Genomic DNA, 72,089 nt, shown 5'->3' with positions numbered 1-72,089 from the left:
TAACTGCCACAGAAATACACCAACAACTGAGAAGAAGAGACTGGGAAAGGCTGTGGAGAATACAAACACGGGAGACTTCCCAAATCCTCCTCCATCCTAGAGACAAATGTGTCCCTGTTTTTGGTCTGAGTGGAGACTTTTGTGCTGTTTTGGACTCTGATGCACCGATCACTCTGCAGTTAGTGTCCTCAACGAGCAGAGGGTGCTGCTGGGAGCCCCTTCACTGTCCCAAAGCACACACAGGCGGGCACTGTCTCGCTACTTTTTGCGACCTTTTTGGCAACTTTATTTATTTATAAAAAGCTACTAGCGATTAATTAAGCGACTTATTCAGACCATCAGGGAAAAGGGAGAAATATCAGGTCGACCGAGCAGCTGCTCAGAGTCCAGTTCAGTCTGTGGGTGTGTCTCTCTCTTCTCTTGCAGCAGCACTGTTGTTGTTTTGTGACACCGCAGGGGTTAGAGGTACGAGGTGGAAAGATGACGGCAAAGTATGCGGTTTCGCTATCCAGACAACAACGCCACGGGGGGCACTCTAAAATATTCTCACTCTGGGACATGGTTACAAAAAAAGACAGTTTTCAGGCTCCGATTAAGCCGGCTGCCTGTGGATGGTCGGCCTAACAGATACTAAAAATGTGCGGTTACAGGAAAGCGCGTTCTCGTGTGGACAGGCCCTAAGACACCACCTATCTCCAATTTACAATGCTGCCCTTTCATCCCTTCCCAGGAGATTCAACAATCTAACCTCAAAGAACTACTCTTCACAAATGGCCTCCTGTGACTCCAACGACTATCGTTGATACCCAATAGAGCGCTAACAAAGTCATTTGTTATTGGCACTTGGAGCACAAAGGGTTCCAGTGACATCATCGGTCTTGTGAGAGGTTAAATACCTGGATCTCCACACCAGTTAGTTGGACCAGTCCCAGCCTGGTCCTGGTCCTGGTCCTGGTCCTGGTCCAGTCCCAGCCTGGTGAGATGCGTACATGAACTGATGAAGCCTCTTGGATGAGAGGTGAAACGTCTTCCTAGACAAACAACCAGTCCAGTTGCTTTTGACTGAAATTGCTTTGGGGATAACGATGAACTGGACAAATGAGAACATTCACAGGCTTAACACAAAGAAGCCGTGCACAACCGAGTGTCACAGTGTGTCTGTCTTTCACTGTGATTCTTTGCCACGGGTACATATTATTATCAATTCATTGCTCAGTATGTCTGTGATTTTTACAAGCTTTTTGTCCAACCAAACTGTCCAGGAAGGATTTTATAGTCTTTCAGGTAAAAACCTCTGCAGTCAGAGAGCCTGGAAAGTCTTGCAGGGTTCGTCTCCCATGCAATGTGCATATATGCATAACTTAAAATGTTCCAAGTCTTATATCACATGTAAAACTTATTCACTAAAGGTTATGGAATTTTGGTCAGTTTGGCGTATTACACCTTTGTATTGTAACATTCTACAGTTTGCTAATCCAGTCATGGAATTCCCAAAACTCATAGGTGCAATTGACTGCACTCATGTCCCTATCAATGTACATTTAGAACATGAGGCGGACTTTGTGAATAGAAAGTCAACACATAGCATCAATGTCCAGGTAAAGTATTACCTGGGCTAGATCATGTGGGAAGTGAAACTGCATGCTTGTAGCCTACTAAAACTTTGTAACGGTGCTTCATAATGCTCACCACATCTAGATGGGTCTTACTGCAATCCACTACGCCACCGCCACTAATCTGTGACAGTAAGTTTGTGGCATATGCTATACATAGGATGTAATATAGAATAACGCAGGTTGGACGTTTCCTTTGCATTTTTAAATCATCAGCGCTCTGTTGGGATTAATGTTGAACAATGTGGCTTTTGGCCTAGTTATTTTTAGACAATATGCAGAATCGTTTTACTTACGAATTTACACGATCTGCTCTCTAGCCTCATTATGTGCACGGTGTTTCCCCTTGCTGTTATCATACTCTTGAACTGCTCATAGGAGTTTATTCTATCTCCTCAGTTAAATATGTGGCCCTGGATCTAGCCAATTATTAAAGGTGAGTAAAATGACATGATACAAGCCCTTCTATCAGAACGCGTATTGAAACTAAGGTGGAAAACCTGGCTTGACAAATTGACTCGTAAGTGAGCTTCGCGTCCCATTTAGCTTTCGTATTTATCGATCCAGGTTATCCAAAGAAAGCCTGGGTATGTTCAGTATGCTTCGTAGTACACCCCACTGCTGGGTATCCTGCTTGTTGCGAGGCTCTTGGTTTGTTTGGACATTGGCTGCACTGCTTGTAAAAATGAATTGGGAGTAAGTAGGTGGATTAGTAGATGGTGGGGCTGCGACCTCACCCCAGATTTCTTCCATTTAACAGAACATTTCTTATTCCTCTTACAGCAGCGGAGAGGTTCCATCAGCTGCAGGAAGGGAGAAAGCAGCTGCTCAGAGAAACGTGTGATGCTGACATGGAGGCATTTTCTGGGGGGAAGCACAGTTTACAAGACTTGGCATACCCTGACCTGGACTACCTCATTGTGGATGACAAGCACCGCGTCATCTACTGCTACATTCCCAAGGTGATATAGACATGAACACACACTACACACTTACAGTACACAGTGTGGACTATGTCACTGCTGTTATAGTCCGTAAAGTTTTGTTCTTGTTTCTATCTACAGGTGGGGTGTAGCAGCTGGAAGAGGGTTTTTTCCGCCCTGGGCCATGGGGAACCATATCCAGACCCCATGTCCATAAATGTAGGAAATATCCACGACCACAAGAGCCTGACTATGCTTAAGAGTTTCCCAAGACAAGAGATGATGGTCAGTTCATACAATGACTTCACAGGTGTTCCTACAAACAGTAAGCATTGATGTAGACTTACTGTATTTGTTGATTACAGGCAAGACTGAAGCACTACACCAAGTTCCTCTTTGTCAGGAACCCATTCGTCCGTCTCGTCTCCGCCTACCGAAACAAGTTTCTAAAAAGAAATGAAATTATTTATCAAAAATTTGGCCGGGACATTGTTCGCCTGTATGGCAACCACACTGTTCCACCAAAAACAGCGGCTGAGGCGATTGAAAAGGGGATGGGTCCCTCATTTCACAACTTTATTGAGTACCTGCTGGACCCGCGGACAAGGGAGAAGCAGCCCTTTAATGAACACTGGAGGCAGATGCACCGCATGTGTCACCCCTGCCTCATACAGTAAGGAGATTTTTGATCAAAACCAATTGAATTCATCTTTAATCTGACTTTCAAGACTTTGTTCCCTTAATTGACTAAATTGAAAGCTGATTCAGCTCAGCTTTGGTGTTTTTTCTTCCTTCTTCTGACTTTCCTTGTGCCATTTTAAATGTGCAAGATAATGTGTTTTCAATTATGGGAGACATTTTATAAAAGAAAGTTCTTATTTGCTGCAGCTGAAACGGAAGTATCCTGACTGTTAGTCCCTAGAATGGGTCAACAGCAAAAAGACTGAACTTCCCATATTGCAACTAGACAACAAAAGTAGTATATGTAGTTTAAATGTAGTCTTGGCATGCTTCAGATTAAGCTTTTGTTTGCATAAGCACACATGCTACATTTTGGCCAAACCAGTACATACTGCTGGTAGGTGGTTTCAAAATGAGCCACTGATTGTATAATTGATAACGATAACTGGATGAATATTTCTTCTTGTGATGAGTATACCGATCTTTATGTGCAAAATTTTCCTTTAAAATCTACAAACTACCAGTGGATTAAGTATTAATAGACACATGCTTGTCTTAGCTACAGTAGTTTGACATGGGTTTGTTTTGCTTGTCAGGTATGATTTTGTTGGCCATCTGGAGACTCTTCAGGAGGATGCTGAGCACCTGCTGAAGCTTTTAGGGCTGGAGAATGACATTGAAGTCCCTGCTGCCTATCAGAACACGACTACCACTGTTTCTTTGTTGGACTGGTTCAGCACAGTGCCCCTAGAGGAGAGGAGGAAACTGTACAAGATCTATGAGAAAGACTTCCAGCTTTTTGGATACAGAAAGCCGGACGAATTGCTTGATGGTTGAAATGATTCGGTCCCAAGATGCTGCTATTTGAGCTCACATTACAAAAATGTGAGCTCATTATTTTTGTTAAATGTAATGTAATGTACTTCAGGAACTCTCTAGTCTCACTTTAAGGCTTTAATGCCTTGAAATCATAATTCAGGACACTGCCAAAGTGCCTGAATGAACTCTTTTATGAATTTGTCAAGATACATCATTCTAATCTCTCTCAGAAAAATATAACCTGTCCTGGCAAGGTGAGAAGAGTGTGTATCAATATAATGTATAATGGTACACAGTTCATATTATTATATTATTATATTACTTTTACAAACATGTGACTAATAAAGCTTTCAAGTAAATTATTTTTGGTTCCTATTAATAACCTCAAAAACATTGCTTTAGTAGTCATAACAGGGAGATGGAATCGCCTGCTAGGCATTGCTGCCGGTCGCACCTCCTCTGGTGCCCACCGATCAGCTGCAGGGTCATCAGCCAGGAACCACAAATCACCAACGTTTCGCTCCTTTAATGCTGGAACGTCTCCTGGTGGCGGAGCAGTGACAGGAACGTCACCCTGCCTCCTCCAGGATCCTTGCGAGAATGAAGAGCTGGTCCGTTGTTCCACGTCCAGGACGGAATCTGCATTGTTCCTCTTCAATCTGAGGTTCGACTATAGGACGAACCCTCCTTTCCAGTACCTTGGAGTAGACTTTACCAGGGAGGCTGAGTAGTGTGATACCCCTGTAATTGGCACACACCCTCTAGTCCCCCTTTTTAAAAAGAGGAATCACCACCCCGGTCTGACACTCCCTTGGCACTGTCCCAGACTTCCACGCAATGTTGTAGAGACGTGTCAACCAAGACAGCCCCTCCAAACCCAAAGCTCTCAGCATTTCCGGAAGAATCTCATCAATCCCTGGGGCTTTGCCACTGTGGAGTTGTTTGATTACCTCAGTGACTTCCGCCAGGGATATTGACAATGATTCCCCATCAGCCTCAAGCAAATAAATCACGCCTCTCCAGGTGTCTCCATCATTGCCCACATGGGCCTTAAAGTCTCCTAGCAGAACTATGGAGTCCCCTACCGGAGCCCCATGCAGGACTCCATTCAGGGTCTCCCAGAAGGCTGAATACTCTGAACTGCTGTTCGGTGCATATGCACAAACAACAGTCAGAATTCCCCCCCCTACCACCCGCAGGCGTAAGGAGGCGACCCTCTCGTCCACCGGGGTGAACTCCAACACCGCTGCGCTCAGCCGGGGTTTGTGAGTATCTTAGGGGTAGCTATCTTGTGGGTAGCTTAGCCTGACTTGTTCTTTCTATGAACTTTGATTGTGTATGCCAGACTGGGCAGGGATGAGAAGATAACAGGGTTCACCTTCTGGCCTAATAGAAAAATGCTGCGTCTGCAACTTCTTAGCGAGTGTGTATGTGCAAACCGAGAGGCGCTCCGTAAATCGTCCTCAGTCTCTGTGTCTGTTCTTCTCCGATATCATATTTTAATGCAAAACAATTAATTAATGATTGCAGGGCTAGTGCACGGTGCACATACAAATGAATTTATACAATAAGAAAGAGAAACCTAAGCGATACCTAAGAGATCGATACACTGATCGACATGAACGTTTCAATTCAGCTTACCACTTCACAAGGGCTTCGAATAATTGACCTGTTTTTCCCAGTTCCAGTTCAGTGTCCGCTATCTTTACATATACACATTCCTTTACACATTCTGTGACGGCAGTAGCAGAATAGGTGACTTGGCTGGGAACCGGAGGGTCGCCGCTTCGAGTCCCTGTGTGGACCATGAATGGAGTGTGGACTGGTTGCTAGAGAGTTGCCAGTTCATCTCCTGGGCACTGCCGAGGTGCTGTTGAGCAAGGCACCTAACCCCCAACTGCTCGGGGCACCGGTCACTGGCAGCCCCCTCGCTCTAACATTTCTCCATTAGTTGCATGTATATAGGTCCTGTCTGTGCATGTGTGTGTATTTCGGGCCTGTGTGTGTAAATGAAAAAATAGAGTGAAAATTGTATTTCCCCATTGCGGGACGAATAAAGGAATTCTTCTTCTTCTTGGTTTTCTCCATGGAAAGCTTAAAGCTTTTATTTACCATTAAGTTTGTGTGATTTGATCCAAGGAGTTTCTCGTGTGTGTGTGTGTGTGTGTGTGTGTGTGTGTGTGTGTGTGTGTGTGTGTGTGAGTGTGTGTGTGTGTGAGTGTGTGTGTGTGTGAGTGTGTGTGTGTGTGTGTGTGTGTGTGTGTGAGTGTGTGTGTGTGTGTGTGAGAGAGAGAGAGAGAGAGAGAGAGAGAGAGAGAGAGAGAGAGAGAGAGAGAGAGAGAGAGAGAGAGAGAGAGAGAGAGAGAGAGAGAGAGAGAGAGAGAGAGAGAGAGAGAGAGAGAGAGAGAGAGAGAGAGAGAGAGAGAGAGAGAGAGAGAGAGAGAGAGAGAGAGAGAGAGAGAGAGAGAGAGAGAGAGAGAGAGAGAGAGAGAGAGAGAGAGAGAGAGAGAGAGAGAGTCTGTGTGTCTGTGCGTGAGTGTGAATCTTTGTTCTATAAGACTGCCGGTCCAGCCAAACCTGATCTGTATGATAATTGTCAGTTGAAGGTGTTTGGTATGGTCTTCTGGGGGATCTTTAAAGGCAGTGATTGACATAAGAATGTTGCAGGAAGGGGGGGGTGTGGTGCTGGGGACTTTTTTTTTTCTCCAAGTGTAGTTTGAATATGGGGTGACATCACACACTTTTTAAAAAAACAACGTCCGACAATTATTCAAGTGTAAAGAAAGATGATGAAAACCAATAGTCTGTTGTCATTTTGACATTGAAGAATGAATTGTCTGCCCAAATATATCAAATAAAAAAAATAATATTTTAGATTCACATCTGAAAAGAAATGATTGAAATGGAACAAAATAAAGTTTGACAAATGTATTTCTGCCTCCACATCCATCTGTGCTGTGCTCCACTACAACACAAAAGAACCTGTGGTCTGATCAGCAGGCTTTAAAAAAAGGCTTCATATTTTCAGGGGCGTAGGAGTTTAACATTGGGGAGGACACGTATGGGAAACCTGACAGATACGTTAATGGTTCAAACTGAAATATGTCAGAAATGTACTACACTGCAAAACATTCCCAACATACTTTATTCTACTAAAAAGATTTAAAAAAAATTTAAGATAAAGTAAAACACATTTTGAATTGCAGTAATGAACTAAATATCAAATCAATTCTTTAATTGCAGGCCTAATCATCCAGTTTTGTAGATTATTAAATAACATATATTGATCTAAATTTGTCTTCCTGAATAAATTGTCTTTTTTTATTTGTGTCTTATGCCTCAATGAACAGACACAGAGACATGCAAAGGTTAAGGTGAAAGGCAAAAACAGCATCAAGAATTTTAACATACAGAGACATTAGATTGGGTGAATGAATGAATTGATGAATATCAATTCCTATGTCGTTTTCTGTCACAAATAAAAGTTAGATAGCACTGTACAGTTCAATCATTTGTGTGCCATGTGATTTGTTTCGGTGTCAAACGTGTGCCGTTGCAAAAAAAGGTTGAAATACAGTGGCCTGAGCAAAAGAGCCAAACATCTTTTCTCTCCTGTCAATGGTAGACACAAATAGCTTGCAAATTGACTTCCTGTCCAGCAAGTCAAGTTAATCCTGATGGACATGACCAACAGCAACATGGTTAAGTCTGTTTTGAGTCATCGTGGACCGGTTTTGAGCTTGCGGAGGACACTAAAACTTCTCTCTGCCTCAGGGGATGAAACAGGGACGACCAAAAGCAACCTGACCAGGTTTTCCACTTGCCCAAAAAATTCTACATACCTCTACAGGCAATCCACGAAAGATGCCTTAAGCCTCTGCACTGTTGCTAAATGAGGAGTTCAGGGGAACCATAGAAAGCGGCACTGAAAGTGACTCTCTGGGTATTTCTCAATGACTGCAGCAACAATCTCTCCACTCAGAAGTGTCTCTTCCAACTTTTGCAAAGTCAGCGAGTCATCCTGGTTAAATAGCTCACTGAGCTGTGCATCTACAATCTCCAGGACTTTAAAGAACTCCCCTCTGTACTGGTCCTTGGCATTTTTAGGGCACACTCACACTGTTCATCTGTACTGTGCCCCGTGCTTTAGGGGACTTGTCCCGTACATGTGCAAACGTGCTTTACAAAAGCCCACCTCTCCTAAACGGGCCGTGGATGGCAAGCGTGCCGCAACTAGGCGTGGTACGGTTGCACTCACACTGATCAAAGGAACTAGACTTTAGCTGTGAAACCTGTTTGGGCACCGTGCCCCGGGCTTTAGGGTACTTGTCCCCCCTCCCTCTCCCCCCGCGCCCCAGCCCCGTTTCTACTCACACTGCCTGGGCCTTGCGCAAATGCTTCTTGCTGTCCATACATCATCACGCCGTAACACGTCACACGCATTGATCGCGTGTGTGTGGCTTTGTTTACAAATCTTTCCACAGACCTCGGAGTTTTTGTGCGTCTTGTCGACTGTTTTTGAATCTTTTCATCGACCAAATCTGCAGTAAACACTCCACCTCCTCATCACACCAACGTGAACCTTTCACCGCCATTGTTGTTGTTGTTAAATGTCCGCGCATGGTCCGTCGTTCTATTTTCTATGTCCGAGCAGGCGCACATACCGCTACCGTCGTAGGGCTCGTGCTCGTACACGTGCGCACGCTCGTTCTCCTACATGTGCAAACGAAAAAGCCCACCTCTCTCAGGTGGGCCGTGGACGGCAGTTATGCGTGGAGCGGGTGCACTCACACTGCTTAACCTTACTAGGCTTTAGCTGAAAAAACGGTTTTGGCCCGGTGCGGGAGGACAGTGTGAGTGCGCCCTAAGGCTGATATGCCTCAGCTCCTTCAATGAAGCAGTTTGGGGGTGGTCTGGTCTGTGGAATGGTAATGGGTTTAACACCTAAAGACTGAACAACAGCCGTCGCCTGTTCAAACAGAGTTTGGAAACTTGCCTCATCTCTTTTGGCCTTGAGTGAGGTCAACAGCTTGAAAACAACTTTGACAGCAGCCCTCATGCCCGCAACGGTCTCAGTTCTCTTCTGAAAAGAGATGTGCAGGCATTCAAGCTCAGGAATCACTGGTGAGGCAAGGATGAGACCCCAAACTGTTTTGCCTTTCCTAAACTGCCTTAGCAGGCCATTAGCGGTAGATGCAGTATTTGAGGCACCACAAGCCATCTCTTGCAAGCTAGGCAGCACTGACCCATGATGTGACAAAACCGCTTTGATGGCTTTGCCCGGTACTGTCCATCTGGTGGGACACAGGGGTTTTATTGCAGTGCATGGTGGATTCTCTACATGTGCTATTGCAGCATGGATTGCCTTAAACGTGCCTTAATGAGACAAAAGGACTCCAAGCTGGTTGACCCAATCCAATGAGACTCTGATCAGAACAGAGGCTAAGCAAGCTTTCTGTGTGATTAATCTAGTACAGTGGGCCCCACAATGGACGTAAAGTGCTAGTGGCTGCTCTTGTTTTATCAATGCCTGTGCACCACCATGCTTCCCAGCCATATTAGCTGTGCCGTCATAAGTTTGACCTCGTAAACCATGCCTTGGTAAATTTAATCTCAGCAGCACATCTTTAACTACTCCAGCAAGGGTTTTCCTGTTGTATCAGACACAGAATTAAAACCAATGAACTCTTCATGGGGCTTCAGGTCATTGTCAACAGAACGCGGTAAATTCTCATGCACTAAAAACACAAAACCCCCTTCTGCACTGCATCATAATGTAGCCAGGGAAAGTCCTTGTACCACCGCTCTTGAGAGGAGAGAGTTCTGTTAGACAGAACTTGAGTGTCAATTCCTTTTGGGTGTGGCTGATATGACTCTGTTGTCTGTGCCCTGGCTTCAGTGTCTCTCAGCTGTCTGTCCCTGCTCTGAACACCCTAAAAAACAGTCACAATGTCACACAATGCGACAAGACTGCAGTTACTACAAGCACTCTAACCCTATAATGTTAGGTGAATAAGGTATAGGAAATACTGATGGGAAGCTGTGCAATATTAAAATCATGTTTATTATATTATTGTTTAAATTAAACAGTGTTCACGTTATCATGTTCAACAAACTAAAATCACCTTCCCCTGCATAAAGAACCTACCTGCAGTAACTGTGCAGGGCTGGCTCTCCCTGCATCACCACTGTTAGTTTCCAGCTAGACTTCATCTGATCTCTAGTATGAACGCAGTGGAGATGAATAAGGTTTAGAAAAATACTGATGGGAACGTCCAGAACAAGTGAAAAACACACAGACAGACTAACTCCTTTAGATGTGGCAGATGTGTAACGTTGCCCGTTTTCAAGTTACATGGGTTAAGTTAATAGAAAAATCCATCCATCTTCAACCTCTTGTCCCTATCGGGGTCGTGGGGGGGCTGGAGCCGATCCCAGCTGACATCGAGCGTGAGGCGGGGTACACCCTGGACAGGACGCCTGACTATCACAGGACACATAGAGACGAACAGAGACAGACAACCATTCACACTCACATTCACTGTGAAATTATGACTGTGGGAGGAAGCCGGAGAACCCGGTGAGAACCCACGCAGACACAAGGAGAACATGCAAACTCCACTCCAGTTCAGTAAAATGATGATTTACTAATATAACAGTTCCGTAAATTATGATTTACTAATATAACAGTGTCATGATTCCACCATGGCAGCCCTGAGTTTTCCTTGTGTGTGTTTTTGTGTCCGTGTCTGTACTATTCCTCCTGTGTCTCCCCCTGCCTGTGCTGTGTGTGCATGTGGGCGTGGCTTCTTCTCCACAGGCAGCGCCAAGTGAACTCTACAATCAAGTCTCACATAAAGCCACTGGTTTCTCTCCTGCTCATCGCCAGATCGTTTCGTCAGTCTACGTTGCTTCCTCCCTGCCTGCCTGTGGACCTGCCTGCCTGCTGCCTGCTTCCCGGAGCTCTCTCACTGCATCGGCATTACCCTACAGCGGACCTCACATCACGCCACCTGCATCCACGCACTCCTCTGTGACTTCACCTACCTTATCAGGATCCTGGGACCCTGCACCAGCCCTCCACCTCGCACCTATTCTCGCACCTTTTTGAACATTAAAGATTGTTTTTTGCACTTTGAACCAGAGTCAAGTCGTGCATTTGGGTCCTGATCAAACACAAACCATAACATACAGTTCAGTAAAATGGTGATTTACTAATATAACAGTTCAAATGATGATTTACTAATATAACAGTTCAAATGATGATTTACTAATATAACAGTTCAAATGGTGATTTACTAATATAACAGTTCAAATGGTGATTTACTAATATAACAGTTAAAATGGTGATTTACTAATATAACAGTTAAAATGATGATTTACTAATATAACAGTTAAAATGATGATTTACTAATATAACAGTTAAAATGATGATTTACTAATATAACAGTTAAAATGATGATTTACTAATATAACAGTTAAATTGATGATTTACTAATATAACAGTTAAAATGTTGATTTACTAATATAACAGTTCAGTAAAATGATGATTTACTAATATAACAGTTAAAATGTTGATTTACTAATATAACAGTTAAAATGATGATTCACTAATATAACAGTTAAAATGATGATTTACTAATATAACAGTTAAAATGATGATTTACTAATATAACAGTTAAAATGATGATTTACTAATATAACAGTTCAGTAAAATGATGATTTACTAATATAACAGTTAAAATGATGATTTACTAATATAACAGTTAAATGATGATTTACTAATATAACAGTTCAGTAAAATGATGATTTACTAATATAACAGTTAAAATGATGATTTACTAATATAACAGTTAAAATGATGATTTACTAATATAACAGTTCAGTAAAATGATGATTTACTAATATAACCGTTAAAATGATGATTTACTGATATAACAGTTCTGTAAATGATGATTTACTAATATAACAGTTAAAATGATGATTTACTAATATAACAGTTAAAATGATGATTTACTAATATAACAGTTAAAATGATGATTTACTAATATAACAGTTAAAATGATGATTTACTAATATAACAGTTAAAATGTTGATTTACTAATATAACAGTTAAAATGATGATTTACTAATATAACAGTTAAAATGATGATTTACTAATATAACAGTTAAAATGATGATTTACTAATATAACAGTTCAGTAAAATGATGATTTACTAATATAACAGTTAAAATGATGATTTACTAATATAACAGTTAAAATGATGATTTACTAATATAACAGTTCAAATGATGATTTACTAATATAACAGTTAAAATGATGATTTACTAATATAACAGTTACAATGATGATTTACTAATATAACAGTTCAGTAAAATGATGATTTACTAATATAACCGTTAAAATGATGATTTACTAATATAACAGTTCAAATGATGATTTACTAATATAACAGTTCAGTAAAATGATGATTTACTAATATAACAGTTAAAATGATGATTTACTAATATAACAGTTCAGTAAAATGATGATTTACTAATATAACAGTTCAGTAAAATGATGATTTACTAATATAACAGTTAAAATGATGATTTACTAATATAACAGTTAAAATGATGATTTACTAATATAACAGTTAAAATGATGATTTACTAATATAACAGTTAAAATGATGATTTACTAATATAACAGTTAAATGATGATTTACTAATATAACAGTTAAAATGATGATTTACTAATATAACCGTTAAAATGATGATTTACTAATATAACAGTTAAAATGATGATTTACTAATATAACAGTTCAGTAAAATGATGATTTACTAATATAACAGTTCAGTAAAATGATGATTTACTAATATAACAGTTAAAATGATGATTTACTAATATAACAGTTAAAAGGATGATTTACTAATATAACAGTTCAGTAAAATGATGATTTACTAATATAACAGTTAAAACGATGATTTACTAATATAACAGTTAAAATGATGATTTACTAATATAACAGTTAAAATGATGATTTACTAATATAACAGTTAAAATGATGATTTACTAATATAACAGTTAAAATGATGATTTACTAATATAACAGTTAAAATGATGATTTACTAATATAACCGTTAAAATGATGATTTACTAATATAACCGTTCAGTAAATGATGATTTACTAATATAACAGTTAAAATGATGATTTACTAATATAACAGTTAAAATGATGATTTACTAATATAACAGTTAAAAGGATGATTTACTAATATAACAGTTAAAATGATGATTTACTAATATAACAGTTAAAAGGATGATTTACTAATATAACAGTTAAAATGATGATTTACTAATATAACAGTTAAAATGATGATTTACTAATATAACAGTTAAAATGATGATTTACTAATATAACAGTTAAAAGGATGATTTACTAATATAACAGTTAAAATGATGATTTACTAATATAACAGTTAAAATGATGATTTACTAATATAACAGTTAAAATGATGATTTACTAATATAACAGTTCAGTAAAATGATGATTTACTAATATAACAGTTAAAATGATGATTTACTAATATAACAGTTAAAATGATGATTTACTAATATAACAGTTAAAATGATGATTTACTAATATAACAGTTAAAATGTTGATTTACTAATATAACAGTTCAGTAAAATGATGATTTACTAATATAACAGTTAAAATGATGATTTACTAATATAACAGTTAAAATGATGATTTACTAATATAACAGTTAAAATGATGATTTACTAATATAACAGTTAAAATGATGATTTACTAATATAACAGTTAAAATGATAATTTACTAATACAACAGTTAAAATGATGATTTACTAATATAACAGTTAAAATGATGATTTACTAATATAACAGTTAAAATGATAATTTACTAATACAACAGTTAAAATGATGATTTACTAATATAACAGTTCAGTAAAATGATGATTTACTAATATAACAGTTAAAAGGATGATTTACTAATATAACAGTTAAATGATGATTTACTAATATAACAGTTAAAATGATGATTTACTTATATAACAGTTAAAATGATGATTTACTAATATAACAGTTAAAAGGATGATTTACTAATATAACAGTTAAAATGATGATTTACTAATATAACAGTTAAAATGATGATTTACTAATATAACAGTTAAAATGATGATTTACTAATATAACAGTTCAAATGATGATTTACCAATATAACAGTTCAGTAAAATGATGATTTACTAATATAACAGTTTAAATAATGATTTACTAATATAACAGTTCAAATGATGATTTACTAATATAACAGTTAAAATGATGATTTACTAATATAACAGTTCAAATGATGATTTACTAATATAACAGTTAAAATGATGATTTACTAATATAACAGTTAAAATGATGATTTACTAATATAACAGTTCAAATGATGATTTACTAATATAACAGTTCAGTAAAATGATGATTTACTAATATAACAGTTAAAATGATGATTTACTAATATAACAGTTCAGTAAAATGATGATTTACTAATATAACAGTTAAAATGATGATTTACTAATATAACAGTTAAAATGATGATTTACTAATATAACAGTTAAAACGATGATTTACTAATATAACAGTTAAAATGATGATTTACTAATATAACAGTTAAAATGATGATTTACTAATATAACAGTTAAAATGATGATTTACTAATATAACAGTTCAGTTAAATGATGATTTACTAATATAACAGTTAAAATGATGATTTACTAATATAACAGTTAAAACGATGATTTACTAATATAACAGTTAAAATGATGATTTACTAATATAACAGTTAAAATGATGATTTACTAATATAACAGTTAAAATGATGATTTACTAATATAACAGTTAAAATGATGATTTACTAATATAACAGTTAAAACGATGATTTACTAATATAACAGTTCAGTAAATGATGATTTACTAATATAACAGTTAAAATGATGATTTACTAATATAACAGTTAAAATGATGATTTACTAATATAACAGTTAAAATGATGATTTACTAATATAACAGTTCAGTAAAATGATGATTTACTAATATAACAGTTAAAATGATGATTTACTAATATAACAGTTAAAATGATGATTTACTAATATAACAGTTCAGTAAAATGATGATTTACTAATATAACAGTTAAAATGATGATTTACTAATATAACAGTTAAAATGATGATTTACTAATATAACAGTTAAAACGATGATTTACTGATATAACAGTTAAAATGATGATTTACTAATATAACAGTTAAAATGATGATTTACTAATATAACAGTTAAAATGATGATTTACTAATATAACAGTTAAAATGATGATTTACTAATATAACAGTTCAGTAAAATGATGATTTACTAATATAACAGTTAAAATTATGATTTACTAATATAACAGTTAAAATGATGATTTACTAATATAACAGTTAAAATGATGATTTACTAATATAACAGTTCAGTAAATGATGATTTACTAATATAACAGTTAAAATGATGATTTACTAATATAACAGTTCAGTAAAATGATGATTTACTAATATAACAGTTAAAACGATGATTTACTAATATAACAGTTAAAATGATGATTTACTAATATAACAGTTAAAATGATGATTTACTAATATAACAGTTAAAACGATGATTTACTAATATAACAGTTAAAATGATGATTTACTAATATAACAGTTCAGTAAAATGATGATATACTAATATAACAGTTAAAATGATGATTTACTAATATAACAGTTCAGTAAAAAGAAGATTTACTAATATAACAGTTCAGTAAGCAGTGATATATAAATAAAGATAAGAACAATAATGATTCCATATTCAGTACTTTTTAATGATATGGTGAGACTCTATGAAGTTGTGATTTATGGTGGTATGGTAAAAAAAAGATCACTTTTGTGCCCCCCCCCAATCCTGACATTGGATCTGCACACACCCTTTACGCCCCTGGCCTGATTTGGCGTCACAGCTGGGTGGTTCCTGCGATGCCGCTCTGTTGGGACCAGGACCTGAACAGCCGGTTCCTGGTCAAAGCTTTCCCATCCATCCACCTGAACTCCTCCTTATCAGGTTTTGTGGCTCTAAAACAATCACGTCACTTTAGATCCACACTCTCACTGTTTGCAGAGTTCTCTTCAGTTCCACATTGATTGTATTACACATTTGATCAAATGACGGATGCAGACAGTGTCCTTTAATGCTGCTCTCTTTGCTTCACCAATTCACGCTACTTAAACGTGACTGTTGGGCCACTCCAATGAAGCATGCTGCCTAAAATGTGGGGTTTGTCTTTGACTGATAGATCAATTCACTTGACAATAATACAAGTAAATACAAGACTGAAGTGATCCTGGGACACATTTCAAATTTCAGAGTTTAAAAAAACTTCTTATGAAGAAGAAGAATACCTTAATAATCCTGCAAGGGGAAATAATTGGGAGATAATGGAGAGATGTCAGAGTGAGGGGGCTGCCAGTGACCAGCGCCCCGAGCAGTTGGGGATTCAATGCCTCGCTCAACAGCACCTCGGCAGTGCCCAGTAGATGAACTGGCACCTCCCCAGCCACCAGTCCACGCTCCATTCATGGTCCACACAGGGACTCGAACCGGCAACCCTACAATTCCAGCAGGTAGTTTACAGTAAAAGCACAGTTTAAAGGGGTCATTTACATTGAACATTAAAAATCACATTATGATCAGGGAAAAGAGTTCTGGGGCACACTGATTATTTTTCAGCCTTTAATGGTTTGGACACTACTGTGTCTTTATCCAGGTGAAACAGAACCATCGGCCCATAGGGGAGCACGTCTCATTGGACTCAGTGAAGAAGTGAATTAGTCCTGTTTTCCTCAGGTCGTACGAGAGAAATCAGTCAGAAGCTAGAGGATGGAACGTTAGCGTTTTACTTCTAACTTCCATTGCATTAATCCTTCAAAACCCATAAAGAAGAGTTCATTTATGAAGATTATCTCAACAAAACTTTTAAACAGACAAAACTTTTGTTCGTCACAGAACTTACTTTCTGCAATAATCCAATGGAAAAGTGGACTTTTCGTCGCGGGAACCAGGGCGATGCTACCTTCAGGGTCTGCCTACAAAAACCTTCATCCCTGCAGAGCCCTATGTGTTTGCCTCGTCTTTGTTCTGCTCGACTCTGATGAAGACACACTAATGTTAGTCTGTTTGCACCGTTAAAGGTTTCAGTCCTTGCCTGTCCATTTTTAAGTCTGCTGTCTTTGAGCTGAGGAGCACCCGATTTGGGGTCGTCCCTTTGTTCCCTGGTCATATAAGTCTCTGCCTTCGTGGATTTAAATCAGCATTTTGTTGGGTTAGGGGTTATGGTTAGGGGGTAGTGTTAGGATCTACATAGGCCTATTTGCCAGGGAATTCAGCACTGATGACGGACAAGGGAACACAGGACCCCTTTCACATACAAAGCGGGGCATAAGACGGTTTTTGGTCTCATCTGACCTTTCTTTGAAAGAACATAGGACAGGTAAAACCCTGTGTGAATGAAACACATTGTCATCACTCTGAGGTTTGTTGAGTGGAGATGTAGCAGCAGGTGGCAGGTGGAACATTGGATATAAGCAGGGGATATTTGGTGTCATGACAGCGAGTATGCTAGATGACAGAGGGCAAAATGATTTGTGCAGAGTTTAATATAATACAAACACATTGAGTATATGATTTTCAGCTGCTCTAGGTGCATACAGAGGACACTAGGTGGCAGCATGGAACCACTGTCAGTGAGTGAAGGGCAACGCTTCCTCTGGAGGCATGAGTTTGGTTCTCATTTTCCTCTCATGTGTCCCTCTAGGGCTACGAATCCAGTTCATTATTTATGGCAAAAATTAAAATAGTCATGGCAAGTCTCATAACTATCACTGAGTATATCATAGCGTTGACATGGTATCATCTCTAATGAGTATTTTTTTATTTGTGTCATTTTTCATCTGCTTTTTTTGCGTTGCATTGTGGAACGAGCTTCCGCAGATGTAATGAAGAACAGTAACAACCACCACCTGGAAGTGTTTGGTACCCTGGATGGCACGGTTCGTGTCGCATGCTGAGACTCAATAAAAGCATCCACGTGGACAGAAGCAGCAGGGTGTCTTTATTTCTGTTGCTATAGCTTAACCAAGTCAGCATTCATGGTACACAGAGACATACTGGGCAGCTACAGAAGCCTTCAACACGTACAGTACTAGTGACTGGAACAAACAACGATGAGGCAGAGGACGGAAACAAAGTCAAACAAACAGAGAGATACAAGAAGAAAGATTTATGGCACTCATTTTTAGTTTATACTCAGAATAATATTGCTTTTAAAACACAACCTCTATCCATCATCATTGTTGTTTCATCACGTTATATTTTCACTGCATTTAAATATCAAATATATTCCTTTACTGATGTATTTACGTTATTGCTAACATTAAACGTACCTAACATTAGAGATATATCAGTTACTTTGATAATAGTTTTGTTCAAAAGTACAAAGTTTACAGAAAATAACAGTCCAAGTTTGGAAGGATATACTGGGGACGGGTGGACTTGAGGACATGCACAAGGATCTGATAGGAGGGCTGAAGCGGGGTCTCCCATTGGATGAGAGGAGCTGTCACTCACACAGCCAATCACACATGCATTCTTCACTGGTATTTTAGACATCAGGTACAATCCTTTATTCATATTTAGTTCTTTTTTAAAGCTAGACTACTCTACTCCGATCCATTACTAGGAGCTTTACATGCCGACAGAGACGCTTCGCTGGGACAGCCATCAGCCAATCACAGCGCTGATACAGTTCCCTCCCACTGTTAATAAATAAAAATGGCAAAGAGGTTGACAGACAGGTACAGTTAGTGTACACACACACACACACACACACACACACACACACACACACACACACACACACACACACACACACACACACACACACACACACACACACACACACACACACACACACACACACACACACACACACACACACACACACACACACACACACACACACACACACACACACACAGTGATGTTAAATGATGTACAGCTGTACACTCAGGTGAAGTAAGATATTGATAACGTGTTATACGGTATATGTATATATGTACGTATATATATATATACAGACATATATTTAAAAAACATGTATGCGTTTTTGTGCGACAGATGATAGCTTGGGTGTGTGGATTATCGTGTCCCCGCAAAATAGTAACGTGCACATTACACAGGGCTATATCCATATCCAGAGGCGGATTAATGCACAGGCTGGCCTAGGCTGCAGCCCAGGGGCCCCAGGTGTGCAGGGGCCCTGATTGGCCAGACTATTTTACAGTTTTTCTAATTCACTACACTGAAAAAACAAAACAAAAAAACTTGCCTGATTTGATAGATATGCGACACATTTGCCCAATCAGCTGCCATCATGTGGCCGGGTTCATAAGGTCAGTTTTGTTGTCAGATGATACGTCAATATGTCACTAAGGAAATGTGATAGACTGAAGGAACAGCGGGACCAAGATCTACTCAAGAAAAGTCCTAAATTTACAGGATTTTTTAATGTTGCAGACTCTTCTTCTGTTCTAGCAGGGTTTTTTTTCTGATAAAGCGTTATTAATAATGTGGGGGGCCATAACAAACAGTAGCCCAGGGGCCCCTGACTACATTACTGCGCCACTGTCGATATTGTGACACGAGTCTAGATAGTAGTGTCTTTCCTTGCCCGTGTTTTTTTTTCCAATGACAATGACATTAATGTTAGCTAGGTGGCTATAGCTAACACCAAGCTAGCAACAAGCGAACGGCGCGTACGGTGTTGAAAGCACACAGCGAGAATCCGTATCCGGTCGATCTGCTTCCACGGTTGGGCTTTTGTGTCATTGTTGTGACAGTTTCCTGAACAGGAACACCTGTGACGACACCAACGCTTTTCTGAAAAGTTCAGATGTTCAGGTAGAAGCGAGCAGCCGCACAAAGAAGGCCAGAGCGCTCTCCGCATCGGTAGGAATTGAAAAAGATGCGGGGGCGCATAAAAACAGGTGATGTGGTCACAGGCCTTTACACGTTGGGTATCATCATATGACAGTGTTGTCTTCTCTTGGTTTGAAAGGCTGTATCACAGTAAAAGGATGTGATTCTCTGTATGTACCACACTGTTCTAGCTGCTCTTGTATTTGCATCTACCCACTGATGATGATCCAAAATCTCACTGTGTAAATGGTTTGTCAAAGCACCGATACTACAATATCGTCACAATATCAATATGGAGATATTTGGCCAAATATGGTGATATTTGTATATTCTTCATGTCGGTCTGCCCTAACATGATCAAGGGATTTTACTTACTACAGGTTAGAATTGATGCACACCAGATCCATGTATACTGAGCAAGCAGATAACTCATTAGGTATAAATATCATGTTTCGGGAGGAGTCATGTCATCACCTTCCAATTTGCAGATTTGAATCATGTTAAATAAAAGCCTTTGTCCTAAACTGTCCCAATAGAAATAAATGAGTCTATCTGTGCGACGTTTAGCCGATTTTTGCTGTGAGTTAAAAAAAAAAGAGCATGTCGGTTCATTAGTTTGGAATTTGTGTCAATTTGAGTATGAGGTTTTAAACTTTTAATTCAATTTTAATAATTCATTCATCAGTGCCAGTGTGTAAGTTTACACTCTCTCTCTCTCTCTCACACACACACACGCACACACACGCCCACACACACACACACACACACACACACACACACACACACACACACACACACACACACACACACACACACACACACACACACACACACACACACACACACACACACACACACACACACACACACACACACACACACACACACACACACACACACACACACACACACACACACACACACACACACACACACACACACAGCTCTTTCTAAGGGGACACGAGTTATGTAATGACGTGTTTCTCTGACTGTCTTTTCATCTTTCCATCATCTCCACCTCTCCTTCTGCCTCCACCCTCTCTCTCCTCCTCCCCTGTCCCTTTCTCCTTGCCTCATCTCTCCAACGCTCCCCCTCCATTTTCCATCCATCCATCCATCCATCCATTGTGTCCTGTTGGCTGGCAGGCCAGAGGCTGAGCCAGCGCTCTGTCACATTACCCTGCTGCTGAGTGAATTACTCTGCCTCCATTAGACTAACGAGAAAGCAGGAGGACGGAGGGCGGTGGGGGAGGGGGCAGGGACGGAGACAGCACGAGGCCGAGAGGGGAGGAAGGCGAGGAAGGAAAGAGAGATGATGAAGAGGAGAAAAGTTAGATGAGGTGGAAGGAGAAAGATACGGGAGGGGGTCGGAAGAAAAGGGTGGAGGTCTGACACGAGGGTGAGAGGAGGAAGATGAAAGAAAGAGAGTGGGAAAGACAGGAGGGGGGGTGGAGGTTGATCAGAGATGAAACAGGAGGAAGACTGAGAGGCGGAAAGCAGGGCAACAGGGCGGTGACGGAGGCAGAGGAACAGATGCAGGAGGAGAAGAGGAGGAAGGAGGAGATGGAGAAGGGATGAGAGGGGTGTCGGGGGCAGAAAAATCCAATGAAGGAAAGAAACATGGAGAGGTGGAATAAAAAGGGAGGGAGATGGAAGAAGTGAAAACGACAGGACAGAGAGATAAAGCACTGTAATGGAGAGAGAGAGAGAGAGAAATGTTAATGAAATACATCACAGCTGTACATGACACTGAGTGGACACACACACACGCACACGCACACGCACACGCACACGCACACGCACACGCGCACACACACACACACACACACACACACACACACACACACACACACACACACACACACACACACACACACACACACGTACAGTACAGTACAGTACAGTACAGTACAGTACAGTACAGTAATGGTTCCTGAACAGGGCCGGAGCCAAGACTGTAGAGGTCACACCGATGACACCACCTCAGTGCTCCCACCTCACTTCTCACCACGAGGTTTGGATTGAAAGACGCACACAAACACACAAACACACAAACGCTGTATATTTAAAGGGTTAACTTTCTGAATGACAAATGTCTGGAGAGACGGTTGCTAGGATTCACGGTATCCCTTCACACCCCCCCCCCCCCCGAGCCGATACTACGTTTGCTCCCTTAATTAACATCATAAAAATGACACAATGATGATAACAAATGTTCTGAGTCTCATTTTTTTAAAAAAAGGAACATTTATTGAACTTAAAAAAGGCGTCTCCAGCAACACGGAGCTGCCTGTGTACGCCTTACTGTAAAAAATGACGGGAATGCCCGCATCGGCCGATATTTGCACCGATCTAATTGGTATTTACCGATGTTCGGCCAATAAATGGGTGCATCCCTAGTACTGCTCTCTGCCACAGTACCATTCTGAACCAGCCAATTGCACCAATAGATTTCTATATTTATATACACAGTTTATATATAGTTAAGCAGGCTCAGGCTTTTATTTTGAATGGTAAGCATGGATAGACTGAATCCGGTATGCACTGCCTTTGTTGAGGTTTAAAGGCGTAAAGTTTTCTTTCTCTAAAGTGACACTTTTAATCCTCATTTTTGTATTTCACTGTGCCAGATCTCAGAAAAATCTACCTCAAATTAGGTCCCTTCATCCGCGTGTGATATCGGCGTTATATGTGAAAAATGTTGACTCAGGAAGTGTCTTCTGCAACTTACACAGCCTCTCTTTAACTCGACAGTGGAGCTGTTGACTTTGCATCTGTGTTGCACTTGCAGCTAGGGTCGATCAGTCGACTAATCAGTTGTTTTGGTCTCCGTCAACTAAGATTCTTTAGTCAATTAGTCAGTATTTATGCGTTTCTCAGGCCGAATGACTTATTTCCAAGGAACTTTACTGATTTGATGATTCAAATAACTCATCGATTATCACAAAATCAACAGTGGTAGTCAACTGAAGATTCATTTAATCGAGGACAACCCTACTTGCAGTGATATTCGATCACATTTTGACCTTTTTTTTTTACATTATTTATAGACGTTTGGAGCCGCTCAGCCCCTCCACCCTATTTCTGATGTGTGAATAAGACAGTGACAGGTGTGGCACTAAACTGCTGACAGGCCAAGGCGAGGAGGGCCATACACAAGAACACGACTTGCTTCTGTTCAAGCGTCACGCTGATTTGAAGTGAACTTCTGAAATGTAAATTAGGCACCGATCAGGTGGGCTGAATGTCAAACACCATCTACAGTACGGATGGAAGGATCCGGCTTAAAAACTGACACGTCACATCAAACTAGCATAGCATAGTAAACAAATTGAGTCTATTGTTTCCACGGAGCCTTTTCGCACAAAAAGCTCACAGCTTATGGCTTTACCACTTGAGAAACACACACGACAAAGTGAAGCAGAACACCACAGGTAATGGGAATAGTGGTCATAGTAGTGGTTATGAACAAGAACAAGACTAAAAGGCTTTGACAGAAACAAACAGTGATGCTGAGTCCAAAACAACCCAGAACAAAACAAAACCCTGATATGTTGGAGAGAAGGAATCCTCAGAAAACAAAAGATGAGTTTATGAGATCAACAGTAAACCAGCAGTGGTGCAGTGTCATGAGCCTGAACACACGCGCACACACACACACACACGCACACACACGCACGCACACACTCTCGAGGTAATGACACATCTTTGACATTTCTAATATTCCTTCATATTGATGACAACATCCCTCCATAGCCCTTCATTTCCACAGAGACACACACAAAATTCAGAAAAACAACGCAAAAATAAATAGTATAAATAATACAGATACAAATCAACAGTGCCTGTGTTTGCGTGTGGAGCCAAACAGACAAAAGACAACAGCAAAAAAGAAATCAAGTTTGAATGAAGTTAGACTTCACTGAGGGGCTATGGAGGAAGATAGCCATATCTTGTTCTCTCTGACTCCCCCCTTCCCCCCCAAACCCGTCACTCTCTCATCTCTCCGCCGAGGCTCTTAGAGGTCAGTGCAGCGCTCCTGCTTGCTGTAGTGGTCAAACTGGCTCTTCCAGTGCATCATGTAGGAGGACCAGCGGTGGAACTCCACCTTCCACTGACGCTCTGCCTCGTCTATGTTGTCTGAGAGAAGAAAAACAGCGGTAAGCACTTGTTCTACTTTGCGGTTCTTTCATTTGGTGTTCACGCAATAGTTGAGATATTTTCAAGTGTGGCTGTACGAGGTATCTATCCATAGTCAGTGTGTTACCTACAGTAGATGACTGTTAGCACGTCGAGACAGGAGGACTGACACAGACGCTGCTGTGGACGGGGGCAGCAGCTAGACATATTTCAGACACCTAAAAAAAGGCCCACTTAAAAATGCTGGTCTACTGCCTCCATCGGTTAATTAGTTTGTTAGTTTTGTTAGTTTCTAACCCTTTAAATGGGACCTATATATATATTATACACTTTTTCAGGTTCATACATGTATGTCTAGAACATGTTTACTGTATATACTTTAACGGTCAAAAAACACTTTATTTTTCTCATATCGATGCTTCCTCTGTCTGAGACGCTCTGTTGCGGTGCCTTTCTATTTTAAGCCCCCCTTCGATAAACCCAGTCTGCTCTGATTGGTCAGGAACTTCCTGGTCTCTTCCCCTTTGTTACTTATAAATGTCGCTAGAATGTAGCTACATGTAGTAAACAGTGGACTGTGCCAATAAAGCGGCGTTTTCTACCGTCTTAATTAAACGCTTTATAAGCACAACACAAACTAACATGTTGTAGCAGGAGAGCTGTCCTAACTTAGTCAACGCAAGCAACAAATATTACAGTTTTTTCTGCCGTTAGCATGTTGCTACATGTTGTAAACAGCAGCGCATTCTACCAGAGCTGTGAGTAGATGTACTTCAGGGGTGTTCTCGGCGTGCTTTCCTGGAGCAGAAGGCAGGGCAGCTGGTGGCACAGTGGTTAGAGCAGTCTCCCCATGTAAAGAGGCTGAAGGTCCTCGAGAAGCGGCCTATATAATAAAGGCTTGAAAAAATGCCCCCCCCAAAAAAAAAAAAAAAAAAAAAAAATCTGAGAAGGCTTGATGTCAGACTGCCAAAGTAGAAAAACTGTCTGAAAGGAGGCATCAGTCTATATCCTGAGCAGATCTGCTGGTTACCCATTAACACATTTACCTTATTATTTGAAACTTTGGTTTAGCTTGAACATCCGACGATGAAAATGATTGTTTTTGTCAATGTCTGATGGCTTTGAAGAGAACATAGATGTATATAACAGCTTCAGTTCTCTGTCGGAATCGGCTGTCTGATGTCAAGGTAAAGTGGTGAAAATATGCTAAATATAGCGTACATTTGAAACAGGTGAATAAAATACATTAAGCTGCTAGCCCCGTCCACAGCAGGACATTTCTTAGCTTCTGTGTCAGTCCTCCTGTCTGCTTCTCCAGACTGTCATGTGCTGTAGGTACACACACTGACTAATAGGGAATGCATACAACCACAAATATCTCATCCATCCCTTTAAGCTACCGGCAATCACACTCAACACTCCCATAAACAAAAAATGTTAGTTGTGTCTTCTCAAAGTTAGAAAAGGGCTTTTATTGTGAAAAATCTGAAGGAGATGTGGAGGTTGTTTGACATTAGCATGACACCAAATGAGATTATTATTATTATTGATCTTTTTTGTTTTTTAAGCTCTCAAAGATCAACACTGGCAACAAAAGTGGGACCAATTTACCAGTGATGTTGAGGAGGCGCGGCAGGAAGCGGTTCCAGAAAGCACACATCTGGTTCCTCAGACCTTTGTAGACCTTCACTGATTCAGTGTTGAGTCCGATGTGTTTCTGCTCACTGACGGTGAACAGAGGCCAGCGCTTCCTGCTCTCCACCAGCCCGTCATGGTTCACATTAGGATTTCTGACACAAATCAAGAGATGCAGGTAGAACAAGGCAGGGTGTTACAATTAAAAACAGATACAAAGAAGATTTCAAAGATTATCTCCACACCAGTTTTGTAGGTCCACTTGTGTCTAATTTAAGCTGTAAAGTAAATCACTAGTTGAATAGGTGGTAGTAACTAAGAGCTGAAGAAGGACTCTGGTGCAACCCAATCCAGGTTTTTCCCCTGTCAAGTTTAAACACCTCTATAAGACGTGTCCAATGACAATCCTATGAAAGTCCAGAAATTGTTGTCAGACATTTGTCCACCATTGTAGCTCCCCCATAAACCTAAACTAAAGGTTGGCCAGCTGGCTGTGGCTTGGCTTGGTTGGATGCTGACTGCAGGTCACTTAACGACCATCGGTGTTGTTAATAACAAGTGCTTTCTGAAAGTTACCATGCTGATGTTTAGACCTGAGGATGGTGCTAGAGTTCCGAGGATCACCAAAGTCAGTGGGCCTCATCCTCTGGGGACCATGAAGGTCTGCATCACACGGTGTGACAATCCATCGATTAGATGCTGAGATATTCCAATGAATAAGTGAAAACTTTGCCCTGATGGAGGTGCTAGTTCATTTCGAATTCATCATCTGGGCACCATTGTGCCATATTTTGTGGAAATCTACCCCACAATTTCAGAGATATTTCAGTCTGGACCAAATTGGTAGACCAAACGACCTACCAGCCAGTCCCATAGCGTCCCTATCTCTGCTGGGAATGCCACAGAAGTATCAGGAGTGTTTTACTGAGAAATACATCATCTGACCAACGGTAACTTCTAGTCTGTCGCTGACCACCTCATCTACTCTGTAGCTAAGCAACCTAATCTAGATGGACTTCTCTGTCCTCACCTGTGTACTCTTCTCTCTCTGCTGCTCATTATAGTCAATAAGTACATAGCAGATTCATTCTTTACGATCTGTGATGCCTCACCCAGTCCGTGCAAAGTTGGCCCAGTATTTCATCATGCGTTGGCTCAGTTTCTCCTCCTCTATAGTGTAGTTGAGTCTCTTCTCCAGTGGCAGGCCGAAGACAAACTCGATCTCGTAGCCGTGGATCACGCCCATCCACTCCGGCCACGCCAGGTTGGAGGCTCGGTGGTCGAACAGGTAGAGGTAGACCCCCCCTTGAGGCGCAGGACAAGAGAAGGACAAGTGTTTATTTAGTGTCTGCAGCAATGGTCTGACATCACCGACCTCTGCAGATGCTGGTTATATGCTCTGTGTGCCTCCCACAGAGCATTTCTTATGACCTCATCAAGGTCATGGAAATATTATGCTGTTTTTTCAGTCATGAAAATCACTCACCTTTCGGCAAAATTTGCCGTTTTGAAACCAAAATAGGTGACCAAAATACGTGAATGGTGTAGATCCGCTGAATTGTATTGTTTTGTATTGTGTTGTTGTTACTATAGCAGTTCGATCATTTATGTTGTGTCACTTACCATTGTGTCTAATCACTTGCCTAATTGTGTCTTGTCTTTGTCTTGTCTAGTCTACGCATTGGATAGGGAGAAATTCAATTTCGATTCCTTGTTTGTCTTGTTCATGTGAAGAATTGACAATAAAGCTGACTTGGACTTGACTTTGATGAGAAAATATTTGTGTGTGTGTGTGTGTGTGTGTGTGGGTGTGTGTGTGTGTGTGTGGGGGGGGGGGGGGGGGGTGTTATGGACGGGACATTAAGGTTTACCAGAGCTTAGTGAACTGCAAACGTGTTCGCGCCTGAAGGGAGCCTTGAATTCTATAAAAGCATTCACAAGCGCAAGAGCAAGGAAATAAGCTTGAAGGGCCTCGCGTCGGGGAATACTGCGACCTGATTGGTTTGTGAAGTGTACAAGCAGTTCGCTCGTGTAGACCGAAGCACTCGGAACCTGAACAGAAGACACCTCACCGATTTGGACAGTGGAATAGCGTTAGTTGTTAGTTGCCTGACTGAATTTAGTGAGCGATGGTTCCAATAATTTGAATCATTTCTGGTTCATTGAGGTTCCCCGGCAGCTCTGTTGACAGAGGCTTAACGGTAGCTACAGGTGATATATAGGGAGAAGAATTAAAGCTGCTGAAAGAGGCATCTGTCATAATAATAACCCCCGTATCCATCTCACCCTTTTCACACCTGACCCCTTTTCATGCCTGTTTTGGTAAAACACTGAGACAGTTGTTTTTATGCGTTAGCAAACATATAATATAGGTTATTGGAACACACAGACACTCTATCTATATCTGACCTTGTGAGTTTCCACCGCTGTTCATCACTCCCATGTTCGCCTTGAGGGCGCTATGCTGGGCGTAGGTGCGAGCAAAGTGGGCCAGCGGGCAAATGACGTTATGGTCACCCACGATGTCGTCCATGGCTTCCCGATTCTTCACCCCGTTGTTCTCATCCATCCAGTCAGTATACTGCAGCACCACCGCCTCCAGGCCGATATCATTTGCGTGTGGTACGCCCAGCTTGACACCTGTGACATTTAAAGGTAACGGCATGATTATGGAGAACTGTCAGATTCTGCAGTTACATTAACAATGTAGAGAAGAATGTTGCAGTATTCTGCAGTGTCTCCATCCGTTCTTTTCAGCAGAGGGAGCTTCACCTTCCAGGAAGTCCTCTCTGGAGATGAGGCTTTCGTTGTCCTTGCTGAAGCCTGGAGCTCCGTACAGCAGGAAGTAGGAGCCCTCGTCCTGGTTGACCCCGAGCAGGATCTGAGTGTCTTTGAAGTTGCCTGAGCTGAGCATGGCCTCGGGAGTGTCGGGCAGAACCTCACCATCCACCACAGGGACAAATGAAAAGCGGAAGAGGGCGGACCACGGCAGGACCTGCTCAGAACAGGATGACAAAGGGACCGCTGAGTGAAAAAACACCTCAGAGACAACACTACCTTTCACTTATGTCTGACTGTGTAGCCTGATAGATGTGCTGCACCCCGGCACATCTGGTCGTGGATCTCAGAATGTGTAGAGAGCAGAACTGAAGGTATCATGTATTTGAATGCTTACATCTTGATTTTTCTCAATATATATGACAATATAATAGCTGGGTGTCATGATGATATATATCGTCATGGCAATATAAATATGACTCTATCTGTTTCTATCCCGATGTCAGAAAACCACACTTTACGTTCTGATCTTTGCTTATCATGTACATTTTGCTCTAAAGTTGTTAATAACGTGAGAAAATACGACAAAAATAGACTTAACTATGTGGTTATTTGATATAGACTATTAACTATTTGAATGACCATAAAACATGTTATATCCTGACATAATATTATCCAGATATAAAATGACCTATGTCGGGATAGAAGATTTGGGATTTTTGAGAATATATAATGTCTAAAACTTTTGATACTGAAGCATGTCTGGTTGTATTAGACCAGTGTGAATCATGTTGTAAATCTGTGAGTATTGATTTATGTGTTCCTCTTTTTTTTAAAGATTATTTTGTTGGCAGTTTTCAAGCCTTTTTATTTATTATTATTTATGGGTTCTAAAATACTGTCTGGTTATTGTATTTTTCAATGGTTTCCAGTGTCCAAATATCCATAATATATATAGATATGTCAATATAAAATGACTTACCATTATAGAAGATTATTGTCAATAATTCGCATGGAAAGACCAAAACCAACCATGTGTATGTTCGTCTCTCATACTTTCTGACTTCTTGTCTGTGGCTCTCAGGCCCAATCTCGCTGCTTTCTACTGAAGATGTACATCTTTAAAACAGCTCGCAAATATATAGTTTCATTTCACAACAGGCTCAGTCATTTCCTAAAACTGGTCAATGTAGTTTTTAACACAAATAACTCAAAAAGGAGGACAGTGCGGGTATGTTAGGGAGTATTTACAACAGCAGATTAATCCACATTTGGTGCCGTAGGTTATTTAGAATCATTAGCCACCTTTCCACTCGCTTTTCCATGGTCACCTCTGGTCTTAGGTCGCACAGGGCTGGGCCCATGTTGGGGCCATGTTGGTGTCATGTTGGTGTCATGTTGGGGCCATGTAGGAGCCATGTTGGGTCCATGTTGGGGCCATGTTGGAGCCATGTTGGGGCCATGTCTGGGCCAGTTTGCAGATGAATATGGCCCACCGTTTACCCATGAGCCAAGCAGCTACCGTGCCCTGATGTGGAGACTGGCTATCGGCAGATAGTATAAAGGCAAATGTTTTTTGTTCTCCTGGCCTGTTCTCCAGGGCCTGTCGGCCTGTCGCACGGTAGTGGAAAGATGGCTAATGTGTATTGATGCCTGTGTTTCAAGGCCTAAAAGAGGATGAAGTGTTTACTGACTAAGTCTGCATTACCTGCCACTCTTGGTCAATGAGCTCCTGTGGACTTTTACTGCGCAGACAGTCAACTAGTTCAGTGTCATTGCCTCCGTTGCAGCCAACCAGTTTGCCCAGCAGTGTGGCCCTTCTGCGGGCCTCAGCGGGGCTAACCGAGGCCCAGGGACAGTTGGGGACCCCGCTCTGGAGGATGGCCCTGGTGAAGGTAGGCCGGCTGTCTGGAGACAACAGGTGGAAACCTACTGAGGCGCCACCAGCACTCTCACCAAAGATAGTCACCTGTTTGGAGCGAATAGAGAGATCAGGATCAAAATGGACATGCACTTGATTCTTTGTGTAGAAAGAATAGAATAAAGAAATGAAACTAACTCACTTGTTTTGGGTTTCCACCAAATAAATGGATGTTATCTTGTACCCACTGCAGTGCCATCCTCTGGTCCAGCAGACCCACGTTACCAGGAGCCTCAGAGGTGCCGTGCAGAGCCAGGAAGCCGAAGGCGCCGATTCGATAGTTCATGGAAACCACAATGACTGTCTCACTGTGAGCTAGGTAACGACCATCATACACGTCCAGAGAGGAAGAACCGCTGTAGAACCCTGGAAATGTTAAATATCACAGTATAGTATTAGACTATTGTGTTGCAATCTCCCACAAATAAAGTGATTTTATTTCAGTATTTTTACAGTTTGAGGTGTTTTATGTCTATATTTATACATAGTTCAATATATTTAAACCTATAAGGAAATAGTTGAAAATTTAAGACACACTGTCATAGTCTGGGAGGCAGATTACGCCCTTTTCTATATTTTACATTATAACCCAAAAATTTGGTCAAATCACTCCAGTAGCTGCAAAATCATTGGCTAAGATGATCCTGGTTCTGCATATAAAAAACCTTGTGCTCTGTAAGACCGATTACTATTTCTTTTATATGCAGCTTATTGCATATAGAAAGAGCAGTTTTGTCTAGTGGCTAGTCTGTGGGGACTTGACTTGGAAACCAAAGGGTATCTGGGTTCAAGTCCCTGTATTGACCAACTTTATAGAACTGACTGGTGGCTGAAGAGGTTCCAGTTCATCTCCTGGGCACTGCCCAAGAAAATTCTGAGTTCAAGCATTTCAAACAGGTACTTTGACTCCACATTGACTTGTCTGCATAGACTGAAATGACTGCTCTCTACAAAGAGTGGAGGAGTGGACACTCCTTAAACAGATGCCTGATATCTTTAATTACATTTTTTATACTCTCTGCAGGAGCACAATGTACAACCTGGTGCACTGCTGACCCTATGGCAGAATGAGTCATGTCTAAGTGATTTAGATTCTGTCTTATTCTGAATAAGTCGTGACCAAGTACCTCCGCCGTAGATCCACACCATGACGGTGAGATTGTGTGGTCTGGGTGAGGAGGGCACCCAGACATTGAGGTACAGGCAGTCCTCGCTCATATCTTTGTTGGGGTTCCACATCTCGCTGCCCTGGAAGCCGGGGAACGACGTGTCCACAAACTGGTAACAGGCATTGGGGTAATCGTTGGCCTCATACAGCCCTGTCCACGGACGCTTGGGCTCAGCACGGCGGAAACGGCGCTTTCCTACCGGCGGCTCACCGAATGGGATTCCTAGGAAAGCGGTGACGTAGCTTCGGTCCGGCACCTGCATGCGGATGCCGCGGACTCGACCGCTACGTGTCTGAACGATGAGGTCTGCTTCGCTCTGTGTTGAGCAGGTCGGGATGAGGAGGGCCAGGAAGAGGATCGGGGAAAGAAGGAGAAGGACGGAGGTCTGCATGATGGACAAAGACTGTCTGTGCGGCTGGAGCTGTGGTCGTGATTCCCTCTCCGATCAGGGAGGGCAGGGTCTGCTCTGCTTCCCCTCAGCTCTTCAGGCAGACAGAGAGAGATAGAGGGAGAGGGAGAGGGAGAGAGAGAGAGAGAGAGAGAGAGAGAGAGAGAGAGAGAGAGAGAGAGAGAGAGAGAGAGAGAGAGAGAGACAGACAGAGAGAGAGAGAGAGAGAGAGAGAGAGAGAGAGTAATGTGATTACGGTAAAAGAGAGTGATGAGGACAAGGGGGGGGGGGAAATCAGATGAGGAAAGAGATGATAAGACAGAGGAAGTAGGAAGTGTCATCAAAGTAAATTCAAAGATTTGTTCAAAGAGCTTTTTGTCCAAGAGTACAAATATTGAATCTAATATAACACAAAAAAATATACATATGTATTTCGGTCAAGACTAAAGAACAAAGCACAAACCTAGAAAAATATTTTTCCAGAATCTCTGGATGGGTCATGCTAACAAGTTTTACATTAAATACATTCGGAAATGAATACATTTAATTGAGATGTAATAAATGTAGGTCTGGGTAATCAATATACAATATGGAAAATTAATGCAAAATCACGTATAAAACAATCAAACAGTAATGATGATTATCTAATGAATTGAGACTGTTGTGCATTACGCCAGGCAATCCTCATTACGTGCTCATTTTTGATGGTTTTTACATGGAGTCATTCATTTGGACAACTGGAACTGTATTAAATTGATAACACCACATGACTGAACACCACAGCCAGTTAATAAACACGTGAGGTTGTCTTCACACCCTGATGCTTCCCAGAAAGGACTTATTAAATATTTAACACAAAACCAAGACAACAGCAGTCCGACAGTGTCCTGCGGACAAACATGTCGGTGGAAGAGTAGAATCAAACTGCTTCTGTGTGTGTTCAGGAGCCTCTGCTGTGCGATGATCACTGTTCCACCACATGGATCCAGCTATAGATAGACTCCTTTCAAGAAACAGGATCCAGTTTAAAGCTTTCTAGAGATATAAGGGCTTCCTATTGTCACAAAACACAGACTGCAAAACCACTCCAACTGCCAAATACAGAGTGCTACTCTGAGTAATGGAGAACACATGCTGTGCCTCAGATAAATTAACTGCAAAGCACTGCTCACACACCCCAACTGATGGGATTACTTGATATCCTGATGTAATTTACACAAAGTGTATTTTAAAACATTTGCTATGCTGTATTATTACTCCACAAATACAAATGCCTTTGTTTCATCTATCTCATACTGACAGTGAAGAACAGGTACAGAGTGGGAGAAAGATTGATTGGCACAAGAATTGTGTATCATATCTTCTGCTGTTCTGAATCGATCCACCATTCATTATTGATAACATTGGGTGTTTTTGGACAGACGGTTCTGGGGACTCCCTAAGAGGAACTGCCCACTGGGGAACTCCCCTGGGAACTACATATTGTGCCGAGAATCTCATCGACGTGGGAAAACTAACGAAGGCAAGCTGTTTAGAAATGAAAGAGTCTTCTTTGTTAGGTTCATCAATGATCAAAAATGTTCTGAGGATTTTAGTTTTTGAACATCATTTATGTTTGAGTAGACTCAGTAGGCCTAACTGTAGCATTCCCTTGCTGCCTGCAAGGTGGATGTAATTCTCAGCAGACATGCAAAACTCTGCAAAACACCTGTCCCTCCACCTCACTCCCCGCTGATGGTAGTTAGCCAGCCTTTCCGTCTCGGATACGTTAGCGTCTCACTGCTATTTACAAAATAAAGGATTTTGTTGAAGTGCCTTGGTTATTATCCACTGTATACATACTGTATTTATACTGATATGCACACTATGATCAGTAACATCTATACTACCTACTTTATTGTTTATGTACTACGCACTATACTTTTCTGGTTTTGGTGATGAATACGTAAATGTAAAAAGTTTAAAAACTGTCATTATGTTTAAATACAATACGTAGTGACACAACAAAGTTTTAAAAGTTCACAAATATTTTTATTGCATCACAAATCATTTTTTAGTAAAGGTGAAAAAAATCTTAAATAAGGTAATAATAAGCCCCCCCCCCCCCCCCCCCCCAACCCCCTTATTGAACAAAAATATAAAAAACTCTAAAAAAAACAAAACAAACTCTACAGCCATCAAAGGGAGAGTGGAATTCCCAGTGAAGCCCAGTGGAAATGCTGCAGATGGTCATTTCTACATACACACAGTGCAGCCTATAAATGATTAAACTTACATTTGTTTTTGTTATTGTGGTTCATACATTCATGCACAAACACTTTCACTTTCGACTTCTTCTTTTAATAGACTACATCAGATGAGAAGATGGATTTTCCGTCCAATTAAATTAATTCTACTTGATCTAAACTGTAACTTATGGGCTGGAGCCAAATCAAGGTTACTGTTAATGGAATATCTTGAGCAAACTGTAGTCAGTTCACCGGTAAAGTGTCTACTACAAATTCAACACTAACAACTTATTGTCAGTGTTTTTTTAACATGCTAAAATCCTACATTGTCCATTCTCTAGTAATGAAAGCCTACTGACCAAAACAGGATTTTTGAGACTGATACCAATACCCGTTTTAAGAGAAAATGTTTTTCCAGATAAAATATGGACCAATATGGAAGCAGATATGGTGAATTTTTGAGCTTTTCTATGTGAGTTGTGCACCAATATGACTCATATCCTCCTCACAGATAACTTTATTAAAAATATTTAACATTATTCTGTATACATGCATATCTGTAATAGGCGGACATCAGCCAATGATATCGTCCGAGAGATAGATCAGTCTGGCTCTAACTGCAATTGCTAAGATCTCTATTACCAAGTTTCCAGAGTGAAGGAGGGGAAGTTCTTTTATTTCAGAATGCAGGCGAGTTAAAAGCCCCTCAGTACTTAACAACAAAGGCTGAGACAGGTGTGTGGTCATGAAGGGACTATAAAAGGCATCAGAGTTAAACCCTGATAAATGCCACACCTTTTGATGGATTAATGTGGCACTTACCCGATATGCACACTGGAGATCAACATTAGAGAACAAAGTATTAATACTTGATTTATTCTGAAATACTGTTTTTTTTTTACCGTTCAGAATGCGATAGAATATCCTCTGTGTCTATACCACTGCTGTACTAACATGTTTTATTAAATTACCAAGGCACTTCAACAAAAACCTTTATTTAGTGAAAAAAACAGTGATCAGAATGAGAGAACAGTGTTGATTGTGTCAAAAGAGAAGATTTCAACAATGTTTTCTTCTCTAGGATCAGGAATGTGTAAGAAACCCACTCCAGTTAGTGAACTGTGTTAGAGAGTGAGTCAGAATGGACCAAGATGAAACCAGAGCAGTGTGAGAAACTAGTGATGTCCTGTGGGTGCAGATGTGCTGAAGTCATTCAAAGCTGTGGCCTCTACACTTCCTGTTCATTTTTCAATCCTAGAGAAGAAAACAGTGTTGAAATCTTCTCTTCTTACACAATTAACACTGTTCTCTCATTCTGATCACTGGTTTTTTCACTAAATAAAGGTTTTTGTTGAAGTGCCTTGGTTATTTAAAGAAACATGTTGGTACAGCAGTGGTATAGACACAGAGGATATTCAACCTAATTATGAACGATAAAAAGAAAACAATATTTCAGAATAAATCCAGTATTAATAATTTGTTCTCTAATTTTGATCTCTAGTGTGTATCCTAATAGTAAGGAATGTAATAACTCTAAGACAAGGGTGTCAAACTCATCGGCGCTTTGGCGGCAGGTTTTCATTCCAACCAATGAAAAACACACCTGATCCAACAAATCAACTGTGTGAAGACAGTTCAGGTGATTGAATTAGCCGAGTCAGGTGTGTTCTTGATTGGTTGGAATGACAACCTGCAGCCACAGCGGCCCTATACTGGATCAGTTTGACACCCCTGCTCGAAGATAATAAAACGTATAGTTTTATAGTCCTGGGGGAAGGGATATTTGTTATTTCTCCAAATTTTTTTTCTATTTTTTTTCTATTTAATCAGAGGAAAAACAAGGAGTGTGTCTTGAATAGAATCTGAAAACATACAGCTCAATGAGCAAAACAGACAGCTAAGGACTTAAACCAAAAGAGAACAATTCTTTTGCCCTGAAGTGAATAGGGACACCGAGTTTAAAATGATAGTTGATACATACAATGATAGATAGATAGATAGAAGGACAAATCAATGCAGCCTTTGCACCTAATAAAAAGTCATTAAAGAAGCAGGCGTGGGCTCCAGTATCCTGACTTTTCCTAACTGAGGGTTCTATATGCCCTCATTAATTACTCAAGGGGATGCTATTCATCTGCAGCGACCTGATCTCCACAAATAGCCACATTGTTACTCAGTCTGAAGCATTATGAAGACTTCACACTTGAATCAGATTGGACTTCACAGACATGACTTGGCATTTGAGACTAATGCATATCCCTGGTTTAAGAAAACAGTCGTGGCTGTTATTTATAGGGTCTTACCCCCGTGCATTTAATCTGTAGGGTCAATGTCAATCAACTTGGAGTTATGAAAATAACCATCTGCACTTAGTTTGTGCCTGATCACAAGCCACAATATCAGTACTGGTCTTCAGCAAACGCCAATAAACTATACAGTGTATGATTAGAGCCACACTGATATATTGGTTAGCCAATATATCAGTGCGACTGTGGCTTAGTGAGGGAGTGGGTCGTCCTCCATTCGAGACATCGGCGGTTTCGATCCCCCAGCTCCCCCAGTCTGCATGTCGAAATGTCCTTGGTCAAGACACTGAATTGCTCCCTGTGCTGTGGTGTGAATGGTTAGATTAGATTAGATGGTATGTAGATGTCCGCTACCATCAGTGTGAATATCTGTGTGAATGTGACAAGTAGTGTGAAAGCGCCTTGAGTAGTCAGGAGACTAGAAAGGTGCTATATAAGTACAAGTCCATTTACCAAAATGAACGGCAGATCACAGGCAGATTGGTATCTATTGTTGTTAGGGTCGTCAAAAAATTGACAGAAAATAATCAATACTGAAAATGAGTATTGAATTAGATAGTAACTTCAGTTCAGTATTCAACAGTGCAGCCTCCTCCTCCTCCAGCTGACCCGGATCATCACCCACACAGAAGCTCCAGCTCGTCTCTCTGAGCACATGGACGCTGGTTCATCACGTTATCAACACTGAGCTGGCTGAACACTCAGAGCTGCTGCTGGAGCACCTTCACCACCAGTTTAAGTAGGAAATGAACAATGCTAAAGTACCGTTTGGAAGTATTTAGCATACGAAGCTAACGAGCGGGGACAGGCTAAAGATGTGAACCAGTAGCACAACAAAGATGCAAAGCGTCTTAAAGACTGACAGCTGGGTTTTTATAGTGGATTCAGAGTCAGGAACACTGACGTATTGAACAGTTAATACTAACTAAGCAGCTAACATCATCGGCCCGTCTAAGGTTCAAAGACGTTCATTTACCAGGACGACACAATCATGTGTGAAAAGTCGACCAGCAACGAGACAGAAGCAGTGGTTCTGCTTTACCAACTCTATTTAAGAGTCCATTTAGAACTGAACATGGAGCCAAAGTCCCAGAAACACAAACGTTTATGTGCACAGAAACCCTGAGCTCTACAACCCAATCAAACAAACACATGTGTCATTTTTAGATATACACCCTACAGTTATGTGTGTTTTTTCTGATTTTCACTACGTCAGACCACTTTTGAAGAGTTTTGTTATTGCTGTTATTGTTCTCATCTTTATTACAAAAACTCTTTTCTCCCTGTGGCATCAAAAATCAAGTGTTGAGTATTTTCCCGGGTATCGGTACAGACTATGAAATCCTAGTATTGTGAGAATCCTCAATAATATCAGCATATATGTTTTCTGATATGCACCATTATAAAAAACCTTTCTTACACAACATATAATGCAGAAAACAATGCTTGGGGGGACTGAGAAATGGTTTCATATAGATATTTATTTGTATTTTATTTATTAATAATAAAATTGACTGATACTGAATAAAAGATTTCTTTAGCAATTTATCTTTTTGTTTATTAGTTCATGTCTAGAATTGGTTGAGAACTTGCTAAAAATGTCCCTTCATCGGCCATATATCAGAAATCTGAATTGTTTCCCCTTAAAATTTGTATCGGCCTCAAAAATCTCACATCGGTCGGTATGACCACACAGACACAGTTTAATACTGAGTGAAGATATCAGCTGGACACACTTTAACCACTGTTTTCACTTATCGCTCTTTATCACTTCTTTAGTTTGTAATTATTTTATTTCAACATGCTGCTAAACTGCACGCTGCGTATTGTTGTATATTGTATTTACCTACGTTTAACCACAATGTCTGTTGCACTCTGTCACATCTAGTTAATTGTTTAATTCATTTGATGTTAGCTTTATTTTGATTTGATTTATGTTAGCTTATTGTTACTCTGATCCTTTCCCATCTTTGTATTGAAACTGTTGCAAAATCATTTCCCTCGGGATAAATAAAACTTCTTGAATCTTGATAAAGTTTGCTCTGGATGTACAGTAATGGTAACATCATGGGACGTTTGTTATAGGTAAGACAATAGGATGAAGTGGCCAGGACACATCTTTTAAGGATTTAATTTGGGAAACAGTAAAGAGATTCAATCTGCGCTTCACTCACACTGTTCCTGTTGGACGCCCATTGATAATATCACCACGCTGTTTATTTCAACGTGTGTGTGAGGGGGAAAGAAAGGTGACATCGCCAAAATAGATCCTCTATACAACTAAGAAGGAGTGTGGTCAGAAATAGTACACACACACACACACACACACACACATACACACACAGACACACACACAGCTGCCCCCTATCCCTTACAGCACCTCCAAGCTAATCCTGTCCCTATGACAACCATACATTGCAAAACATAAACAGGAGCCTCCGACCTGACAGGTGGGAGACAACTGTCTCCAGGCATTGTTACACATTTATAAGCAAACACAAACTGGGGTCTGACACCGTGTTTGTGAGAGTTGATTGCAGCAGTGTAGCGTATGGTAGCATGCTCAATGTCGCTGGATGTGGGGGCAGGGGTGGGGGGTGTAAAACGCAGACGGAGCACACAGTACATCTCAGAGAGCAATATCATCTCATATACGGAACAATGTCAATACTGAGGCTTTATTTTGATGAGACTTTTAAGGAGGGCATTGGTGCTTACTCAGCTGGTAGAGCGCCAGGACGTGTTTCCATCCACCTGTTTTTATGCACACTTTCAGAAGGGAAACACCTGAAAACAGTCCAGTTTCTAAGCTTTGGTGAGGTGGAGTGCTGAGTGCCCTGGAAACTGAAGTGGTGAAGATGAAGCGTGTAAATAATTAGTCTTAATGTCACTGGTATTGCTGTGATGTCTCGTTTGAAGCCTGAAATGCTGAATCTCTCGTCTGCACAACAGATTTACCCTTGTGTGCTAATAAAAGAAACCTTGAACCTTGAACCCTTTCATTCTCATACAGGCATGTGACTGTAAGATAATTAGTGTAGTTATTGTTAACCTCGTTTTAATTGAAAAAGCTGCTTACATACATTTTTCTTTTGTTCGGTCACACAGTGACCTTCATCAGGACCTGTTAGCTTAAAGGTTTTCTGTGTAACTATTATGTCTTATTGAAGGCCTATTAATAATGAATGGGTTGTAACATAACTTATAAATGAGACCTTCCCTGACTTTCTCAGTTGCCTATAACAGCCTGTGAATTGACTTCCATGAAAAGAACTTGGGATGAATTCTCTTGAAAAGTCAGGTGTCCCTTGCCTCTCTTCAGCTCCGCTTCAGCCAACAGTGTGCAACATTAGCTAACGTTAGCTCAGAAACGGAGTCCGCTAACGTCAACAAACAACCAGCACCCACCAGCTCTGGAAATGGACCTAAGGTTGGTGGTTGTCCGGTTTAACGGCAACTACAGGTTTGCTGATCCAGCAGGGAGTTGGACTCAGGGCAGTCAGGGGTCGGGGCTGGAGTTTAGGCTGGCTGAGGGTGGTGGGCTGCCAGCCACTGCAGAATGCGGAGGATCAGCATGTGTGGACTGTTTTGTGGTGGCACATTGCAACCCTTCTGTGATTTTACCTGGCTAATGTTAACTTAACTTAGTTTGCTTGCCAATGTGGATGAATTGCTAGCTAGCGGACGTAGCAAAGTACTGTCTTGAGTGGATAATGTTAGCTAATTCATCCAGACTCACGAGGCTTTTTGAAACAAGCAATGCCAGAGCCATGCAGCTTAGCTAAGTTACAACTAGCTGGTTCACTTTAGCTCGCTCGCTAACATTAGTTCACCATAACCTAAGCTAAGGTTGGCCAACTGGTTGTGGCTCAGCACTGTGGCATGAATCTGCCGTGGGTTGCTTCGTGGAGTTGGCTAATGGAGTGATTTGCAAACAGTAAGCTAGCGTTATTCTAAATATGATTGTATTTCATTTTACATCATTATACAAACATGTGCATGCTCATGCCTACGGAGTGTGAGCAACAGGATTCTGACTGCAGTTCACTTAACAACCACTGGTGTAATAATAAGTGTTTTAGGTACTCAAAGAACCTACATTTCACTACCGGGGGAAGCAGCTGCGTTACGGGCCTGCACTGTAATATTTGTGGTTCGGAGTTGTGTTCCACGTTCCTGTTCTTATGAACGCCTTATAGACAGCCGACTCACTTTTCCCTCATTTGTTCTCCTTTGACTTATGGACTACTGCTGCTGTTTCATCTTCAAGGCTTTTCACTGGAAAACCATCAGAAGGCTTCTGTGTTGAAGTCCTATCAGTCCTACTGTACGGCTGTAATAGTCCTTCTTAGTTAGTTACTTAGTTCATATAGTTGTTGTCACATAACATAACCATCCCGCGTGAGGGGGGATACTCCCTGGACAGGACACCAGTCTATTACAGGGAACATAGAGACAAACAGAGACAGACAACCATTCACGCTCACATTCACACCTACGGGCAATTTAGAGTCATCAGTTAACCTAACACCTGCATGTCTTTGGACTGTGGGAGAACCCGAGGAAAACCCACGCAGACACAGGGAGAATATGCAAACTCCACACAGAAGGGCCCCAGAAAGGATTGGAACCAGGAACCCTCTTGCTGTGAGGCGACAGTGCTAACCCTCACATAACATAGCAAACGTTACACTCTACAATGGAAGGACTCTCTGTCTGTCTGTCTGTCTTTAGATTTTCTCGACAACTGTTCATCCAAACGACTTCCCACTGGGCGGATGTATTGCAGAGGACCTAAGGAAGTGCAATGTTGAATGAGAGGGGCCCTCTATTAACTGTCACACCCATAGACCGTATATAAAGATGGATGATGTGTCTCCTCTGACTGTACAAAGATGAAGCCAAAGCATCCCAGATATGGCCGCCGCCATCTTATCAGTTTGGAGTCTGTGCAGCAGTGCACAGGCGGTGGAGTCGCAGTCAACAGTCAATCCCAGCTGTCAATCACAGCTGTCAATCAGAACATTTGGGTCGCTCTAGTATCAAATAACTAATTACAAACACATACATCAACATGATAAGAACTACCAGCAACCATCTTTGGGAAAAAAATATTTGATGTGTCTCACTAACATGGAAGGGTTTGGACCTTTATGATGAATCAAATAAAGTAGTGTAAATGTGTTTCTATTGTCTTTCCTTACAACATTGATATGGATGTTCACGTCATTCAGCACTCTGCCATGGTGGTTGCTCCAAATCAGACCCAGCCATGTTCCACCACACTTAGTGCGTTTACATGCACATCAGTTACCCGAAATTGCTATTACCCCGGTTAAGGAAACAATCGGATTATTGAAGTTCCCCACATATACATGAGAGGGGATTGAATGACGGAGCAACTCAGCCTCCAGTACAGTAGGTGGCGCTCCGCCAACATACCGCTGGACTGAATGCGGCTTTATTTTCCGGTTCACCTTTGTTAAAATCACAAGTGGGGGGAAAACGGCCGACTTTAGGACAGAATTACGACAGAAACAGGTTTTCTTGGTAGTAATGTTACTTGCCATGGTGCAGTCCTCCCTTGGTTTAAAGGTAACGCTCTATTGTGGTTGTTTTTTTATTTATTCTATTTCCGGGTCAAAAGCCACCAGCACATGCGCATTACTAAAGGAGTTCTCTAGGTCTGTTATCAGGGGTATGAGAACTCTGATTTTACCCGGGGATACGGTGTTTACATGGTGTTTATGATCAGGTTTTTAAACTGCACGTTTTTTTATTCTATTGTTAATTGTCTGGCACCAATGACTGACAATATGAAATTATATTTACACTGGTCTACACTGCTGAAAAATCAAGGAAGGACCTCATGTAAGAGAGAGGGACGGGGGAGGGAATGGAAGAAGGAAAGAAGTATTTTTATGGTGTGTGTGTGTGTGTGTGTGTGTGTGTCTGAGCGTATGCATCGCAATTATTTATAGCAGTGACAGCTGCGTGGCGGGAACAACAGTGGGGAGGTAAAAGAGAAGAGAGAAAGAGAGCAAGGCTGTTGGGAAGTGGAGAATGAGGATGCTGGAAAAGGAGAGGGGAGGATGAAAGAGGTGACGAGCCAGTGAGCACAAAGTCTGGAGGCTTGTACATACTATGCATGTAATAAACCTCAGTTTGACAGGTGCTCTCGCAGTCCTCTACCACAAAGACTGCAGTGGGCCTTGTTTGGAGAGAGGAGGTAATTTATGCCAAATAGTGAGAAGTTTTAAGGTGGGAGGATACAGATGTTGACATCTAACAGTGAGCAGTGCCTCGAGCTTGGAATACCTAGCACATCAAGCCAAGTGAAGAATATAAAATTGAGTCTAATGCTTCGATCCAGCTGTTTTATCCTTGGGTTTTACTGGCACAAGCATGAGGCATTCCAATCTGATTTGTTTTACACAATTCACGTGTTTGAAATGACAGTCCACAGGATATTACTGTCTGTCATACATAAGCAATATATCTGTTGTTTTCATAGTGAAGTGACTGTTGAACTTTCTTTTTTTCATTTTAAGGGTGGGTTCGGTATAGTTAAAGGTTTTTATTTGAAGCCTACGGCATTGTTGAGCACTGCTCTACAAACCACACACCTCTTTCATTAGATATTGTCTCCAAATTGTTCATCCCTGTGAATTATTATTATTATTGAATTACCGTGCCCATCCACTCTATATTCTGTTGATGTGTTCCATGAGAAACAATGACAAAAGAAGGTCAGAGCTACTAAACAAATTGACAATATGAAAATGTTCCTATGTTCCAAGTGTTTTAATAAAATACTATAAAGTCCTATGGAATTTTCCAATGTTAACACGTGTTTAAACACCGCTAATCGATATTTTTTCATTACCAATGGATCAGATGACTGTGTGTAATGTGAACTGTGTTGCTGAAGCCACATAGAATTATCCCCAGCTCTGCTATCTGCTTTGTGCCCTCTTTAAATTCATTTTCTATGGTTTTACAGCCTGCAAACTCTTTCCAGCAGCAGCAGCAGCAGCAGCAGCAGCAGCAGCAGCAGCAGCAGCAGCAGCAGCAGCAGCAGCAGCATCAGCAGCAGCATCATCAGCAGCAGCAGCAGCAGCAGGCAGTGGAAACCGCTCGGATGAACCCTCTGTAGCTATACCTGCAGACAGACACACTCAACCGCTGACGTCGCTCTATGTCTGCTGGATGTAAATAGGCAACGGTTTGCCTACACAAACAGAAATGTTTTTGTAGATTTAGGGGGAAATGCATGCTGGGACTTGCCATTCTTTGACAAGACTTCAGGAGGATGCACACAGTCACTGCACCTGACTATTGTTTAACAAGAAATACTTCCTTGTTTTGTCACAGAGTTAGCAAAAAGCTAACACAAGTAGTTTTATCAGCAGTTGGGAAGGTGTATCAATACAGACAGAGGGAAACATATGGTTTGTCTTTGTTAAGCAATTTCACATAATTAAAGTCATGACAAGTGAAACTACGTTCCACCGTTGATCTGGCTGCTACATATTTTGCTCACAACCTGCTGAACATTCCTGAACGTATTTTCAACACTATAATAATATATTCCAGTCAGTAACTCGGTGAGGAGCGAGAGCACACCACTGTACAGGAAAACAAAGTGCTGAATCTAACACATGAAACAAAACCCGAGCATCATTGTGAAACAGAATGCGGCACAATAATTGTTTTATAATGATTATCTATCACTGGATTCCAAAATTATATCTAAAAATAACATTTGATAAATTGAGCAGTCCTCACTCAATGCTCATCATTTTCATCTAATCAATTGTCTTTTAAGTTAATATCTAGTTAAAACAATGGTGATTGATCATAGGGCCCACTAATGAGAGCAGGTGTTGCTTTTTCGCGGAGTATTCACCTCTGTCTGTCTGTGGAGACATTCCCTCTCTAGATGTAAATACGCCGCCATGTTAGTGACGCTGCTGACAGCTGTTGGTCTCCAGGCCCACCCATACAGCCTAAGGGCCGAACTTGTCACTAACGGTTATGCTGCATTCACTTGTAATCGGAAAACGGGAACTTCCGACTTCTGAGTCAGGCTTGTAGTAAGGGCAGATGCAGCAAATGTATGCGACTGTGTGGATTTAGGAGGGGAACATATAGGGGACGGACTGGAGGTAGAGAGGTTAATAGGTTGATAAATTCAATAAAGTTTACAAAAGAGCCAAAAAAAGAAAGTCAACACACAGAGCGACTGTAAACGTGACAAGATGGAGGCTCACCTGCAGTTACATCTTACTGCCAAAGAGGCCGCTAGACCCAACACATCTCAAATCTTATGGATTATGACTTTCATTTAGCGCATTCAATTAGAATGCTGAACCACTTAGCAGGTGTGCTATATCTCGTTTTAATGGACACCCTGCAGCCAATCAGAGTCGAGTATTCACCCAGACTTGTGATGGTGATCCCTGAGAAGAAAGGAGGGAATACAAAACAGAGCGGAGAGTTACAGTGGGTGAGGAAATAAGAGAGGAGGACCGAGGGGAGACACTGAGTGGAGGGGCCTGGGACCGGGTGGGAGAAAGTGTGTCACTTCTCAAATTAGACCGAGGAATTTGTGTATGAAGTTCACAGGAGGATTGGTTTCAGTGGGGGCGGGTGCAAGTCATCTGTCTCTCAGTATAAAACACTGGACAGACAAGTCAATGTCATTGTATGGAAGACCCGCTACAGCTGTACACTGTATTTATCAATGAATCTGAGAATCACCTATTTATGGAAAGGGTAGACTAAAAAGCATCCAAGCGTAGCTTTAGAGATTCACTGGGAAAGCACACGTGGTTAGATAATTACTATTTATAGAAACAACGTTCAAATCACATAGGAAAAATAAAGACGTTCCGAGGCAAAACTCAGCAACAAAATGGGAGAGCAAAAGTCTCCGGTGATTTGTGACTGTGATGCTGAGGAAAGAGAACGCAGGAGAAGCTGCGATGGGCAGACAACAGGGAAGAGAACAAAGCCTGGTAGCTGACATGCAAAAGCCATGTTGTTTAATGTAAATTGTGTGTGTAGGTAAAAATGAACAGGACTGTGGATAAAATAAACCAACCTGCCGTCATGGATGGACTTTGATACCCAAATTCAAAGAGTCTGCTGTAGTCTCTTTTTAAAAGTCATTTTGTTTCTCTTTGTTGCCATCTTATGTCCATTTTTAGCTGTTTTGTTTGTCTTTGTAATTGGGTTGCCTCCCTGTGACTGTTTTTCATCTATTTTTAGACATTTTACGTTTCTAGGTCATCGTTTTGTTTCTCTGTGGTCATTTTACATCTATTTTTAATCCGTTTGTGTGTCTTTGTTGTAGTTTCTGTCTCTGTGGGGGTCGTTTTGTGTCTGTTTTTTTAGTTATTCAGCGTCTCTTTGTGGTCGTTTTGCATTCCTGTAGTCATTGTTTGTCTCTTTGTGAGCAGTTTTGGTCATTTTGTGTAACAATTTACGCCTTTACGTCAGCCTTTATGGGTCTCTGGCCTTATGGGCCCCTAGGCCTGTGCCTGGCCATTTCAGTAATCCATCCATGCTGCCAGTGCACATTTTCCTTTTAGAAATCCCAAATCAACTCTGCACATGGATCGAGCATAAATGGTCAATGTAAAGCCCCTCGTGATACTGACACATAGAAATGAGCTGCTGATCAACACTTCTTTACGCCGAATCATGTCAACAATGGGAGGAAGGCAAGAAAAGGAACAATTCTGACAGAAGTCAAGGTGAGTTCACACGCACATGCATGCACGCGCACACACGCACACACACACACACAAGAATACCGAGAGTTCAACACGTTGCTTCTGCGGTTAAAGCAGTGCGTTCATCACAGACAGAACTTGAAAAAAGTGGAGGCAAAAAAATGATAATAATCTGCCACTTGCGTGGGAAAAGCTCACTTCATCAGTTACCACAGTCTGTCCGTCTCCTGTGCACTCTGGGAGGAGGAGAATGTGACGATGAACACTTTCATCTGAATTTGATTGAAGATTTGAGTTGAAATGTACTTATGGAACAGTTATGGCTCACACTAGCACAAATAACGCTGATGATTTCAATGTTTCAATGGTTCTGGTACTGAGCTTTGGGGATGCAGAGCAGGTACTGGTATGCAAACTTGTTTTACGGCAGCCATTCAGTATGCTGCTTCAATATGATCACCTTGAGGTGTAACAATTGTAGGCTATACTGTTTCTCCAGTGAATTTACAGAATATGTATCACAATGAGGGATTTCAATGGTTAAACACTTACGCATGCTGGTCTGCAGCTTAATTTGCATATGTGTGACCACGACTGTCATAGCAGCTCACTAGCTAGCAGTCTGAGACAGAAGGTGCTTTGGCCCTGGTGTCTGGCTTCAGTATAGGCCCTAAACCCCGCCCCCTCTACTAACTAACTAACTAACTCACTAATTAAAGGTTATGGAGACTCTTTATTAAAAGCTTTATTTAAAAATAATAATAATAATAATAATAATAACAACACACCCCCGGGGCGTTTAGAGGGGTACAAATACACAAGAGAAATAGTATGAAGAAGATAAAGTATTCTTAGGTAACGGGGCAGGACTAGATAAGCTTTTGCTTCTCCTGCTTTCCCCTTGGTCGTGTGAATTGTAAACCAAGATAATGTGTGATGAGGATTTATATAACTGACATGCCTGAAATAAACGAATAAATAAAAAATGAAAGTATTGCTTTTCAATAAAGAAATATATTAAGTCTGAATGCATATACTGTATATTTTTTTTAATTTTGACAGGTTTGACAATGACTTTCTGTCACGTTCTGTTGTCTGTTGTTGCTACGGAAACAAGGAATCATGTTGAGTTGAGAGCTAGCTAATGGATTCCACAGCACTCACAGAAAGACTTACTTACCAGTTGAATACTGTTTTCATATTAACTGATTAGTCGAATAATTGTTGTATGATTCATCACTGACATGGAGCGGGCTGATCGCTGACACACTCGGCAACAAACCTGGCAACCCGCTGGAGTTATTTTTTTGTTGTTGCGACTACGATCTTGAGACACTGGATGGCGGTGTTCTGCTCATTCTCCATATTCAGCCTTTAACAAACTAAAAACAGAAAGTAAAACAAATGTTCCTCATGGTGACTGCCAATAAAGGTGTTTTCCCTTGTGTTCCCTTTTCTTGTTCATTTGGTTTTTAATTAGTGATCTGATGTCTATAAAAATAGGGTGAAACGGCATGATTGACAGCTGACTCACGATTGGTGGGGCGGGTGGACGTATGGACGTAACTTCGATGACTTGACTCTACTGCCTGATCCTGCACAGACTCTAGTTGGGAAATTACAACATGGCGGCGCCCCATATTTTGTTCTCTTTTGCACAGTGGGAGGAAGTGGAGCTGCGTCGTCCATCGTTTTACACAGTCTGTGGGCTAATCCCTTCACTTTAATCAGGTGGCAAGCAGAACCACAGGAACTTGGCTTGGGTCATTGAGGCATTGTAGTACATTCACGACTGAACACCCACTAACATTATGATTACTTGCATTATTCTTACTGCCCACCTTCATGTTATGGTATTAAAAGTGGCATAAGCTCATTCTAAGACTAAATCTGTACCCCGCACTAGTGAAGCATCTCAGCTCTGTGACAGGCAGACAGACTGGCAGCAGGGGAATCACTGGAATTTTCCATATCGCAGTTTGGCCATCTAATGTTTCACACAACGCCGCCATAACAAGACATAAACACTCACACACACACGGGCACATGGGCATGCACACAAACACGCAGTGAGAGGAAGAGTAGGGCTCATGATGGGAAACGTCTAAATATGTACAGTAAACGTCTGAAATGAGCCATCATCAAGGCTGTGTCTGAAACCTCCTCTACTTTTATCCACATAATGAACCTCTCAACCGTTTCTATTTGGACGTTTGAGAGCGCTACACTGCGTCCATGCAACACTGTGAGTGTGGGGAAACCTTTAATCCTGAACTGAACCCAAACTCAATGTCCATAAATGGTCCTGGACCCTGTTCTTCCAGAGGATTAATTCCACCCTTCTGAATGTCAAGTGAGTAGGACCTTTTCAGGGGGCTTGACAATACCCTCATGGTTCCTCGTGCCCTGTTCGTTTAGAATTCAGGGACATCCTACTTGTTCCTCTGTATATTATTGTGGTAACTGTTGCAGAAGTATGCGGCATCATGGCAGGATAACTTGTTACCATCTTCTCATCAGACCCACTCATCCGTCTTGAAACACGGAGCCTGTTACCGTGGTTTGCGGTTTGACATTTTTGCTGTGTCATCACCATTCATATCTATAGACCACCCGGCAGAAACACCGTAGCGTGCTCGCCCTGCTGTAATATAAAAATATAATGTAATGTCCACTGACTGATAAAAACAACAGAACAAAGAATAGAAGGCTGGACTGAATTTGAAGTTGTCTGAGTGGTCACCGACGACTCAGCGAGTTAAAGTGTAATAAAAGTATTGTTACACTCCCAGGACCCTACATTCACATTCTATTGCTTTTGTAGTGCCTTTCACACTCTAGTCACACTCACTCACTCATCTTCAACCGCTTGTCACTATCGGGGTCGCGGGGGGGGCTGGAGCTGATCCCAGGGCCAGAGGCGGGGTACACCCTGGACAGGATGCCAGTCTATCACAGGGCACATAGAGACAAACACAGACAGACAACCATTCACACTCACATTCACACCTACGGGCAATTTAGATTCATCAATGAACCTAACACCTGCATGTCTTTGGACTGTGGGAGGAAGAGAGAACCCAGAGAAAACCCACGCAGACACGAAGATAACATGAACACCACAGAGAAGAGCACCAGCCGGGATTCAAACCAGGAACCCTCTTGCTGTGAGGCGACATTGCTAACCACCACACCACCATTCAATTCAATTCAATTTTATTTACAGTGCCAAATCATAAAGTGATCTCTACATATAGAGTAGGTAAAGACCACACTTTATGACTTAGTTATGGTTTACAGAGAGTAGCAACAGCAATCTTTAGCACACAGTGGACACAAAAACCTTCCCTCCAACAGGCATGGACGTCAAACAGACCCAACGCTATGGAGGACGGACATCTGTCTTGACACATCTCATTTCTATTTCACTGTATGTTTTTGTTGGGTTGTGTAGGTACTGAAATGTTTTTGTCATTTAGTAGGTTACAGCATTTGTATAGCAGCGAAAAACGGCTTTCGAAGCAGTTATTTTTCATGTCAGAGAAGGAAATGTTACAAATAGTTTCATAAACTTGTATAATTTAAGTTCTGCTTATTAAAAGAAAGTGCAATGTAATGGATGATTGATTTAAAAACAGTTTGGTTATTTTTGTATAATGAAGATCTCATTCATTGCAAAAGGGGGAATAAAAAACAGCAACAACAACAACAACAAAGCATAAGCATCAACACCGGCCGTCCTTACCCCGACCCTTAAAGTAGAGCTCTATTTTCTCTTCAACAAAAGGGCGCCCAATGGTGCCAAAAGTGCCAGGTAAAGAAGTCAAGGGAACACTGGAGAGACACGGCTCTGGGAGTCATTGTGACTGACGAGCACTTCACCAACTGGCCCTGTGAAACTTTCTAGTGTGACCCAGCCTTAAATCCAGTTTTTCCTTGGCTCCTCTCTAGAACACTTCTATCTTAATCCTCTTTGGTTCATTGAGGAGGCTCATTAGTTAAAACAATGACGGCTAAGCTAAATACTTCCATTATTGATTAGGCAATTTAAAGTCCTGTCACCAACATACACACTCACTAGTCGGATGCTAACAGCTCACACACCCTCTGGTCTGACGGTGGTAGCCGTCAGAGGTATGTGTTAACTTAAAGTGACTCATTTTACTTGTGTATTATTCTTTGATGAGGCAGAAGGTTGGAGGTGTGTTGTATTCACAGCAAGACTACACTGCACTGTTTGATTCATTTTAAGTAGACTTTCTATATGCTTTTTACTATTTTTATTATTTTATTTTTATTTTATTGTCAACAAAGAAAAAACCCGACAATGCGTTTGTCCAACACTTTCTGAAGTCGAATACATTGTTGGGTTTTTTCTTTTAATGGAAATTTCTTCAAAATGTCGGACACTGTAGTTTTGGACAAACACTGGTCAACAGGAGGAAATAGTGTCTTTATTGGGGACTATTTTCAGCAGCGAATGAATCCACATTTGGCGCTCTACTGAGTGTTTGGGGCAGCAGGAGAGAAGTGTGTGTGTGTATGTGTGTGTGTGTGTGTGTGTGTGTGTGTGTGTGTGTGTGTCTGTGTGTGTGTGTGTGTGTGTGTTCCTGAAGGGAATAGTGGGACTCACTGGAGTGTTTCAATAGTTTCTAGACAAAGAATGGAGCTCCATGGCACAGAGGAGGAATATATATCAGGCTTTGATACACACATAATACTGTGTGTCAAAGTCTCAGTTGCAGTTTATAAACAATAACATCCGAATACTAACCACAGATACCTTTTTTTTTTAAAATGGCAATAACTTTCCTGATATACAGCGCCATGTATGAGCTCTAATGATGCCCCAGATCATGACTCTGACCGGTGTGTGATGTGGTTTTACATCATCGCAGGCACAGTGCTGGTTGACAGCAGAAATCTAACATCCTTTTATGGTTTAAAGGCCATCTGGCTGGTGGCAGAGTGTTAATGTGGAGAATCAGCCCATACAGCTACAGTATAAACAGTCCTTTTTCTGCCCACTCCAACATTTAAGTGTTCACTGCTTTCTTTCCTGACACTTAACCCACCCACAGGCTGTGCAGGTTACAAGTCGAGCTGCACACAACACAGCCCCTGCAGTAGCACTGTGTAGAGTGGAAACTATCAAATGCTAAAACCAAGTTAGTACATGGTTTCAGTTTAGCAACTCTGCAAGACTATTGTTATAATGATAGCTCAGTCATTTTGCTGATAATATGTAACACGATCATATGAAAATCATCCACAAACAGAACTAAATATTCACTAAATGACAGCTTTGACATCTTGTCCACGTAGGGCACTCTCACACACTGTGTCAAGTAGGCAGCAGAATTAAATACGTCATATCAGATAAATGATGATATACAATAAAAACACATTTAAGGAGCGTTAAGAAAACTATAGCTGGAGGAGCAAGGAAGGGTTAGTGGAGCGGGGTAAATCTGTTTGCGTCTCCACGGGTCAATCATTTTAGACATATTCTTAAACCGACTTGTAGGAAAATCACCCACTGTGCATGAAAACATTTTCAAAGACGAAGAGACGTGATGTGGCGCAAAACACTGTACCCAGACACAGAAAGAGAGGACAGCAACACTGGCAGCAGCAGCAGCAGCAGCGAGAAACGAGCAGCAATACATGGCATTTTTCTTTACTTCAATGTTCATACTCTCAACACTGTGATGATTAGGATGCATCACATGATCAGAGCTGATAGTCTGTTCTAATATTAAATATAAAACATCATTGAAAATAAGACAAATGTAGACTCCCACCAGTCTTATCCTTCGATAAACTAAGCTTGTCCAACAGGCAAAGCAGCGTAACAGAACCCCAGGGTGAAAGTACCGGAGAGCAAAAATGCAGAGTCAGAATTCACTTACTGAAATCGCATGCAAATACATATTTTAATAAATGAGTAAAAGCCGCAGCATTGATTACACTTTGGCAGTGACTCCACTGAGAACGCACGTAAGGAATGTGCGCTGCCAGCTGCCAAGACTGCATTAACTGTTATGACTTACAGGAGCAATAAATTCAGCCTACAGAGCAGCGCAGCAGCAGAGAGGGAGGAGAGGCAGGCCGCTTTCTTTGAACCACACAAACGGACACACTGACGTATCATCGGCTAGCTTCTCTTCAGCTTGTCTATCCGCTGACCAACATTCAGCATCCCTGGACCTGGTTATGCAACATGCAACGCAGGTGGAGCCGAGATCTGATCTGCCACAGCAGACAAAGCTGTTTGAGGATCTGAGAGATGAAACCCAATATACAGGAGAACGCAGCTTCTGTCATGAGGAAACTGTAGAGAGGGTTGCACCTATTTTCATTATCGATTATCGATTAATTATGGTCCATAAAAAGGTGAAAAATGTGTTTCCCAAAGCCCAGGAGGATGTCCTACAAAGTCTTGTTTCCTCAACTCAAGGATATTCCGTTTACTGTCTCGATCAACGTAACACAATACGGTTAAGTGACTATCAGAATCAAAGAAGTTGATGATCAATTGAATGGTTGACAACTAATCGATTAACTGATTAATCGTCCAATCGTTGCAGCTGGAATACAGTATCTGACCACAGGCTGGACTACAAATGCCTGTCAGTAGATAACAATGTTAACAAGAAACAACATTGCCATTGATTCAAATATCGAATTATGGTTTTGTGCATTTCATAAGGTCCAATACTGGGCGGTGCTGTTGACTTAGGCGCTATGGCCATTTTAGAAACACAAAACATTGTTATAAATCTATTTAAAAAAGGCCTCAGCAATAAACAGCTGCGGTTAAAGCATTTCACCAGCAACATAAGATTGTGCCTTCTGCAAACCCACACGTATGCAAATGTAACAGTGGGAGTGCGCCTGTGTGCGCGACGGACACGGAGACAACGTGGACGCGTGTAACCAAAGAAGACACCAACAACACACAACAGTCACACGCGTCTCGCCATTGAGGCGCGTCCCACATCCGACCGCCTCCTTCCCCAGCATGAACACGCATCCCGCCGCGGTGCGTTCAAACACCCGCCTCAGAGAAAACACTATGTCGCACAATTCAATTCACTGTTTCAACAATTTAATGTCCCTTTGTCGGAAAACAGACAGCCTGTAGACGCGCGGTACCCGTGCGTGTAGTAGGCTACCAAGACGTCCACCTGCTTTTCCTACAAGCTTTCGGTGAATTTCCCTCGACGTGATGGTTTTTCGGAGGATACCTGTGTGCCGAAGAGACCCGCCACTCCTGCGGAGTCAGGGTGGATGTACAGCCGGATTCAGTGAGCCGTGTAGGGTCGCTGATAAGCCAGAGAACCTTAAATTACCCGAATATTGAGTGGACTTTGGTCTGGCTAAATGTTGGAGAAGCGCACGTATACAGTCTGACCTGGTACTGGTTCCGTGGAGCTGGATAAATGGCTAGTAACCATGGCTACCGTTGATGGGGCCAAAGATTAAAGGGCACCGCGTCAATAGTGCGCGAGCTAAATAGTGTTAAATCTGCACGCGCGACATGGGTTTGCAGCTCTCGCGCTGTAAAGTAATGGATGAAAGGGAAAAGCCCGACAGCAGGGACTGAGTAAGAGGTCGGCACCAGTGTTCCCGTCTTACCTGGCTATACCCCCGCGGAGCACACCCGAGCCGACCACCCTTTTCTCCCCTGTCTCGCTCCGCTCGGACAGCGAACACCGACACCGGACTGTGGTCTGTGGGCGTGCGGAAACGTTTCCTGAATGAGAGGTGTCTCCGGCCGACTGTCAAAGACGAAATGTCGGTAGTGCCTCCTCCCAGCAGCAGCAGCAACAGCAGCAGCAGCAGCGCGTTTACCGAACATTCGCTCGGCCGGACCGTAAAGCTGTGACGGTAGGGGGAGACTGCTGCTAATAAATACTGCTAGTAAACATGGAACGGGCAGCTCTTCTCGCGAGAGCACAAGTCCCCTGTCAAACAGGAGCCCACGGACGGTGCCTGTGGTGCCAGAGTTCTCTCTCTACATGACAGGTCCCGAAGCCAGGGGTTCGATACCCGGCGTCCCTACTGGAGGAGTATGCACAGATTGTGAGTAGAAGAAGAGAAAAACCAAACATGAATAGTGTCCCCAGTTTAGCTGTTATAAGCTGTTAATCACACTAACTACGGTCTACAAACACTGTTAGTAAGCGGCACAATAAACTTACAAAACAGCACAAGATGGAGCACAAAACCAAAACAGGTAAATCAATGCTGTAAAGTCCAACAGCGGTTAAAACTGTTCATAACCATACACTATATTATGATGTCTACTTAGCACTAAAATTAGACAATTTATTTATATATTTTAATATCTATCTATCCATCTATCTATCTATCTATCTATCTATCTATCTATCTATCTATCTATCTATCTATCTATCTATCTATCTATCTATCTATCTATCTATCTATCTATCTATCTATCTATCTATCTATCTATCTATCTATCTATCTATCTATCTATCTATCGTATCCATCTATATACTGTATCTATCTATCTATCTATCTATCTATCTATCTATCTATCTATCTATCTACCTACCTACCTATCTCTCTCTCTCTCTCTCTCTCTCTCTCTATCTATATATATATATATATATAGATAGAGTGAGACAGAGAAACATATATATATATATATGTTTCTCTGTCTCTCTCTCTCTAACTCTTTCTATCTATCTATCTATCTATCTATCTATCTATCTGTCCGTCTATCTATCTGTCTATCTATCTATCTATCTATCTATCTATCTATCTATCTATCTATCTATCTATCTATCTATCTATTTATCTATCCAAATAGCTATCTATCTGTCTATCTATCTATCTATCTATCTATCTATCTCTATATATAGAGATAGATAGATACGTTTCTCTGTCTCCCTCTCTCTAACTCTTTCTATCTATCTATCTATCTATCTATCTATCTATCTATCTATCTATCTATCTATCTATCTATCTATCTATCTATCTATATATCTATCTATCTATCTATCTATCTATCTATCTATCTATCTACCTACCTACCTATCTCTCTCTCTCTCTCTCTCTCTCTCTATCTATATATATATATATATATGTTTCTCTGTCTCTCTCTCTCTAACTCTTTCTATCTATCTATCTATCTATCTATCTATCTATCTGTCTGTCTATCTATCTATCTATCTATCTATCTATCTATCTCTCTATCTATCTATCTATCTATCTCTATATATAGAGATAGATAGATACGTTTCTCTGTCTCTCTCTCTCTAACTCTTTCTATCTATCTATCTATCTATCTATCTATCTATCTATATATATATATAGATAGATAGATAGATAGATGGATAGATATGTTTCTCTGTCTCTCTCTCTCTAACTCTTTCTATCTATCTATCTATCTATCTATCTATCTATCTATCTATCTATCTATCTATCTATCTATCTATCTATCTATCTATCTATCTATCTATCTATCTATCTATCCATCTATCTATCTATCTATCTATCTAATGTTTCTAAATATGAAACATATAACTACTGCCACCATGCATTCCCTATATGCACCACTATATTAGGCACACCTTACAATCCAATACAACTGTTCTGCCATAAAGTTGACTTTGCTGATGCCTGTAATGTAAATCCATAATAATAAAGATAAGTTTGGCTTTGAGGTCATAGTGAGTGGTGGTAATGTACTGGACTGCATTATATTGAGAGGTGTTTATATTATTATATTCTGCTCCACCGATGTAAAGTCATGCCAGGAGGGGGAACAAAAAAATTAAACATTTCTCAAAATAATGTAGTCCAGTAAAACAGCAATAATGAACATATAATTAAATCTACATGTTCCTGACAGTCGTAAAGGTCAAGTTGGAATTTATGGCAGAGCTCTGTGCACTGTCTTGCATTAGATAGGTGTACCTAATAAAGAGACTCTGGCATTAGAATATTTCATTTTGCAGCCTGCAGACCACTGGTAAATGTGAAATCAGATAATATTTCTTTTAGTCAAGAACTGTGATTGTGTCCCTCCTGGTATCACAGCTCTAATTGTAGGGGAGCGTACCTATGTTCCCCGGGTCCTATGCGCCCCAGTCTGTTATTTGTTCAGTCATCAGTGCTGAATCCCCCAGCAAATAGGCCTATGTAGACCCTAACACTACCCCCTAACCCTGACCCTAACCGTAACCCCTAACCCTGACAAAATGCTCAATGACATCAGTGAAGGCAGAGGCTTATGCGAACGGGGAACACAGGGATGACCCCAACTGTAGCACCATTTTCCTGTTGTTTGGTCACTCACTGGTTTTAAGGAGGTGCTATCACTTGAGTGATATTTAAGGGGAATTTCTGCATTTTTCAACCTGGACCCTCTCTCCCCATGTATTTCTGTGTAAATGGCTAATGGCTACAACAATTTTAAAAAAATTGGTCCAGTAACAAACGTGAGTGCTGCAGCCTGGCCGCCACGAATTTGGCTCAGATTGTTGTCAAAATTGTTTGACTACAATGTCGAAAGCTGGAGAACTTGCCATTATCCTGCCCTGCTGTTATGTACTGATGCAGGTCAGCTGATAGCATTAGCCTACTTGAGCTCTGTCTCTAGGGTGTGCTTCGGTTGGATGTCTTCTCCTCTTGTCCGTCAGCAGTGTCGTGGTCAAACTGCAGGACCGATGGTCTGTACGGAACTGTGTATCCGGAGTTATTAGGATCCATTTGTAGCACAACTAGCTCACAACTTCTGCCTGTCTGCAGGACACTTTAGCCTATGAAAGCTGTGTGAAGTGTAGCTCCACATATTGTCAGCACAATTCAGAAATGTGCAAAAGCGAACCATTATTATTATTATTAAAAGTAGTTTAACTAACACAAAGCTACACTACGCAAGCTACACAATACTCTCCCCCTATGAAGTTCCAATCCAGTGTCTTCCGGCAACATCCCCCAAAATTTCAGAATGAGAGTTCAGAACAAGCCTGACACCATCTTTCCATATAAAGTCAGACATTTCTGATAAGAATCTGAGCCTGTCAGTGTCAAAAACAAACTTATTTTGTCAGCAGGCGGGTGTCCCTTTGATTAGGTTGTAGCTTGGTTAATAGCTGTCATACGCGTTTGCAGCAATCGCACTCGAAACTGGAGCAATCTCAAAACACGTTGTTGCCGTCATTTACACAGAAACACATGGGGTTAAAACATACTGAAATCCCCCTTTAATGCATACTCTCCACTGAGGCTCGCCAGGGATGTCACAATAATGGAATTAGATCTCAGATCCCTTCACTTCTCCTGCTTAGCTGTGCCCTTGGCTAAAACAGCACCCTTGTATCCCAAACTTTAGATCCACACATATCTATTATATGCAATTAAAAACATGTAATGTTAGAGTTAAAGTAAGACATACATATAGAGCATGGCTACTGATTTGTGGCCACCTCCTTGTGGCTTTATTCACAGATGTTCTATTTACCCTCATCCTATAAAGGGATGTACCTGCAGACTCGTGTTCATGATTTTGTCAATGAATTGCAGCTTATGCAGTTTGAACAGATATAACATAATAGATAGGGTTCTAATGTATCACACACTACCAGGAGGGTAGGGGCAATCAAACATGAAACAGATACGGCAGACAAATATGTCCTCATGTGCTAAGTCTATTTTCACAATACGTAAAGTAATTCCTAAACTAATCATTTTACTTCTTAACTAATGCAAAAGTAGAGAAACCATCGCTAAACAGGGGAGGAGGTCTGAGACACAACTTATCTCCAATTCACAATGCTGCCCTTTCATCCCTTCCCAGGAGATTCAACAATCTAACCTCAAAGAACAACTGTTCACAAAGGGCCTCCTGTGAATCCAACCACTGTCGTTAAGACTCAATAGAGCGCTAACGAAGTCGAAACCAACTGCCCACCACCGACTGTCACTCTAACGACGGGCGTGGGCACTTGGAGCACAAAGGGTTCCAGTGACATCATCGGCCTCGTGAGAGGTTAAATACCTGGATCTCCACACCAGCTAGTTGGTCCAGTTCCAGCCTGGTCAGAAGCGTACATGAACTGATGAAGTCTCTTGGATGAGAGGTGAAACGTCTTCCTAGACAAATAACCAAGTCCAGTTGCTTTTGACTAAAATTGCTTTGGGGATAAATGAGAACATTCACAGGCTTCTTAAGTGTTAATATGTTGACAGGATGAGGTTTAAGGAAGTTGACTTTACTACGGAACTTCCACACAGTTGGTCGAACTCACAAAAGACAGATTAACAAAAGGGTGGTCAAGACTGAGGCTCCGTCCGTATCCGTATGCGTCTCTAACATAGAGCAAAAATTGTTGCTGCCGTACAACAATTTGGGGCAGTCTGGATTCTGGAGCCCAATTTCAGGGGCACTCAGTTCAGAGCACACTTTGCCTTAATTTGGAGCTTTATTTGGGTCCATGTGATGAATGTAAGTCCAATATTCAGTCTCTCTCACCAAGCTTCTGGAACCAAACAGTCCACAAAGACATGCAGATTAATTGGGTCACTTAATTACCTTTAAATTCATCTCTATGAGTGACACCTTTCAAATGATGCACATCTAACCCCTTTTCAGTCAAACATGATGAGTTTAGCTTTAGAGTGTTACCTGAATCACCCACTGTGATCAAGGTTTGACAGAAAAGCTTGCAAATAGGAATCAGTTGTTTCAGAAGTGTCGTGTTCTGAGGGCGCACTCGCACTGTCCGTCCGTCCCGTGCCCTGTGCTTTAGGGTCCTTGTCCCCCCCTCCAGGCCCGTTTGTACTCACACTACCTGGGCCTCGGTGAATGCTTCTTGCCTGTCCATGCGTCATCACGCTGTAATACGTCGCAAGCATTGATGTCGTCATCGCGATGCGTGGCTGTGTTTACAAATCTTTCCATAGACCTCAGAGTTTTTGTGCGTCTTGTCGACTGTTTTTGAATCATTTCATCGACCAAATCTGCAGTAAACACTCCACCTCCGCATCACACCAACGTGGACCTTTCGCCGCCCTTGTTGTTGTTGTTAAATGTCCGCGCATGGTCCGTCTTTTTTTTTTTCTATGTGCGAACAGGTGCACATCTCTGGGGTCAGATATCCCAGTCACCCTGGCTTTCAGCCAAGCTGTTGCTTCACCAATGAGCCAGAAAGAGAACTGAGCCCCCTCCGCTCACACAGAACTTATCTAGCAATAAAGTTCATTGGGTCGTTGTGATTGGTTCAGAATGTTGCTATGGTAGTTCCTGGTTCTTGGTTCCATCACTCCCAGACTGGCTCCCAATCATTCACGAGTTGAATCCTCTTCCCCCTGGTCACACGGTTCCTCCAATGAACCACCAGCTCCTGTAGAAAGAACACTCCCTGCTCTGTGGGTTTCCTCTCATCTCACTGCACCGAGTTTTAACCTGGAGCTTTTCTGCAACACCCTTTAATCATGCCTATGAATTAATCTATGTTAAGTTGATGATAATGTGAAAGCGTGCTAAATCCTTTTTATTTTACTTCTATACCTGCACAGTGAGTAATAACAATACTTCAGTGATATTGTGGCAAAAATCAACACTTCATGTTTAAAAATCCCCACAGTAATAACTGAGAGGCAGAGGCCTGCTACCAGGAGGAGATTACTGGGGTTACTGTCTCCAGCAAAACATGAAAAAGCTTTATGTGTGAGCTTGAAGGAGCCTGGCATTTCTCCTCTTGCCTTTGGTTAACAAGATTGCTGTATTGCAGCATTGGCTGAAAAGGAAAAGAGAGGAGAGGAGGAAAGGAAAGTGTAGATGAGGAGAGGAAGGGAGAAAAGACAGAAGAGGACTGCAGCAGAGAGAGATTTTAATCAACTTAAGTGCCTCCAATCTGACCTGTGCCACCTCTCTCCTCTGCTCAGGGTACATAAAACACACACACACACACGTACACACACACACACACGTACACATGCACACACACGCACACACACGCGCACACGCACACACACACACACACACACGCACACACGCACACACATACACACACGCACACGCACACACACACACACACACGCACACACACGTACACGTGCACACACACACGTACACACGCACACGCACACATACACACATGCACACACACACACGTGCGCACACACGCACATGCACACGCACGCACACACACGCATACACACACACACACACCTCATGTTGTTATGCAGTAATAGGGGATCTGTTACAAGAACACAATAGGACAAATATTTTGTGTCACCTTCATGAGACAGACGCCGACTCTGTCAGATGTAGGCGTAAAAACAGACGCCTGTCTAAAACAGAGCCTCTTCTCTCGCCATGACACACTTGTCATAATTCCCTACAGTTACCTTAATAATAAACCTGTCTTTAAGTGACACCCTTCACTGTCACATACATCAATCAAATGTTAAGATAGTACCCTGGTAATTATCTACCTCATTCTTGCATTCCTTTTTGTCTGAAGCTGATGACATCATCAGCCAGGCACAGACAGTCATAAACATCAGCACCTGCAGCAGTTGACTAATCTTCCATAATAGCTTTTTTCCTTTTTTACATACCAAGATGAAAAAAGTAAGCAATGAAACAAAACGCACCAACGCTCTGTAGGTATATTCATGATATGTCATCTCCTCGTTGTCAGCTGATGTAGGAACTCCGTAAAGGGATCCGTCCATCCATTGGTCTTGCATCTCCACAGCGCTGCGTCTGGCTGTATTGGTTATCATTCTGGGATACAGGAAATACAAAACATTCTGGCTTGTTTGTATTTCTTTAAACAAATCAGGTTTGTCTGGGGTTTGCACTAAGCCCCGGATGCAGCGACAGTGGCCCTACAAAATTTATATTGAGACAGAACTAGGCGGCCAACGGCAGGCTTCGTCCCAAAAGTCTACATTTGGTGATTCAGACCATGCATACATCCATCAGTAGTTTGACTGTTGGCCTGTTAAAGCCTACGTTTGTTGTCATATTGTGCTTTTTGTCGGGTCTATGTAAATAGATTAGGATAGAATAGAATGATTTTAATGATCCAGGACTTGGAAATTATTTTCTAACAGCAGTAGTGGGTCAGCATATAAAACACTTTGTACATAACATACATAGAATCCAATACATACATATAGTATATACAGTGCACAGTGTGCTATAAACAATAAACAATAATAATATATACAACAAAATATGCAGAATATACTATAACAATAATAAAATATACAAAAAAAAAACAGTAGAGAGGGAGAGTTCTCTGTCAGGCAGAGGTGAGAGAGTTATTATATAGATATATTATATATATTATTATTATTATATACAGTGATGGAAAGATTTCCTGTATTTGTTGCTACGAACATCATAAATAGATCATAGAGTGTGGTCTTTACCTACTCTGTAAAGTGTCCTGAGATAACTTTTGTCATGATTTGACACTATAAATAACATCGAATTGAAGTGAATTGAATTGAGGCTGGGGCCCTTCTGTGTGGAGTTTGCATGTTCTCCCCGTGTCTGCGTGGGTTTTCTCCGGGTTCTCCGGTTTCCTCCCACAGTCCAGAGACGTGCAGGTGTTAGGTTCATTGATGACTCTAAATCACCCGTAGGTGTGAATGGTTGTCTGTCTCTGTTCGTCTCTATGTGTCCTGTGATAGACTGGCGTCCTGTCCAGGGTGGACCCCGCCTCACGCCTGATGTCAGCTGGGATCCGCTCCAGCCCCCCGCGACCCCAACAGGGACAAGCGGTTGAAGATGAATGAATGATGAATTGAGCTTTTCCCATGTGAAGTGATTGAAGTATCTACCTGAAGGATTTATACCTGGATTCCACTCCACGACCAAACCTTTTTTCCTCCTTTTATTTTAGCAGGTGCCGCAGCACCAACTGTTCGGGGCCACTCGTCACTGGCAGCCCCCTCACTCTGACATCCCTCCATTAATTGCATGTATATAGGTCCTGTCTGTGCATGTGTGTGTATTTCGGGCCTGTGTGTGTGTGTAACCTGAATAACAATAATAGAGTGAAAATCAAATTACTAATAAAGGAATTCTTCTTCTTCTTGATAGTTCCATCAACCATTAGTCATACACTGAAAAACCTTTAAAGAAAAAAGAAACATATTAAAAAATACATATATAAATAATATATATATATATATATATATATATATATATATATATATATATATATATATATATATATATATATATGTGTGTATAAACACTTTCATTCCAGATAAATTTAAATGGGCGACAGAAAACATACACATTTGTAAATATTGCAAAACTCCAGTGCCTTCTCCCACTTAAGTGATGAATTCAACTCCATTAAACTTTTGGCTTAACATGGGCCACATCAGGTAATGTATGTAGTTGTATTGCATTTTAGTAGAAATCATTTTATCATATAAAAGTATTAAAACTATGCAGTATTTGTATCACAACATGCTGTTTGTCAAAGCTTAAGCAATTGACCGTTCAAAGTTTTAGCCCTCATTTCCCCCATAGCTGTGACGAAACCAAACCAGGAATGTACTTTGACTGCAAATAAACAACTTCTATAATATATAGTATGTCGTATAATCATCATCATTTCAAATCATCACTGACTTGACAAGCATCAGAGTGGCAAAGTGATATAAAACGGACAAACCACGGGAATCACAAGAGTCTGGAGTGACGTGCAGCTAACCCAAAGCACGGTCAGAGCAGGAAAACAGTGTCTGAAATTACTTAATGTTCCGTATTTAAGCCGCTGCCTCTCCGTAAACATTAGAAACACCTCCCACTGTAACGCAACAGAACACTTTGTTTTCATTTAGCTTTTTTCCAGTATTCTTTCAATGAAAGGTGTGCATCAGTTGACACTGGAGTGCATCGAAAAGTGCACAAAATGGCTTTTGTCTACTGGACATGTGCACCAAGTGATTTCACTGAGTAGCTGCTCCATCTTAGCTGTGGTAAAACTGGGGCCAACAGTAGGACGGTTTGATATTGTGAACACACACACACACACACACACACACACATGAATTTGCAGCCGGTCCCTTAATTATTAATCTTGTTCTGTCTGAATCTCTTCTCCTTCATCCCCATCCCTCTCTCCCTCTCTCTCTCTCTCCATTACAGTGTCTGTCTCAGCATAATGGCAAACAGCTCTCAGAGAATTAAGAAGGATGCATTGCAGCACCACTGGTTGTATATTACATAATCAATATGGTCTGCCCTAAAAGTGCAGACACTGTTCACTGTCACCCACACTGCTGCACACAACAATCCATCCATCTGCTAAATGGCCTTACCGTACATTTATCTAGCTGTTGATTGTAGAGTAGAAACTGGATCTATCTATTTATCCCTTTGCTTTTGATTAAAAACACACTGTGAACCCTTAACCTGGCAGTGTTCAGGCTGAATGCAACATGAGTTAAGGACACAGAGAAATGGGGATTTTTGTTCCTGGAGTTATTTACTGTTTTTTCTCCTATAGAAGAAATAATGAACTTAGCTTCTGGGTCTGAAAAGAGAAGGCGGTGTTGAAGTGCCTTAAACTGGCATTCTTTTTAATGTCCAGCAGGGGACGACTCCAAAAAAGTCAGATTTTATAGAGGTCAATGAGAAAATGAGCCTACTTCTCACTTGATTTAGTACCTCAGTAAACATTTTCCTACTGAGCTCATGTTCTCAATCACTAGCTCCAATACTCGTTCACACAACACATCAATCATGATAAAGGCTAAGTAGTTTGTATCCACACCACTGTGAACATTAAAGTAGCTGTGAATTGTTTTGTCAGTGTCAAAGTCCCTCACAGTGTGTTTTGACGTCATTGAAGTTAACTGTAACATTTCATTCAGTGATCAGTGGTTGCACCGTGCTAACCAAGCTAGCTAGTTAGCACTAGTGTTAGTTAGTAACTTGGAAATTGCAGATTTTAAACTGGTTCTGTGTCATTGCAGTACATGCTGATGAGTACCGAGAGCGCTGGGAGGCCCCACTCAGGCCCTGGCAAAAGTCCATCGGATGACTTATGTCAGTTAAAGCTTCCCTCTCTAATGTTTAGCGCAGCGCAGCGCCATTGAAACAACAGCGAAGGACAGTGTGAGTAGGCTCTTCAGTGCTCCTCCTCAGCTCCGCCCTCTAGTCCAAATATGGTCACCACTGGCTCCATAATAACAAGTTGGCAATGATCAAATACCCAATTAGGCCACGTGGTATAACGGTAGTCCACAAACCCAATGAGTCAGTGGCTATGTCCATTATTTTTTACTGCCTATGGTTTGCCCTCACCATTAAGTAGCGACACTGATGCTGTGGTAGCGGTTGCTAGGAACAGTTAATGTGACTAAATGTACTGTCTGTAAGTTGACTAACAGCTGAGAAGGAAGATGATGTGACCATTCTTAAGCCTGTGGCTAGCTCAGATGCACAATTCAATTCAATTCAATTCAATTCAATTTTATTTATAGTGTCGAATCATAACAAAAGTTATCTCAGGACACTTTACAGAGTAGGTAAAGACCACACTCTATGACTTATTTATGATTTACATAGACCCAACAATTCCCCTGTAGAGTACGGTGGCAACGAAAACCTTCCCTTTAACAGACAGGAACAAACAGACCCAGCTCTGTGGAGGACGGACATCTGTCTGCACCTGTTGGGGAGGAAGAAAAGGAGAGAGAAAGAGAGAAAAGACACACAGATGGACAGAGAGAGACAGACACACTTCCAGAGATGCAAGCAAAGCCTGTAAAAAAACAGTAACTATAATAATATTTATAGTAATGTGAATATAACGTATATGTTAAGACAGTTAATACAGTAAAATTGTAGAAACAAGCACAGCTAAGGTGACAGAATATGAAAATGATAATAATTATGGTGGCAAACATGATCAATGATGAGTAGTGGCAATAGCAGCTACGATACAGCTACAAATTTTATAATTTATTAAACTAGTGATAGTATATATCACGACTGAAACTATTGATGTGCAAAACAGCAGACCACACCTAACTGAATAAAACAGGTGTGGTCAGCAGTTCAAAAAGTCTGAAACCAGCATCTTTTTGCTTTTTGTAGGAGACTTACCTTTCTCGTTAGCTGCATTCCTTTAAGCTTGTTGGTATTTCTTTGCTAACTTTACAACAAATGTGACCACTTCTTCACAGAGTTACATTAACATTTGTGCTTCTGTCCAAATGAGTTCATTTATTTCAGAAAAATCTGTCTCTGTAGGGTAGTTTCTAATGCAGTGGAGCTTTTCTGCTGCTGCTGAAAACATGGTGATTAGAGACTGTATGAGTAATGTGCCATTACCAAAACTATAAGCCACATAAGGCTTAAAAGCTCCGTAAAGCTGCACAGTATTGATAATGCCCCGCAATGAAAAAGAAATGTTCAATATAAATTCAGTTTTAGGGAGGTTTGATCCAGATGTCCTCCTCACTGGAGTACTCCGCGCTGGCACTGAGAGAAACTGAGAGTCTTTAATTGTAATACACTTATAGGCCTACTCTGCATCATCTTTTCCATCATGTTTGAAAATCATAGCAACCTTAGTAACTGGGCTTTCTAGAAACGTGCTGTATATGTGCACCTTCCTACACAAGAGCATTAGTCATGTCTTGATAGCACACCACGGTCAAGAGTGCACTGCTTTTAAAGGCAATGAGAACATTTCATTTTATTGGCCATGATTTATGTCAGCCCCCACCATACCCTCTGATAATCGACTCCCCCTCATACCACCCATTTACCTGCTGTGTTATGCATCTTTGGCCACGAAAATACCAAGGACAGTTCCCTCCTTAGTAACTTTATGTTCCCTTGGCAACATAACCATGACATTAAAGCAGTCTTGACTAACTAATGCAGGGTCATTTTTGGCAAGGTATCTAATGCTTTAATGCCCAGAGATTGCATGAGATATTGTCATGATATGTAGTTTGGCTTAATTCATTACATCCATTTGTCAGGGACCATGTACAAAACACATCCATCTCATACAGCGAGAAGAAATAATGTACAAAATTGTGCTAATTTCCTTCTGCAGTTCTTTGGCGCACAGGAGGACCAAACAATAAAGGATCCTGTTACTATCAAAGATAGATTTGTTAATTTTAAGAGATGTAACCACCACTGCCCACATACTTCCATGTGTCCTTTATGTTGGCATAGATCATGGGTGTCAAACTGATCCAGTAAAGGGCCGTATGGCTGCAGGTTTTTATTCCAACCAATCAAAAACACACCTGGTCCCACAAATCAACTGTGTGAAGACAGTTCAGGTGATTGAGTAAGTCGAGTCAGGTGTGTTCTTGCTTGGTTGGAATGACAACCTGCAGCCTCACGGCCCTTTACTGGATCAGTTTGACACCCCTGGCACAGATGGTAAGCAACGCATCCACCAGAGGACAGCTCAGGGTCCAAAGTTCCTGACAACATCGAACCATACACTCTATATTAAAGATGGACACAGCTTCCTGGTCTAAAAAGTGAAGCCAATGGTGAAGTGCCTTAAACCTGCATTCTTTCTAATGTCCAGCAGGGTGTGACTCCACAAAGAAGAAGTCCATTTGTATAGAAGTCAATGAGAAAATGAGCCTTAACTCCTCACTTGATTTATTATCTCAGTAAACATTTTCCTAATGAGTTTATGGTCTCAGTCTCTAGTTTCAAGTCTTCTTTAATACAACATGATGTTCATTTAGTAAATGATGGTCCCATTTAGAGTCAAATAAACCATAAAGCAGGGGTTGCTTTAGGGCGTGGCTGCCTTGTGACTGACACACTGCCCGGATAGAGGTTTATTCATGCATATCGTATTATATCATTGTAGCCATAAATATACATCGTAAAAAAACATCGCCATTCACTTTAATTTTTAAAATGTCTTCGTTGTGTCCTATGGTTGTGACTGGCTTGAAATATTTGGTAACCCTACATATTACGGCCCGCGAATTAGAGCGTACCTACCGCTCACTTTCTGCGTAGGTTGCCCCTTATTTCACACAAGTACTGAGTGACTCCCGCTCACTTCCCCCCATTTCACCCGTGCATTGACAGTGTAACTAAGCTGTGTCTTATCACGTAACTCTGGTGAACTTACGTCCTGCTTTACACCAACCAAACATCCACAGAAGTACAGAGTAACTCTCGCTCACTCCCCCACTAATTTCAGTTTACCAGGCTGTGTCTTAGAACTCCCATACAATGATGTGCTACTTTGCCCTAACTTAACATTGTAACTCCATTTTAACTACCAGGTAAAAGATTGGGGAGAAATGACCAGGAGTTACGCTGTAAGTCCGGGCAAGGTAGCACGTGAGTGTGAAGCACAGGGAAATTCATGGGGGAAGTGAGTGAGAGTTACTCTGCACTTCTGTGGAAGTTGGTGTAAAGCAGGATGTAAGTTCACCAGAGTTACGTGATAAGACACAGCTTAGTTGCACTGTAAATGCACAGGGGAAACGGCGGGAAGTGAGCGGGTGTTACTAAGTACTTGTGTGAAATGAGGGGCCACCTACGCAGAAAGTGAGCGGTAGCTATGCTCTAAATCGTGGGCCTTATAACGTTGTGTTACCAAATATTGGCTACACTTTTCCCATGATTCTTGCGGATACCGCACCGTTTTGCCTGTGTCTGTGAGCTTTCAGAAAAAAATGCACAAATACAAACAAAATGAACGCAGAGTATGGACAGAAGGCTGCGTCTGTATTTGTATCTAACGTTGTGCATAAACGAGCCTTTACTTCTTATAAGATTGCTGCAGCATGTACATCCAGGATGGTTAGTGTGCAGCAGCAGGGAGCATGCACAAGGTGTTCATGTTTGAGCTTACTGTGCCCTGAGAAGATCAGGTCAAGGAGCCCCATGGGAGAGTCAAATCAGGTCCTGTGTCCACCAACCTGACCCCCTTCCCTACACAGATATTGTAGTTCTTATACTTCGTCACCATTTCCTTCTTCGCCTCAGACTTAATTCCTACAGTAGTGAACACATGGACTACATATGAAACACGGTGCATTACATTTGTAGATTGACAAACAGAGAATGAGGACCCCTGATGTGGTATCAGGCCGTACTCACACTGTCCTTCTGGCCGGGGCCAAAACCGGTTTTTCAGCTAAAGCCTAGTACCTTTAAGCAGTGTGAGTGCACCCGCTCCGCGCACAACTGCGGTAGGCAGGCCGTCCACGGCCCGCTTGAAAGAGGTGGGCTTTAGCGGAGCCGTTTGCACATGTACGAGCACGAGCGTGCGCACGTGTGCGAGCACGAGCGTTATCGTTATGTGCGCCTGTTCTGACATGTAAATAGAAGGACGGTCCATGCGCGGACATTTAACAACAACAATGGCGGTGAAAGGTTCACGTTGGTGTGATGCGGAGGTGGAGTGTTTACTGCAGATTTGGTCAGATGAAAATATTCAAAAACAGTCGACAAGACGCACAAAAACTCCGAGGTCTACGGAAAGATTTGTAAACAAAGCCACACACGCGATCAATGCGTGTGACGTGTTACGGCGTGATGGCGTATGGACAGCAAGAAGCATTGGCCCCATTTGTACAGTGTGAGTACAAACGGGGCTGAGGCGCGGGGGGAGAGGGAGGGGGGACAAGTACCCTAAAGTCCGGGTCGCGGTACGGAAGGACAGTGTGAGTACGCCCTCAGAGTGTCAGCGGCAGGGGTAGGGCTTTGCTTGGCACTCGCTCTGCAGAGCATTTATGCAGCTGTGCATCAAGAAGGGGGCCGAGAGGAGAGCGGCCGGGTCCACGTAGGAGGCTAAGACATGGCCTAGCAGGAAAGACATGACTCTAGCTCGTCCGAGGGCGAGAGGTTTGACAGGCCTGAAACTCCTGAAGACACAGGTTACATCAGTGATGATGTAACCTAAAGTTCAAAAGGGTATATCTCAGAGCCACCGTGGATCAGTGTGTAGGGGTTTTTAGCCAGTACGCAGTGAAAGGTGTGATTTATTTAAGGTGTACAGGGTTAGACAGGTGCACAGATGAGATCCACAGAGACAGAACAGGTCTCCATCCAGCAGCAGGCAGTGCAGCAGCTTTCTCAGGCTAATCTCTAATGGTGTTAAGCAGGCTGTGTGCTGCTGATCCAAACCTATTATCTAATTGCTACTGCAGCAACACTGACTGGGCATAACACATCAATCTCCCCCTCCCTCCTCTGTCTCCCTTCCTCCCATATCTGCTGTGTAATTCGTTTTTTTTTTTCTCTGTCCATCACTCACTGCTTACTAAGACGCTCTGTACGGCCCCAATATAGGCTTTGTGCACACAGCCAGGTTTTTCACTTTTTTCCTATCAATGTTCTTTTTATTTATTTTATATTGTCTGAATGCGTTTGGTATCCACCCTCCAGTATTTGTACACCTCACATGACAGGGAATGTGGAGGGAAAGTCACCGCAGACGCCACATAACCGGTTCCACCTCCTCCCTGCACATGCTGCACTAACATGCAAATATATCCTTTTACTGCCCCGGCATGTTCATAGTGTACGTAGACTCTGACTCAGACACTCAAACGCCACCTCTGTATAAGAGTTATTAAGTTATTAAAGTACTCATATAAAACTTGTTCCAGCATTCTTTACACTGTCAGCACGATGTACACTTGTATAGGACTGCAGCAATCTAATAATTTAACCTGTAAGAGGCTGTATGAAAGCAGCATACAGGTCAAAATGTTACTTTATACAGTATTAATAATGTAATATATACAGTGAGAGCTCATTTTCCCAAAATGTTAACCTATTCTTTGTTTCGTTTTGCTTTTATTTCATAGTTTACAGTAAAAGACAACAGGGAATGAGATCTGACATACAACAGGTCCACGGCGGAAATCCAGCTGGGGATATTAAAGGTCTCATGTTCTGCTCATTTTCAGGTTCATACTTGTATTTTGGGTTTTCTATTAGTTATATATGTTTACATATGTTAATGTCCAAAAAACACTTTTCTCATACTGCCTGAATATACCTGTATTCACCCTTTTTGTCTGTTTTAGCGCCTGTCTCTTTAAGACCCCTTCCTGAAAAAGCCCAGTCTGCTCTGATTGGTCAGTTTGCACTTTCTGCGTCTGTGCAGCGTCGTTGCAGCCGGGGATTGGGTCTAACGGCACTGTAGTAGCACTTTGTACCTGACGTATTTTCCACATTATAACACTTTTTTTCATGGTTTGGCTGCTCCTGCGACTTATACTCAGGTGCCACTTTTATATTAAAATATATAATTTCACACGTTGGTCATTTTCACACTGACGGAGGGCGCTCTAGGCTTGTGTGCCAGTATCTGCTGCTCCTGTTACTCCTGTACCACTGAAGATGAAAACTAATCGAGCAGCAGAAAGAAAGTTTGGAGTGAGGGAGAAACTTGTGAGGGGCTGGAGAAAAGTGGAGAGGAAACTAAAAAAGCTGGTCACGGGCTAAAAGCTAGGTGGCCACAGCTAGAGGAACAAGTTCACGAATGGGTGCTTGAACAACGTGCTGCCGGGAGAGAGAGTCAGCGGTGCAGTAACGTCTCCACACCCAGGTAGTTGCCAAGGCGATGAATGTCTCCTTTGATGAAATGTCTGTTCCTGGTTTCTGATTTTATAAAATAAAAGTCCCCCAAAAATGCGACTTATAGTTCAGTGCAACTTATATATGGCTTTTTTTTCTTCGTATTATGCTTTTTTTTAAGCTGGTGCGACTTATACTCCGGAAAATACTGTATATAATGTAAAGTTGTGACATCACGACCATACAGGAAGTCCTGACGGCTCGTTTAAAGACACAGTTTCTGAATAAAGGCTGTGTACATTTCTCTGTGGATTCTAAGGATTTCTGTCCTTTTAAAATATGTGAACATAACATATAAAACAGATATAAATAAAGTGTATTATTATTATTATTATAGAGTTGTGTCTTCCTGTACTTTTGTTCTCAGGTCTGTATATTGAAAGCCGTTGACACAGAGTCCTTGTATGTGTGACGGGTGATCTGCTGATTAACTTTATTTTAAACACATGACTAATTATTACTTGGTCTAAATATATCAGCTTCACATTTCTCCTTTTCACTCACAGACATTTTTAGCAGCTATTCCAAGCACCATTCAGAGTGTTTCCCCGTGTCTTTATTATAGTTCTTCAGCCATGTGGACACACAGCCTCTGTGGCCTGGCTGCTGGCTCACGGAGTGCATCTTTACAGCGCTTCACAATGGAAACATTTTCAGTATGTTCAGAGCCCTGCAAGGCTGGAGGGACAAAGTACATTAACTGTGGTTACCTGAGGATTCTCGTTTTCAACATGTGCTGGATTGGCCTTTTTGACTGTTCTTGCTGTCCTTTTTTTGGTAAGTACTCTTTGTTTTATTAGTTATCCATCTGTTGCCCTATTTGAACCCCATTTCTTCACTTGTCTGCAGTGATTGGAAACTCCACTGAAACATGCCTGCAGTGACCCTCAGTGGCTGCACATTGATAGTACACATTATATTTGATTTCATCTTTCACTGCTCACATCGTCTTGAATGGTCATCACCTCTTGTTGGTGTTAAAAGTTAAAGGTTGAATATGTAGAATCTTTATTAAAAGCTATATTGTTTAAATAATAATCCACCCATGGGGCGTTTTGAGGGGTACAGAATGAAAGGATTGCTTTTCCATTAAAAAATATT

The 72,089-nt window shown here is 41.4% G+C and overlaps 3 protein-coding genes across 3 annotated transcripts in view; 2 read left to right on the top strand and 1 right to left on the bottom strand.

Moving 5' to 3' along the window:
* Window positions 1-1,743, top strand: part of LOC310964230 (uncharacterized protein) — a gene marked incomplete at both ends in the record, with an annotated part of 2,321 nt that extends 578 nt beyond the window's left edge. The window contains 2 exons of the mRNA XM_083937288.1: window positions 1,467-1,598; window positions 1,699-1,743. Coding sequence (XP_083793414.1) covers window positions 1,467-1,598; window positions 1,699-1,743 — 177 coding nt within the window. The remainder of the gene's footprint in view (window positions 1-1,466; window positions 1,599-1,698) is intronic.
* Window positions 1,744-2,464: 721 nt separating this feature from the next.
* Window positions 2,465-4,054, top strand: LOC310964000 (carbohydrate sulfotransferase 12-like; the record flags this gene model as incomplete). Its single annotated transcript, XM_083936957.1, has 4 exons — window positions 2,465-2,575; window positions 2,678-2,821; window positions 2,902-3,209; window positions 3,814-4,054. 4 exons carry the CDS (start codon window positions 2,465-2,467, stop codon window positions 4,052-4,054), a joined length of 804 nt encoding a protein of 267 aa, XP_083793083.1.
* A 15,073-nt stretch (window positions 4,055-19,127) lies between these two features.
* ache (acetylcholinesterase (Yt blood group)) lies at window positions 19,128-54,236 on the bottom strand. Its single transcript, XM_083937586.1, has 9 exons — window positions 54,011-54,236; window positions 31,666-32,189; window positions 30,681-30,904; window positions 30,326-30,586; window positions 28,612-28,834; window positions 28,249-28,479; window positions 26,952-27,144; window positions 25,816-25,994; window positions 19,128-24,204 (listed from the first exon to the last, which is right to left on the bottom strand). Exons 2-9 carry the CDS (start codon window positions 32,096-32,098, stop codon window positions 24,083-24,085), a joined length of 1,866 nt encoding a protein of 621 aa, XP_083793712.1. The 5' UTR covers window positions 32,099-32,189; window positions 54,011-54,236; the 3' UTR covers window positions 19,128-24,082.
* Window positions 54,237-72,089: the final 17,853 nt, after the last annotated feature.

The sequence above is a fragment of the Echiichthys vipera genome (assembly GCF_963691815.1).
Source record: "Echiichthys vipera genome assembly, chromosome: 22".
NCBI lineage: Eukaryota > Metazoa > Chordata > Actinopteri > Perciformes > Trachinidae > Echiichthys > Echiichthys vipera.
The sequence above is the reverse complement of the archived record's forward strand: the minus strand, read 5'-3'. Positions and strand labels throughout refer to the sequence as shown.

What these genes read in the sequence shown, in the direction of transcription:
- ache (XM_083937586.1), bottom strand. Translation starts at nt 32,098, where the DNA reads ATGCAGACCTCCGTCCTTCTCCTTCTTTCCCCGATCCTCTTCCTGGCC. An exon ending in TCATTGACCAAGAGTGGCAG is followed by an intron (nt 28,835 to 30,325) that starts GTAATGCAGACT and finishes TGTTCTGAGCAG; the next exon opens with GTCCTGCCGTGGTCCGCCCT. An exon ending in CAGCGGTGGAAACTCACAAG is followed by an intron (nt 27,145 to 28,248) that starts GTCAGATATAGA and finishes CTGCGCCTCAAG; the next exon opens with GGGGGGTCTACCTCTACCTG.